The 72,089-nt window shown below is 33.7% G+C and overlaps 3 protein-coding genes and 1 pseudogene across 3 annotated transcripts; all 4 read right to left on the bottom strand.

Moving 5' to 3' along the window:
• Positions 1 to 8,119: 8,119 nt before the first annotated feature.
• LOC114184568 lies at positions 8,120 to 8,560 on the bottom strand. The gene has a single exon (XM_028071873.1). The coding sequence runs from the start codon at positions 8,558 to 8,560 to the stop codon at positions 8,120 to 8,122; it is 441 nt and encodes a 146-aa protein (XP_027927674.1).
• Positions 8,561 to 23,695: 15,135 nt separating this feature from the next.
• On the bottom strand, positions 23,696 to 26,929 carry LOC114183794 (lysine histidine transporter 1-like). Its single transcript, XM_028070934.1, has 8 exons — positions 26,679 to 26,929; positions 26,426 to 26,583; positions 25,963 to 26,349; positions 24,826 to 25,228; positions 24,638 to 24,743; positions 24,453 to 24,544; positions 24,138 to 24,206; positions 23,696 to 24,055 (listed from the first exon to the last, which is right to left on the bottom strand). Exons 1-8 carry the CDS (start codon positions 26,727 to 26,729, stop codon positions 23,957 to 23,959), a joined length of 1,365 nt encoding a protein of 454 aa, XP_027926735.1. The 5' UTR covers positions 26,730 to 26,929; the 3' UTR covers positions 23,696 to 23,956.
• A 24,178-nt stretch (positions 26,930 to 51,107) lies between these two features.
• LOC114184567 lies at positions 51,108 to 51,968 on the bottom strand (annotated as a pseudogene).
• Positions 51,969 to 57,857: 5,889 nt separating this feature from the next.
• On the bottom strand, positions 57,858 to 59,988 carry LOC114185563 (lysine histidine transporter 1-like). Its single transcript, XM_028073376.1, is given in 8 exon segments — positions 57,858 to 57,971; positions 58,064 to 58,132; positions 58,223 to 58,260; positions 58,263 to 58,313; positions 58,425 to 58,530; positions 58,852 to 59,245; positions 59,324 to 59,707; positions 59,783 to 59,988. Coding segments are annotated over 8 exon segments (1,314 nt in total). The 5' UTR covers positions 59,956 to 59,988; the 3' UTR covers positions 57,858 to 57,872.
• Positions 59,989 to 72,089: the final 12,101 nt, after the last annotated feature.

Raw genomic sequence — 72,089 nt, 5'->3', positions numbered from 1 at the left:
CAAGAGACTCTAAATTGTCAGTATGTGTTAGACTTCTATCTTATAAGTCTAATTGGAATATTCCTAACCAATGCTTAGCGGCTTTCACCAAAACTTTTGTTAGATCTCATACCACCAAATATGAGCTTGCCAAAAAGTTTTTATGACGCTAAGAGGTTAGTATCAAAGTTGGGATTGGAGGCTAAGAAGATTGATTGTTGTGTGAGTGGTTGTATGCTCTTTTATGACAATGATAATGGAAAAAGAGATGCAGCATTGCTTGAATGTAAATTTTGTCACAAACCAAGATATCATCCACTTCATCAGGGATCAAGGCGCAAAAAACCAATTGCAGTTAAGTCAATGTTCTATTTGCCTATAATCCCAAGATTACAAAGAATGTTTGCTCCTATGCAAACCGCGCCACATATGACTTGGCATCATGAAAACCAAAGCCAAGGCATGTTACGCCACCCATCTAATGGTGAAGCCTGGAAGCACTTTGATCGTAAACATCCTACCTTTGCGTCTGATCCATGCAATGTGCGACTTGGTCTATGTTCAGATGGATTTAACCCTTACATTCAGGCTTCATCTTCACCATATTCTTGTTGGCCCGTGATTGCTACTCCATACAATCTTCCTCCTGAAATGTGCATGTCAAAGCCTTATATTTTTTTGAGTTGTCTTATACCAGGGCCATCCAATCCAAAGGCCTCTATTGATGTTTACTTGGAGCCTTTAATTGATGATTTGAAGAAGTTGTGGGTTGGTATCTTGACCTATGATGTTTCAAGGAAACAAAATTTTATGATAAGGGCATGTTTGATGTGGACTATTAATGACTTCCCTGCTTATGGGATGTTATCTGGTTGGGGCACACATGGTAGATTAGCTTGTCTGCATTGCATGGAGCACAATAAGTCATTCACGTTAAATTATGGTCGCAAAAGTTGTTAGTTTGACTCACATCGTAGGTTCTTACCTAATGACCATCCTTTTAGGAGAAATATTAAAGCCTTTCGAAAAGGGCAAGTTGAAACAGATGGGCCACCTCCTAGGTTAACACCATTACAAGTTTGGAGAAGAGTGAAACATTTTCCAAAAGTCACTGAAAACGGTGTAACACGGATAGATGGATGTGGAGAATGGCATAATTGGACAAAAAGAAGCATTTTTTGGGATCTTCCATATTGGAAAGATAATTTGTTAAGACATAATCTTGATGTAATGCACATAGAAAAAAATTTCTTTGAGAACATATTCAATACTGTTATGAATGTGATGGGAAAGACAAAAGACAATGAGAAGGCAAGAAGGGATTTAGGATTGTATTGCAAGTGAAAAGACTTGGAGTTGAAGGTTCAAGATAATGGGAAAATATTAAAGCCTAAAGCGAATTACACTTTAACTCTAGATGAAGCTAAATGAGTTTGTCGGTGGATAAAGGAACTTAAGATGCCAGATGGTTATAGTTCCAACTTGGCTAGATGTGCTGATGTTGAAAAGGGAAGAATCCATGGAATGAAAATTCATGATTGCCATGTATTCATGGAGTCATTACTTCCTATTGCATTTAGTGTTTTGCCCATTCATGTTTTAAATCCTCTTACTGAAATTAGCCACTTTTTCAAAGATTTGTGCTCTGCAACATTAAAAGAGGAATCCCTAAGAAGAATGGAGGAAAATATTCCAATTATTCTCTGCAAATTAGAGAGAATATTCCCTCCTGGATTATTTGATTCCATGGAACATCTCCCTATTCATCTCCCCCAAGAAGCATTGTTGGGTGGACGAGTGCAATACAGATGGATGTATCCTTTTGAAAGGTACTAAAGGACCTCCCTATTCATATTTATAATTAATTTTGTCACCAATTTTTTTCATCATGATGTATTTTTTTATTTGTATAGATTCATGGGTGATTCAAAATGATCAATACAAAATAAAGCAAGAGTTGAAGGTTCTATTTGTGCATCTTATTTACACCGTGAGACAACATACTTTTGTTCTCATTACTTCAACAACTTCATGTTGTCACCACGCAATTGGAGGAATGAAGTTGAAGGTCAAAGAGATGTGTCAACGTTGTCTGTTTTTCAGCAACAAGGTCGACATGCAGGGCGAGAATCGATTCATTGGCTAACTGATGCCGAGTTCAAATCTGCTCATGTTCATGTGTTAATCAATTGCACTGAAGTCAAACCATATCTTGAGTAAGTTATATCCTCCTTTTTTAACAAATTTGTGGTCATTTATATGTAAGCCTATAATTAATTTACCATTGCAATCTTTTTTCACCAGCTCATTCCTTACGGGCTTGCAAATACCTGAGAGCAGTGCTTCTGCTCGTATTCATTCAGAGTTTCCTGAATGGTTTCAATATCAAGTATGTATTGTACCATTAATTATGCAACAAATGGATTTTAATGTATCATAATTTTACATCTATCTTTCTATACTTGTAGGTTTATAACGAGCCATTAAGTGTTAGAAACCAAGACCTAAGGGATTTGTCAAATTGGCCAATGAAATGTGTCAAAGAATGGCACACATACTTCGTGAATGGGTACAAGTTCCATACTAACGCATGGAGCAAAGGGAAAAAGACTATAAATAGTGGTGTTCATGTGAAGGGCCTTACTGAAGGAGGTGAAGATGATTTTTATGGGATCATTCATAGAATATATGAACTAGAGTACAATACTTCTAATAAATCGAAAAAGTTGTACTTTTTTTGTGAATGGTTTGATCCCTCAAGAAAAGGTACAAGAGTAGATCCTAAATATAACATTGTGGACATTCACATGACTTCAAGGTACCAACCATTTGATCCATTTATTTTAGCATACAATGTTAGACAAGTATATTATGTACAATATCCACCATCTCAAAAAGACAATTGTGGTTGGTGTGTTACAATTAAAACAAAGCCGAGAGGTCGCATTGAATCAAATGAGGTGGAAGATGATATCCCTTACCAAGTTGATGAAATGTCCCATGTGAACGAAGTAATTGAAGTAGAACGTGTATCGGGATTTCATCACATAGAAGGTCATGATGAAGAGTTGGAACAACAGGAGGAGGAAGAAGAAGAAGATGAAGAAGAAGAAGAAGAGGAGGAATATCTAGATGAAGAAAATGAAACTGAAGAAGAAGAAGTGGAGGAAGAGGAGGACGACGATGAGGGTGAAAGTGATGATAATGAATAACTTTGTCTTTTTTGTTTTAGTACTTATCTTTTTAATATGTTTGTTTTTTTTTTCATTTCATTAGAACTTTTTGTTGTTGTACTTCAAGTTATGTAATATGTGTAATGAATAGTTATTAAGTTGGTATATTTGTTTGTTATTATACACCATCTTAATTTGTTTGACACTTAGATCCTATATACCATGTCATCGGGAGATCCACCTCGACCACCCCCAGTTGACAAGGGGAAAGGTATTGCAAAAACAAGAAAGAGATGTAATAATTATGTGCTTCGGATTCCAGTCAGACCCATCACCCCTACCCCGGGCTTACATATGCCATCTTTATCTTCCCCACCTCCACCACAGGGTTACATAACCCAACATCTATCCCGACGATTCATATGTCGTCCTCCTTTTCTCAACCTCCACCCACAGGGTTGCATACCCTTGTTGTACCACCCTTCCGTATACCATCCTCATCTTTCTCAACTCCACACACTGGGTTACATACCCCTTCCACAGACATTGGAGCATCCCCATCACCTCATATTGTACCATCCCCAGCCTCCATTGGTGGCCCATCTTCTACCGTTGGTCAGCAGTTGGCACCATCCCCAGTTGCAGGTGATATAGTTGCCCCACAGCCTATGGTTGATGCTGATTTAGATGCAGAACCTGACCCTTCTCTGTAGGACCGCCCAATGATTGAACCTGTCGGTCGAGGGTAATATTTAAATTCAATTATTCTCATTGTTTATATTATGTAATTCTTTCATTTTCTGACAATTTTCCATGAATTGTAGGTTTGTTCCATCTAGAGTTGCTTCACAGGCTATCACAAAGACAATCAAGCAACAATTTCTTAATCCTTGGCCATCATGGGGATCAATACCTGAAAAAGACAAGGAAATTTTCTGGCAACATTTCAAGGTAACGTGTTCTAACTTATTATATAGGTAAATTAAGTTGTTAACTACTATTCCATGTTTAATATACTTATAATGTTTTATATGTTTAAATTGTGTTATAGAGGAGAGTTCAGTGGGCACCAGAGCATGAAATTGCCATTAAGAGAAATTTCAACAGCAGAGCTTCCCATCGTCTATCTGAGATGTTTAGAGATGCTAGAACGGCTAGAGAAAGGCCATAATGGATTCCTAATGATGTGTGGACAAGGCTGCTAGAACATTGGAGTTCTCCAAGTTATCGGACCAAATGTATTACAGCAAAAAAGAATAGGGCTTCTGAAACAGGTGGGACCCTACACACAGGTGGATCCATTACCACTTACGAGCATGCCCTTCGTATGGTAAACACATTAACTGTTTGTATTTGTCACATTTGAACTACATTTTTAAAGTTTGAAACCAAATGAAATCTAACTCTATAACATTTTGTTGCAGGCACGTGAGTTGGGACGCCATGTGTTTCTTGATGAAGTCTTTCAGCAGACACATATCCGGAAGGGTACTGGCGAGTATGTGGATGAGAGGTCTAGGAAAACAAATGTAAGTCTCTTTTACTGTTCAATATTATTTACTCTTAAATGTATCCCACCACAGAATAATAATTGTTCATTCTTTACTTACAGGAAGAATTTTAGACTAGGCTTTCTCAAGTTAGATCTGAGGTTTCCTCATGTGCTGATGGAACACAAGAGCAGTCCTCTGTTGATCCTACACAGGACGAGAATATCAGGACTAGGTGTTGGGTTGAGACAGTAGGAGGGAAAAAGAAAGGAAGACTTTATGGGGCTGGTCAACTTGTTTCAAAATATACAGGTCTAAATGAAAGCTTGAACCAAGTACCAACTTCTTCCTCTTCTAATACTAAGGACCTCACTAATATTAAGCAGCAACTGTCACACAGCCTAGAGGAAAATGAGCAATTGAGGTCTGAGTTTCGATCCTTTCTATCACTAGTCCTGCAATATCTCCCTCCTGATGCTCAGGCTCGTCTTCAGCAGCTACAGCCATAGCCACAACCACAGCCACAACCACAACAGCCAAACCCTACTCAACCAAACCTTGAAATCCCTCCACCCCATTCTCAGCAACAAAATAATGAAGAAGACGATAACCTAAATGAAGAATCTTCTCCTGATTATGAAGATTATTAGCTTTTCATGTTCTTAAGAAAAACTTTGTTCAAAATTTACTTAATAAACTTATGTACTATTAGTCCTTCTTGGTACTAATTATGATTACGTAATATTTGACAAACTTTCCTGTGATACATATTATTTTCTCTATTTTATGAACAATTTACTCTGTCATTTGATATATATTGTCATGGAGTTTGATAATGATACAATATTTGATATAGTGGAATGTTGGACTGCTGAATTTGTCTGTATTGGAATTTTGTATATGCAGGTATTGTGGAATGTCTAAAAACAAACCAACCCAGACCAAATTTTTATCTTACCGACGGAATTACACGTTCTTACAGATGGAATTACTGACGGACAGATCCATCGGTAAATCCATTCGTGGAGTCCATGTCATTACCGACGGATATGTCCGTCGATAATTATCGACGGTCAGAATTCATCGATAATAGCCATAATCCGGTAATGATGTTTTACCGACGGACTTCTGACGGCAAAATATCCGTCAGTAAACTGCTCGTCGGTAATCATTTACCGACGGATTGTTGAAATCGACGGACAGATCCGTTAGAAATAACCGGCAGAAAGGACAACGGATATTTTCGTCGGTAATTGTCGGCGGATTTTAACAATCCGTCGGTAAATGATTACCGACGAGCATTTTACCGATGGATATTTTGCCGTCGGAAGTCCGTCGGTAAAACATCATTACCGACGGATTATGGCTATTATTGATGGATTCTGACCGTCGATAATTAACGTTTTTCTGGTAGTGTGTAGTGGAAATGGTAATACCTTTCATAGATGAATTCAACCTTTCTTGAATGTTTTTTGCCATACTTCTTGTGATTAGTCCATTGGCTAGGGGTTTGTCATCACTCATGAAGGTACTGGGTTCATTGGTCAAGACAAAAGGCATGACTAGCCACTATTACAATCCAAACTTAGTCTTGAATGTGGTCTTCCATTCATGTCCCTCTTTAATCCTTATTTGATTATAACCACTTGTCAACACCCAATTTTGTCCAGATGAATACATTTATTTTCAAAGAAGATAAATTAAAAAACAAAAAAATAAAAAATGTTTTTTAGTTAGTGGTCAATAAAAAGGTGAAATAATTTTTTTTTCAAAAATTTTCAAACTTATATTTTAGCAAAAAATAAAAAAGAGAGAGATGAAAAAAAAAAGAAAAAGAAAAAACATAAGAAGAAAGAAGAGCCCACTCATGAGCATGACAACCCAACATATTTTCGTCCTTACTCTTTGTTTTTCTACCATTTGTTCTTGATAGAGAAAATACTAATATGATTCTAATAATTAGAAGCAATATTCTTCTAATGATTAGAATCAATATTACTGATAATAATTGATATTGTGCTTTGATTTGCTATGATTTGATTCCCGTAATGTGCTGCTATAATGACCAATTCCTTATTTTGTTCATTACAATAAAGGCTAGGATTACATTGATATTGTAGTGTGTGGATATAAATACACAGTTTGTCATATGAAAAAGGATGAAAATAAAAAGGAAAGTATTCTCTACACTTTCTCTTTCTTTCTCATTACCACCCACACAAACACATCTCCTTTTTACCTATCTTTGAAAAAAACAAAAATCTTAAAAGAGGAGGCAAGAAAAAAGAAGAGAGAAAAGGGAGTTGTAATGTACATAATGAGAGGGTGAGATTGATATAACAGAAGAGATATGAAAAATTTTGAAGGTACGTCAATGCCAATTTCTTCTATCTTTTGATTTATCTTTTCCAATTATCATTTTTTTAAATCATAAAAAATAGTTTTCCCATTTCATAGTGTCTGTCCAACCGCTCGCGTCGCGTGATACCTATTTTAAAATTTCATTATTTTTCTAAAAATATATAAGGATCTAAAAATTAAAAATAGTTTTCTTTGTTTATCCTTGATATCTGTCTGGTTGCTCGCGTCATAGTGACATCCATATCCTCTTTCAAATAAGTTTAAAAAATATAAAATTATAAAAGATTAAAAAAATGAAAAAATGAAAAATAAAAGATTAAAAAAGAAAATTTATTTTCAATGTTTGTCCAGCCGCTCGCGTTAAATAAAAAGGTTTTTAAAATTATAAAAAAAATTCAAATAATTTTCCAAATAGTTTTTTCAATAAGAACTACGTGATCCCTAATTTTCCATTATGAATGGAAATACGTAGGAGTGAGGTCAATTCTTGTTAGGTTCATCAAATAAAAATTAAATAATTTCTCAAATAATTTTTTATTAAGAACTACGTGATCCATGATTTCCCATTATGAATGGGAATACATAAGAGCAATGTCAATTCTTGTTGGGTTGACCAAATGAAAATGAAATCTTTTCTCAAATAGGTTTTTCATTAGGAACTACGTGATCCCTGATTTTCCATTATGAATGGAGATACGTAGGAGTGAGGATTAATCCTTGTCGGGGCCAAAAATAAAAAAAAATATTTTTGTTTCTTTTGTACATTCTTTTATTATTATTTTTGGGGAATATAAATATTTTGAAAAACCACATGCTTTTGCACGTTTAATTAAAGGTACCATCTTAGGACAGACTGTGGGGTGCTAATACCTTCCCCACGCGTAATCGAATCTTGGACCCAAAATCTAGATTTTTGTAGACCTTGTTTTATCTTTTTGGCTTTTGCGTAGTTTTCCAGAATAAACTATAGTGGCGACTCCAAACTCTATTTTTTCCAAGTTTAATTTTTGGTTCGCCGTCTCAATTTTGATTGCAACACCAATTTCAAGTCTATTTTGGAGAATATGATAGGAACATGGCCTTACAATTTATGCACATCCTCCAATTCCCATCTTTTTAAGGAACAAGAATCACAGGCATGACATAAGGACTTGTGCTATGTTGCACCCACCCTTTTTCCATTCCCGTTTGCTTTTTGATCTCTTTAGATTCCTCGGGGTTGGTCCTATATGCTGGTCTATTAGGCAAAGAAAATCCTTGAATGAAATCAATTTGGTGTTCAATACCTTTTAGAGGTTGAAGCCCCTTGGGAGGATCTTGAAAACCATCTTGGAACTCATATAAGACTAAAGACAAGTCTAGAGCACAACTAGAGGTTAGACTATGAATGGATGGAGAAAACCCACTAAAATAAGCTACAAACACACTCTTGTGGGCAAGCATTAACTTTTTCACTCCTTTGTAAGAGATCATGATGTCTTTCTTCTTGGCCTCCTTAGCTTGCCCTTCTACCACTTGTGCACCCTTGCACCTTCTCCTATCTTTTTTGTTTTTCATTTATTGTTAGTCTTCTGATAAGTGCATATTTTTGCCCTCATTTAATGTTTAAATTTAGGGATTTAATTGAATTTTGTGCTTAAAAGATTGATTTAATCAAGATTTGTGATAATTGAGCTTATTGAGTTTGTGAGATAAAAATGGATTAAAAATTGATTTTAGTTACATAAAATATTCTTGAATATTCTAACGTTTGTTGATGAAGCTGAAGTTAAATTTGGTTCATTATAGGTGTGAAATTAAATTGTTTCAAGTTGCAAAATAAGGCCAAAATTAGGAAACTTTGGAAAGAAATAAATTAAGAGCTAAATGCACCCTTAAATTACATATACACTCCCTCTTTCAACAATGAGTCACAAAATCAACCTATTTTTGTACCTCGTAACAATTACATAGACACTTTTACTAAAAATTAGCCCACCAAATGATGCCACGGGTGAGCATCCTAAAACTCAAACTTTATCCAATTACATGATGCCACCTTATCACCTTCAACATCCCAATAAACCTGCAGATTTCAAACACTAGCCACCATGCCATCTGCAACCATTACACCACGAGAATCCCAACGCCTCCATCGGACCTCAATGACGTCGATGTCGAACACAAAAACACGGATAAGACAACCACTGTAGGGGCTGAATTGGAATTTTGGGCAAGATTTAGTTATTGCTCATCATTTATATATTTTTAGATAACTAATAAGATAATATCAATTGAGAATATGTTCTAGATATTTTTAAACTGATAAAATCTGTTAATTATTTGAAAGATATTACATTAATAAATAAAAGATTTAGCAACAGAAAAGATAAAGTCAAAATCCATTCAAATCATATATAAAGAGACCTAGAGGAAGCATATGACACTTAACAACTCTTTGGTTTTGGCCGCTACCATTCATCACATCTCTTTTTTTTCTTTCCATTCCATATTTTCTTCCATCTATCATGTATTCCACTCCATCCATGGAGCGCTAAGCTTCTAAGGTTGATTCCACTGTGATTTCTTAATTGGATTTTAAGGTTATATGAATAAATTTGTTTGTTCTTTTGATTCTTGTTGTGATTTATTTTCATGTATGTCTTTTGGGTCTTAATCTAGTAAAAGTAATGATTTTTACATTGTAGCAAGTTAGCATAGTGTTAAATATATATATATATATATATATATATATATATATATATATATATATATATATAACATAACAATCCTATGAGTCCAAGGGTTTTTAAATTTTTATTGACAAGTTACTTTCGTTAATTTTAGAAACTTTCATATGATTGAATGAGTTTTTATTAACAATTGAGAAGTTACTTTGATTAAAGGTGAAAACTTAGATTAGAATTAATCAAGAAGTTACTTGGTTAATTAGATTTTCACTAGAAAGAGATAAAAGAATAGACATGATTAGGCATAATAATATTTAATTGAGAAGTTACTTTGGTTAAATTTATTATGACTAATCTATGAAGTTCTTGTTTTGGATTGAGAAGTTACTTTGGTTAAAAATGAAGACGCCAAAAAATTAGTTGATAAATTACATCGATTAATTTGAAATCTTAGACAAGAAATCAATAACAATAATCATTAGGAAACCGACGATAAAATCCTAGTTTGAAAAAGCAATGAAATTGACTTGTTTTACTATTACTATGTTTACAATCTAGTATTTTCTTGTCGTTTATTCTTTGCATATCAAAACCCTATCTTTTCATAGTAACTAGTTTTAATTGCATTAGGATAGATTTTTAAGAATCAAATATTGAAAATAAATTCCGTGTTCGTTGAGAGATGACTTAGGACTAGTTTAACTATATCTAGTTTGATCACCACTAACTTGGCAATACTGAAGTTGCTATAGTTAAGTAGTGTTAATTTGATCGCATCAATGACAACGTTATCACCTTGATTAACCTCTTGTGGAGTGAGATGGACTAATGCGATCTTCAAGCTAGTGAAGGTGAAAGAAGACTTGCTAGAATGACCATCATGAAAAGTATGTTTGTCAAAATTTCATGGCCTTCCTAGTAAAATGTGTGTAACTTCCATTGGCACAACATCACATAAAACCACATCTGGATAATTTCCAATGCAGAAGTTGATGACGACTTGTTTGTTAACCTTTATTTCTCATTCCTCACTAAGCCATGATAACTTAAATGGATTGGCATGAGGGATAGTTTTCAAGCCAAGCTTGTTCACAACCCTTGTGCTAGCCATATTCATACAACTTCCTCCATCTATTATAAGGGAACACACCTTGTTGTTGATAAGTCATCTTGTATGAAAAATATTTTCTCTTGAGAGGAGTCAAGTTCCTTGGGCACCTGTCCTAGCGTGCACCTTATCATTAGCAAGTCTCCTTTACTTGGTTTAATTTCATCCTCACTTGATGAAGAAGAAGAAGCGTGGGAGGATGTTTTTCTAGAAGGGGAAGGGGAAGAAGAATGCTCACTCTCTACCTCTCCTTTAGCATTCATGGTCATGGTTCTCTTGGAAGGACAATTGGAAGCTATGTGTGCATACCCCAAACACATAAAACATTTAATAGAACTTGACCTTTGTGTTGGAGAAGAGTGTTAAGTACATATTATATCATGTTTTTAATAGTTAATTTTGTCTTTCTTAGACTATATTCTAGTTATATAGTCCATCATAGAGTAGATTCATGTTTTTAATTTGATAATTTCTCTTTTATTTTAGAATTAGTGTTAATAAAGTATTTTTAACATGTTTTGAGAAGTATTTAGGTTGTTTAGTTTTTAGTAGCTTAGATTTTTAATTTGAAGGTTAGGAATTTAGTTTTAGTTAGTAAAAATAGGTAATGGCACATATAGTTTAGTTAGATTTATTCATTGGTTTAGTAGTGTAGTATCTGCTTAGTACATAGCATCGTTGTTAGTATTAGTGTCATTTAATTAAAATCATAGTTAGAAAATATAGACTACTTAGACTAGTTTAGTTAGAAATCATAGTTTTGGCCATTGGCTACGCCCAATTCTTTTCTTTTATTTTATGAAATCTATTTCTTTTATTAAATAAATGTTTGTCTAATTGGGTTATTTTCAAATGCAGCCCATGTCTACAACTTGTCCCATGAGTGAGCCAATCAATTGGGCCTGCAACGTGCCAGTCAATGCACCACTCATGCTCTTTGATGCCACTTCCACGTGTGGGTAGATAAGCTACATCACTCCTTTTATTTGGGCTTTCCTCTGCTACGTACAGCCCAATCCCATTCATTCAATCAATCGGCAGAGCATTATGTTGGATTACAACACTTGTTATTGGGTCGAGATGTTTGCCTTCTCCAGCAACCCAATTGAATCTCGCTCCAAGCCTCATCACTTGGTTAATTCGCAGATCAACCAACACACACGTTCTCTTTCTCTTGGCAGTGCAGCTATGGTTTTCATTTCCATGCGATGTTCATCCTTGTTCTACTAGGGCTCACATCCTTGTTCCTCACCCTATCACGAGTGCCAGCCACTACTAGAGTTTCGTGCTTATGTCAGTACATCCTTAGCCGTTAGGGTTCTGTTTAGGTAGCCCAACCTTTCTCATGCTGTTAGGTTGTTAGACGACCTTTCTTCTTTCATTCCGTTTTCTTTCCGATTGCCATTCGTTCTATAAAATGGCAAGCCATCTTGTTGTTAAAGGAAGCTTAGATGAATGAGATATTGGTTGAGATCACTCCCCCCATTCGTCAGCTCACCCTTCACCTTAGATGAGGAATTCTCCTCCTAGGGTTACCGAAATCAGTGAGTAACCAGTGAGATCTGAGCTTAAACATCATTTTTGAAGTCTTCCGCTGTGTTTCCCTCGCATTTTGCGAGTTTCAATCGGTAGAACACAAATTGGAGAGGATTTTCGGCGAGTCCCGCGACGAAGGAGCCTTATTAAGTGGTATTCAGAGCCAATCGGTTCTCGGAGGTCTTCAAAGATAATTCTTCTTCGTCTTATCTCGTTTTCTTCTTAGCTTTTTGATTCCTGTCTTGTTCGTGCTTGCTTATGTTCGAGTTTGATTTTCTGCGATTGAATTTGTGTTGAAATTGATTCATTATATTTGTTAAGGTTGCCTTGAATCAATACTATGATGAACTATCTTAAGTTTCTAATCTGTCGCTCAATGCATGTCAGTTAGGTTTTACTTTCAATTTTCTTACCCAGCTTTCAGTTTTATAATCTTGTGTTTTGTCGTTTGTTTGTGTAATTCATTTTATATGTCATTGATTCCATAGAATTTTGTGAGTTATTCTTGTTTGTAGCTGTGCTGTTCTGTGTTCAGTGTTGTATATCATTTAGTCACTGTTTTCATTTGTGTAAGTAGATTCTTGTGGTATGTTCAGTTCTGACTTTGCTATTAGATCATTAGCAATTATTCTGCAGTGTATGAATCTAGTTGTTCCTGTTTCATTCGTGCCTAATTTTCACTGATCGTAGTTGAGTCTGCTATTCTTTACGCTTCTATTTGCCTCTAGTATTGTTATGACATTGAATCTGTTGTTGTTTCTGAGATTAAAATTGTTGGCCAATGATTGTTATGACTACACTGTACTTCTTCCACTGAATTCTTGATACATCTAGCTCTGTTCAGATTGTTTATGTGGAAGTCTAGTTCATCTTGGGCAATTCATTGGCTGCATCAGTTGTTTCTAAGCTCCACTGTGATTTTTATGTTATGTGAAAACTGATTCAATTTGTTGTCAATATGTATCTGCTACTTGCTTCTAGTTTGCAACTGCCTCTGTTTTTCATGTGTTTGCTATATCACAGTTTATTTTGTTGATCTGTGATTAGCCCAGATATCTATTCCTAAAGTTTCATTCACGGTCTCTGCTATAGTGGTTGCTTTGTCTTATGATTCCATATTTTAAATGCGCATCTTTGCTTATATTCATGATTGGCTGAGTCATGTTTCTTATTGCAGTTTTACCATGTCTTAATTCTAATGGCAGTGTAGCATGCTTGTATTCTCAATTGTGATGCAACATATGTGCACTCGTTCAAATTTTTACAACATGTTGTGCAACATTGAATATTGCATAGTCTGTTTTTGATGCATCATTTCTAGCCTTCAGTGTTGAGTGAAGTTGTTTGGCTAAATGTGTTTTCTTGACTCCACATCAGATTGTATCTGTTATGCAACACTATTATGTTGTCTATGTGCATCTATGTTTGATGAAAGCACTTTATTCTTGCTAATTTCGGAATCATATATGTGTTGCTTTGACTCATTTGTTCTAGTGCAGTTTATGTTATGCTTTATTCGTGTAAATAGTTTTGCTTTGCAGTTCATTCCTTATTGTGCTAGTTTCCTGAGTTCACATTGAATTTCCTACTATTTATGTTGGCAAACTATTTGAGTGAAAGTTGATGCATGACTTTACTATTTCTTTGCACTGACCGAACGTTTTCTGTCTCGTCTCTGTTTCCAAATTATTTTTGAGTTGAATTAATTGCTTCTACTCTATCATATGCACTTGCTAGTTGGATTGGAAGGGGAAAACTGAACTTGTTGTGACCTGTGGCTTCAAACGCTAATAAGTTAAAACTAATTTGAGAGTTGACAGAAAAGAAAAGAATCCCTGGAAAAAGCAAATATGCTTAGAAAAATCTGCCATGAAATGTTATGGAATGAATTGAGTGTTTGTGTAAAATTGGCCTAGTCACCACAACATATTTGTACTTTCCATTTCAATTATGTTTGCATATGTTATCATTCTTGATTCAACTTATTTTTGAGTCTTTGTTTGAGTTTGGTTTTATTCATCTTATTCTAGACCTATTCTTTAGGTTCTCTTTTGTGTGCCTTCTTTTATTGCTTTGCCTTTTTCTTGCTTGCTTATTCCATTGAGTTTGTCATTCAATCTTTCAATTGATGTTGTCTAATTCTTCCATTTGAGCTTTTATTGCTTTTCTGCCTTAGCTATTCTTAAGTGGCAGCGCCTGTTTTTTATAGATTTCTTTGCTCTGGACACTCACTATTGTTTGGCAGCCCTTGTAGGTGAAATTTCTTCTTGAAGGTGGAGTTGTGAGTGATTCTACTAGGTGGGACTAAATTGCTGAGAGGTCTTTTCAGGAGTGAGTGGGACTTGAGAGCAATGACATTGGAAGGAGTGCACACCATGAAAGCATTCATAGGAGTGAGTTGGGACACATTTACACATTGGACCGAGAGGGAGAATAGCGAGAAAATTGCAGCCAGAAGCATAGTTCTTTTATTTTTTTTTTGCTGTTCTGTTTGGACATTTACACATTTATCTTTCATTTGGCTTAGGTGGGAAAATGCTTTAGAGCAATCCCATTCTTAGCAAGGGTTGTAATAGTTTAATCGTGTAGTGTGAGATTCAAGGGGTTCCAAAGGCCACTTGTATCTTCACTTAGGTGTTAATTTTCGTCTAGTTTATGTTTTCAGTCTTTATGTTTTCAATGTCCAGGTTCTATGATTTGTGTGTTAAATTTTCTATTTTAGGTCACCGTGATATCTAGTTGCAAGTTCTTTTATCACTTAGTTGACCTTTCTTTGGTCATAAGTTCATACACACACAGTTTTAACTCAATCTGTTTGCTTTGAATTTTTATTGAGATTTTTGTGAAATAAATTTAGAAATTTCTGGCTAGGAAAGACTTGGTTTCTAAGCCTGTCTAAGAGACTCACCTCCCTTTCTTGGGAGTATTTCTAGATCACTTTCACTTCATTTTTTCTTTAGGAATTCTTCAAGTATTTTTATGAAAAATTGTTTGGATAAAAGTGTTTCAAAAACTGTTTGACAATGAGTTTTTCTCCTTATAGCAGTGTGCATTTAGGTAGGCATAATAGTAATGAGTTGCATCATACCATTCATAGTTACATTCCATTCTTTGGGGAAGATATAGGACCAATATCATTTAGAGATTGGACGTGGGATACAGAAAAATTGGTGTAACCATTGTTTAGTAAATATAGTCAAATTGACATTCTTAGGCATGTTACTTCTAGGTTTATAGGACGTGCATGCGAGTGGTGGCAAAGGAGACAATCTAGAGTGCAAAAGGAGAAAGAATCATGCATTAATACATTTTATGAATTGAAAGCATGCATGTAAAAACATTTTATTCCCCTTCATTTAGGATCACTAGAGAGCAACAAGCTAGGTTAAGTTTTCTAGACTAGAAAAAGATTTTAAGCACAATTTGGACTTGCTCTTGAGTGAACAAAGAAAGTGAGAAAAAAATAAGAGAGAAAGCAAAACTTAAAAAGCTTTGAGAGTATGAAAAGAAGAGAGAAAAAGAAGAGCTTGAGAAGCTTCGTGCTAAAAGAGAACGAGAGGAAAAAGGATAAAATAGAGGAAGAAAAGGCTAAAGAGGAGAATCTTAGAAAAGCCAAAGAAGAGAATGAGAGAAAAGAATTTGAAGCAAGAGAGAAAATAAAACAAGAGAGTGAGCCTGAAAGACAATCCAAAGTGGTAGAGTTAAAGAGTAACTCAAATCCAAGGGAACTCATTGTTAGGGTTTTGGTGTTCAATCCTTCACCTATTCCTTCCATGAATACCCAATTTTCAAATGGAGTTCTCCCATCTTTAAACTCTTGTCACTTTTTCATTAAATCTTTTGTTTTGTTTCCTTTTCAAACTTTTTGTTCTACATCTCATTCACTTATTTCATACTTCTCAATATCTTGTGCCAAAACACACTTTGACTCTAAAATTCTTTTAAAAAATCATCTTAGTCAAAGTGTAAGACACTCTTTTTGTGAAGTGGGCCTAATACAACCTTTTTCAATCTTTAAAAGTCCATTTTCACACATTGCACAATCAATTCTACTGCATGGTCATTATGATTTTAATGCCATTTTTTTATGACTATTGCATATTTGTTTTTGATCCTAGTGGAACGATAGATTTGGTTGTTGTGAGCTTTACCAACCGTCTTGATATGAGGACAGATCCTTTTCAAGAGGGAGGGGATGATGTGACCCCATTAAGGCTTATAGTTTGGGCCATTGGCTAGGCCCATTTTTTTTATTTTCTTTTATGAAATATATTTCTTTTAATAAATAAATGTTTGTTTAATTGGGTTATTTTCAAATGCAGCCCATGTCTACAACTTGTCCCATAAGTGGCCTAATCAATTAGGCTTGCAACGTGCTAGTCAATGCACCACTCATGCTCTTTGATGCCACTTCCATGCGTGGGGAGATAAGCTGCAACACTCCTTTTATTTGGGCTTTCCTCTACTACGTACAACCCAATCCCATTCATTCCATCAATCAACGGAGCATTGTGTTGGATTACAGCACTTGTTATTGGGCCGAGATGTTTGCCTTCTCAAGTAGCCCAATTGAATCTTGCTCCAAGACTTGTCACTTGGTTATTCCGCAGATGATGAAGGATTATCTTGTTCCTTTTAGAAGATTGATGAATATGGTGATGATTGATTAAGAAAACCAAGGAAATCCCCACTGGACATTAAGATAGCAAGCTATCTAGATATGAAGGTTCCTTTCCAAGGTTCTAGAGAGGAGGAGAATGGATTGATGGAGAGTAGGAAATCAAAAGGAAAAACATATAATAGAAACAATATAAACCAAGAAGAGTAAAGAAACATAAAATGAAAAGCAAGGGAAAGAGGAGGAATGGAGGATTCACGCCACTACAAGGCTAGGCTAGAAGAAGCCATGGCAACCTTGAAGATGAGTGGTGTATGCCGCCACTTACTATGCAAGATAAGACTTAAAAGTATTCACTCCCAAGGGAGGAAACTATCATAAATGGTTGAGACACAAGAGTGTTTTTACTTCAAAATGTTCAACCCTTTTACATGTCTAGGAGCACCCCTTATATAGAAGAGTTTAGGGGCCTCTAAGCAAATAAAAGATACCTAAGGATGTCTCTACAAAAATCTAACCCTAGCTTCTAGAAACTAGGTCAAATAAGGTTACAAAAATGAGAGACAAAAGAGCCAATTATGGTGTGTGTGCAAGGCTAATTTCGTTCTAGCACAAAAGGAGACAAAGAATGTGTCTCATATGTCTCCAAAAAGTGGCCAAAGTGTGCTAAAAACAAAGGAGACTAAAGGTACATAGGTACACTTGTTTTATGCCTTTTACTTTATGCTTTATACCTTTGCTTTACTCTCTCATCCACATCATTTATGCTCCCCAATCTCTCATCCACTCCTAATTAACCTACAAAGCAAATAAATATAGATAAGCATGTTGGCTTAAGTCAAGTCAACTATAGTCAACAAGTCAAACCTAGTCAAAGGTCAACAAGTCAACTAAAGTTGATTCAACTAAGTCAACTTAGGGAATCAAAAGTAACAAATACAAATGAAAGGGATGAAGGATTAGTGAACTTCCTTTCTAAACATGCTTAGTCTTCTTAAGCATGTGCCTTCATCCTTGGTTGGGGTCAATCCTTCATCATCCTCCCTTTCTTAGAGAGAATTTGACCACAAATTCTTTAAGCCTTTGTAGATGGAGCTTGACTTGATTTGGGGGAGGTTTTGCGCCTCCCTTTTATGAGTTCTTGTTCCATCTTTTCTAAGGGTACTACCCCTAGCTTTGGTTAGGCCATCCCTCTTTTCTAGACCACTCTTCTTCTCATGCTTGCGCATTTGGTCTTCCTTTTGAGCCTTGCAAGAGAAGAAAGAATGGTGATGTCCATCTTGCTTTGGAAATCTTTTTTTAGAGGCAAGTAACACTTTGGAGGTAACTTGCTCTTTTTCTTTTTCATCTTTTCTCTTATCTTTCACTTTATTTTTGTCCTCATTTGCTTGATTGGGTGAGAGAGGTAGGAGTGTGAACTTCTTGCCTTGGAAAGAGAAAGCATAGGTGTTAGCATGGCCATCATAAAAGACTTTTCTATCAAATTGCCATGGCCTACCTAACAAAATATGAGTTTCTTCCATAGGCATAACATCACATAACACCTCATCTTTAAAATTTCCAATTGAAAAGTTAATGAGGACTTGTTGAGTTACTTTAATGTCTTCTTCCTTAAGCCATGATAGCTTGTAGGGCTTGGCATGAGGGATAGTTTTCAAGCCAAGCTTGTCCACAACCCTTGTGCTAGCCACATTTATACCACTTCCATTATCTATGAGGAGGGGACATAGTTTGTCATTGATATGGCACCTTGAATGAAAAATGTTTTGTCTTTGAGAAGGGTCAAGTTCCTTGGAAACTTGTCTTAGTTGGTGCCTTATCATTAACAATCCACCTTCAAGGGGTTTAATCCTTTCACTTGAAGAAGAAGTGTGGGAAGAAGTACTTTTGGGGGAAGGGGGAGAAGAATGTTCACTCTTTACTTCTCTTTTAAGGTTTAAGGCCATGGTTCTTTTGGTAGGACAATTTGAAGCTATGTGCCCATATCCCAAACACTTAAAACATTTTGTAGAACTTATCCTTATACCTTGAGAAGAATTAGGAGTTTCATTAGAAGGCCTAGATGAATTAGTCCTAGGAGGTGGGTCTTGGGAACTCTTGAGTGGTAATTTATCATGTTTTCTTTCTTTATCTTTCCAAGTACTAGAATAGTAGTCATTGTATGAACCACTCCTCTTGGCCTCTTTTTTTCTTTTGCAATTGAGTTTCAACTTTGATGGCCAAATGTAAAACTTTGTCAAGAGAGGAGTACTCATATAAGTCTACTAAATCTTGTATGTCCCTCCTTAACCCACTCACAAATCTAGCTACCTTTTCCTCTTCACTTTCAAATTGGAGTCTTACTTTTAGAAGCATGGACTCCATTAACTTGATTTTTAAGGTCCCTTCAAGAAGTCGCAAGTGACTCTTGGTTAATATTGTCCATACATAATTGATGCCACCAAGTCATGTCATAATCCTCAAACTCTAAGACTACCAAATCTACTTGCTTTTGATGACTACATGAATGGTAAAAATTTGGTCCACTTTTTGTTCCCACTCAATGTAGATGTTTGGGTCATTTTCTCCTTTGAACTTAGGAATCTTTGGAGTTTGCTTCTCTTGTGATGGTTTGCGCCTAGAATGCCCTCTTTTCCTAGCCTCTCTTTCTTGCTCCTTAGCTTCAAGCCTTTGAATGTGCTCTTGGATTCTTAGGTCACTTTGTTCCTTGTCCTTTCTCAATTGTTCAAAGGCCTCCTTCCTAGACAACTCCAAATCCCGAAGCAATCTCATCAATGTATTATTTTTGTTTGATGTAGGTGCATTTGATGAACTTGCCATGATTCCTACAACAAAAACACTCAAATTCGAGACAAAATAAATGGATTAGGGGTTAGACAACATGAAAATCGAGACCAAATCCAACCCAAAATGCAACCCAAGTGTTTTAGATCACACTCCCAAAGTAACAAGGCAAGGCTAACACTCAAAATCCACCAAAGGAGTGAAGCAAACCGTTTTAAAAACTTGTTCAAAACCTTCAAATGCAAGACAAATGATTCGGCCACAACACCCCAAGAGTTTCAAGAAAAGAAAACTACTAAGACAAAACAAAGAACACCTAGTGACAAGCAAGAAAAGCACAAAAACAAGGAAAGCTAAACTCTAAGGAAAGAAAAAATATTAGTGATAAAACTTTGAACAACACTAACACAAGAAAAGAAAATTTTTAAGACTCTATGGAAAGTACTTGACAAGCTCTTGAAGTCTTAAATCATGCATGCACCAAGAAAGATCATAACCAAGTTAAAGCATGGAACTAATTAGCCAATATCACCCAATTCTCAAGTATGAAAACTAGTAGCATAACACCTAGTGAAAAACACACTTTTAGTTCACCAAGGAGCAAGGTTGCTCTCGGTTTTTAGGCAAAAATTGGTACAAATTTTTCTTCTTTCATAACTAGTTTCATAAAATGGAAAGAAAGAGTTTTAGGTGGCTTGGACACTTAGTTCCTCAAGTTTTAGGCCAAAATCAATTTCATGGAGCATACATCAAGCAAGACATAAAGTGAAAGCAAGATTCAAATACTTGGAAAAACAAGAATAGGAAAACTTCAAGCTAACATATGACATATGACTCAAGCACATTTAAAGACTCAAACATGTAGCTATCATGCATTTAAACTTTTGGAAATGAAGGTCAATGATTAAGCACACAAAGACATGTTATCCAACAACATTTAGGAGTAAGAAGAGTAACAAAAACAGTAGCCAAACCTGCCCAACATAACCTGAAAAACGTTGATTCGCAGTGATCTCGGCAGCTCTGACCTTTGCTCACTATTTCAATCATAACTCTCTCCATAGAACTCCAAATGCATTGGTTCTTTTTTTGTTAAAAACTAGACTAACAGAGCTTTCTTTGGACATAGCGAACGTAATTTTTGGATCACTGAGCAGGTGCAGTTTAATCTTTTAAAATCGTGAACAGTTTCTGCCAGCATTATTTTTATGTGGACCATTCAAAGATAGCTACACAAGACAAGGTTAGAACATGAAAACACCATATTCAAGGACAACCAAAGCTCTAGATACCAAATGATGAAGGATTATCTTTTTCCTTTTAGAAGATTGATGAATATGGCGATGATTGATTAAGAAAACCAAGGAAATCCCCACTGGACATTAAGATAGCAAGCTATCTAGATGTGAAGGTTCCTTTCCAAGGTTCTAGAGAGGAGGAGAATGGATTGATGGAGAGTAAGAAATCAAAAGGAAAAACATATAATAGAAACAATATAAACCAAGAAGAATAAAGAAACATAAAATGAAAAGTAAGGGAAATGGGAGGAATGGAGGATTCACGCCACTACAAGGCTAGGCTAGAAGAAGCCATGGCAACCTTGAAGATGAGTGGTGTATGCCGCCACTTACTATGCAAGATAAGGCTTAAAAGTATTCACTCCCAAGGGAGGAAACTATCACAAATGGTTGAGACACAAGAGTGTTTTTACTTCAAAATGTTCGACCCTTTTACATGTCTAGGAGCACCCCTTATATAGAAGATTTTAGGGGCCTCTAAGCAAATAAAAGATACCTAAGGATGTCTCTACAAAAACCTAACCGTAACTTCTAGAAACTAGGTCAAATAAGGTTACAAAAATGAGAGACAAAATAGCCAACTATGGTGTGTGCAAGGCTAATTTCGTTCTAGCACAAAAGGAGACAAAGAATGTGTCTCATATGTCTCCAAAAAGTGGCCAAAGTGTGCTAAAAACAAAGGAGACCAAAGGTACATAGGTACACTTGTTTTATGCCTTTTACTTTATGCTTTATGCCTTTGCTTTACTCTCTCATCCACATCATTTATGCTCCCCAATCATCATGCGCCACCTAGCATTGCTTTCTTACTCCTAATTAACCTACAAAGCAAATAAACATAGATTAGCATGTTGGCTTAAGTCAAGTCAACTATAGTCAACAAGTCAAACCTAGTCAAAGGTCAACAAGTCAACTAAAGTTGATTCAACTAAGTCAACTTAGGGAATCAAAAATAACAAACACAAATGAAAGGGATGAAGGATTAGTGAACTTCCTTTCTAAACATGCTTAGTCTTCTTAAGCATGTGCCTTCATCCTTGGTTGGGGTCAATCCTTCATCAGCAAATCAACCAACATACGCATACTCTTTCTCTTGGCAGCGCAGCTATTGTTTTCATTTCCACGCGATGCTCATCCTTGTTCTACTAGGGCTCACACCTTCACGTTTTCCTCACCCTATCATGAGTGTCAGCCACTACTAGAGTTTCGTGCTTCTGCCAGTACCTCCTTAGCCATTAGGGTTCTATTTAGGCAACCCAACCTTTCTCATGCCATTAGGTTGTTAGACGACCTTTCATCTTTCATTCTATTTTCTTTCCGGTTACCATTCGTTTTATAAAATGGCAAGCCATCTTGTTGTAAAAGGAAGCTTAGATGAATGAGATATTGGTTGAGATCACTCCCCCCATTCGTCAGCTCACCCTTCACCTTAGATGAGGATTTCTCCTCCTAGGGTTACCGAAATCAGTGGGGAACCAGTGAGATCTGAGCTTAAACATCATTTTCGAAGTATTTCGTTGCGTTTCCCTTGCATTCCGCGAGTTTCAATCGGTAGAACACCGATTAGAAAGGTTTTCCGGCGAGTTCCGCGACGGAGCAGCCTCATCAATAGTAGTAGTAGTAGTAGAATTGTTTCATACTTTTAGTTAGAAATAGACTAGTTTACTAGCTTAGTTTAGTTGTTTTTCATTGGTTTTGAAAAGTTAACTTGTGTAAATTGATTTAGTGTAACAAAAGTAAACCAAGGAAACTAAATGGATTTATTTAAAGGTTAACCAAGAGCAAAGAAATGGAAACACCGCCATTGAAGCTAGGCGTGACAACTTTTTGGCCAAAATTTTGAGATATTGACTTCAAGTTGACTTTTTGCAAATTAACTCGTAGACGTGAACCAATTATGGGAAACTTCATGGGACATCAAAATACACTTGCTACGAGTTTGAGAACCTTGGAAAGTGGGATAGAAGCTGACTTAATCAAGCATTTCATTTTACATTTGTTTAGTTAAGAGTTAATGTTTTACTTCCCTAAATTTTGATGCGAAATTGAAATTTGTCCCAGTCCTAAACTTTGATACATTTTTATTTCCAAACTTTAAAAATGTATAGAAATAGTCTTGTTAACCCAATTATGTTAATTTTTTGACGTGTCAACCGCATTTCATGCTAACATTTGAGTTTTTTACATGATTTGACACGTTCTCGTTTCAATATTAGTTAGGAAACTGACACGTCAAAAAAATTGGGAACTAAAATATATCAAAGTTTCAAATAGAAGCGAATCCCAATTTCGCGTTAAAGTTAGAGACTAAAAACATATTTAACATTTTAGTTAATTAGTCTAGCTAGTTTAGTCTAGTATGGTATTTAACCCTTTAATTAACTATAATGGAGACTTCAAATCTCTATTTTTAAGCCACTTTCTTTTTGGGTTCCTCTTCCTGTCATGATTTAAATTACATTACTTGTGGGTGAAATTGGTTCATAAAATAACCGATCTTTGTGTCAAATTAATTCTTTCTATCAACAATGACGTGTGATAATATCATAATTAGATTTAGTCGTGAATATAAGTAGGATATCGATCGAGACTAAATCCTTAACACCACCGTTTTCAAATTTCCAATTTTGGAAACTCACCATCTATTCCCTGTGGTTCTGAAGACAAATAATCAAATCCAAAAGGAAATAGCGTAGGAATCGGGTATTTGACATGTTGGATATTTTTGGTGAACATATATGAGGTATACATTTACAACAACTAATACGACATCACTTTTTTTTCTCTTATCATCATCATATTGACATGCAATGTATAAGAGATAGAGAAAAAATATCTTATTATACAAACTATAACAAGAGCGTTTTTCTTTATCAAATGAAATTTCACAAAGATTGGCGGATGAATGAGTTGAAGTAACACACTTTCTAACCCTACTCCTCATTGGTAAAACCCATAGTGTTTGGCATTGAGTATGATGCTCCTTAATCCGCCGATTGGTGCTAGAATCATGAGTAGGAAGCCAAGTATAATGCAAATCTGAAATCAGGGAAGTCCAATAGGTAAACCAATTTTCAATCCAACATGTAGGAACAACCATATATAGTGTAGTTGAACATACCCAATTGGTGATCCAGGATAAGCTGAACTTCCTAGGTTTGTAAATAGCAAGCCACATAATACACGGGAGCTATCAAATTATATTATGTAGAAAAATTCAGTCAGTGATATAAATTATTAAATCATAATAACAATACTCTTCTAACACAATTTGTTTTATATATATAAAAAAAATTAATTAAGTGACACAAAATGTTATGTTATGTTATGTCAACTAATGTTGGTCGTTATCATTCAGCAACATTGTATAATTTTACAGTGCACTTTTTTTATAATTTTCATGCAAAGTTATAAGAGAGTGTTTTGAGGGACTTACAAAGTATGTTGTTGGAGCAAATGCGAATCCTCCAAAAAATCCGAGAAGGGAACCAAAGAAAGGGAAAGTGATGGCCACAAACAAAGTAAATGCTGCATCAAAGTGGTTAGAATAATGAGAGAGAAATATGAAGAAGAGAAGAAGAAAAAACATAGAAGAGAGAAGAGGGTGATTGATGTGCTGACCAACATAAACATTGCGCTCCACAAATCGTAGCCACCAGCTTGGCTTGAAACGCAATTGTTTGACCATCAATGTTTCAATCATGTCAAAAACCGGCATTGCATAGAGCTGTGGGAAGCAAAAAAAGAAGGTTTTATGAAAAAAGTTATGAGAAGAGAAGGGAGAGAAATTGTGTTGTGTTGTGACAGACCTGGTAGCTTCCTATGACATGGATGACGACAAACATGTTAGCAGTTACTATGAGCCAAGTGGGTTTGTTGAGGGAGATGAGGATGTTGTCATCAACAGAGTTGCCAAAGACCCAATAGCCAATGAGAGCAACAGGGAAGTAACACAAGGCGACAACTGTGTAGGCCACCAAAACTCCCCACCACATGGGACCCTTTGAAGGTTTGTCTGGGGTTGAAGGGATGGTTGCTTGAATCTCCAACACCACATTGTGTCCAGCATAGGCAAAAGCCACATCACCCAAGGCATTCAGAAAGTTGAAAAATGTTCCTGCTGAACTGCTCGCCTTGTACCCATATTCCACCTCTTTGTGAGGATTTCCAACATGCTTCTCCACCGAAGCCACCCATGCAATCGTTGAGTAACTGCACACTCATAATTTCAATAACAAAAACATGCTTTATTATGAAACACTTTCTATGGATCATAAAATAATTAAAATTTTCTTATATGATTTGATATTTATTAGAAAAATTAACACAAACATATCATATCCAAGTGCTACCCTGAAAAAGGATATTAATGTGCCGTAATGAGAATAAATAAATAAAATGGACATGAATGTTATGTTGCAACCATGATGGATTTAAGTGGTTACCATGTATGATTCAATAACAGCAACCAACAGTCATTTTTATATCTTAATTAAAATCTAAAAGTTGTCTACTTTCGATTAATCATAAATAATAAAGGTTATTTGATTTTTTTTTCTACTTAATTTAGACCCAGTTATCCTAGAAAATCATAAAAAAGATGATGTCTCAAGTTGTATGTTAAATACTTGCAAATATAATTAACTATTTTATAAAAAAACTAAATTTTAATTGAATCCCCACAAATTGTCCCGCTTTCAATTGTTAAAATGTTTTTAAATAGAAAAATAAATGAAATTACATATAATTAAAACTTAAATTGGAATTGAATATCAAATTTTTAGTTGTCTGGTCATGAAAGGGAAAGTATAATTGGTGGTGAATACATAAACAACAAGGCTTGTGGAAGTATTATTGGAAAATAAATGAAAAAGACAGAAATTAATAGGAGAGGGTGGGTTGAGTTGACTTATTGACTTGAGTTGTTGACTAAGTGGCATGGTTACCTGAGAGACATGATTGCGGCAGCCAAAGAAATGCCAGAGATGGCATTGAAGTTGGGAAGGTGAGAGAGAACAAAATGAACAGAGCCAAAGATGATGATGAAGTAAGATGTCTTCATGTTATTGCAGTTATTTTTGCAGACAAGGTCGTGAATTTTCTGCAGTGACTTTCCTCCGGTCACCATGTAGACAATGTCCACACTAATCTCACATATCAGTTGCTGAGGCACCACAATCCACAGTCCCAGTTTTTCCCCAAAAGCATGCTGCCCCAGTTCATGGTACCTGTCAAACCTTTTCCCGGGCACCATCTCATGCATCTCAACCATTTGCCACAGTGTGTACAGAGTGATAATCCATGACAGCACAAGAATAACCACACCAGGACCCCTGTCACACCAGATTCAACCCTTTTCAACCATTTCTTAATTCATAACTTGTAAAATCATAAAACATTATAACATACCATCCAAGACTTGCCATGGCAGAAGGAAGGCTGAGAACTCCAGCTCCTACCATGGCAGTGACGTTGTGAAAAGCTGAGTACCACCATTTTGCGTTCCTTGAAGAAGTTATGGGAAGCCAATCATCGATTGCTTTCTGCTCCGCAGTTCTCTTGTCGCTCTATTTAACAACGCACATCAACAATTCAAGAACTAAAACTGCAAAGTTACTGTCATAATTAACACAGTTAATATAAAATGTTTTTGTAACTTTACCTCTTGTTCTGAGGAATCAAACTTTTGAGTAGTTGGAGTCTGGGTTCCCATGGTGATGGTGTTAGGAAGAGGTTGTGAAGTTTAGTTTAATGGCATAGCATAATAGGCAGTGCTTGTGAAAGAGACTCTCAGAGAAGTCCGTCCTAGTGTTGACAGAAGGAGAACAACACAAGCCGGCAATTTGTTTCACACAATAATTACAAACGCGTTTTGTAGAATCCACAGACCTCACTTCAATGCTCCATCATTGACAATTCTTCACGCAAGAAGCAGTAGTAATTAATTCTCTTTATATAGACCATAGATAAGAATTAATTACTCATAAAAGACAAATTTAGACTATTTCAAACCATGTAAAATTGAATTAAGTTCAAAATCTATTTTATTATTTATCCAAACCTATCCTATCAAAATTTTATAATTAATTTTATAAGAAATTTCTTAACATAAATATGTTAAAAGATAAAATTAATTATTTAATTCTATATGTATTTGTTCATACAACTTTTCTTTATTTTATTTTATATCTTAGTTTTTTACATAAATAACTTTTGGACTTTATACTTCTTAAACATTGTGTTTTGATATTTAGTTCTAAAACCAATGTGTTTTAGCATGAAGAATTATTTTTTATGTTGTACTTTGTCCTATTTAAATTATTTTTATTTTCTTCAAATGTAGATTTTTTTGGAAACATAAAATATTATAAGATTTTTTTTTAAATTTAGTAAAATATTTATAAAGTTTTCTATTTTTTATTTATGCATGTAACTCAATTAAAAATTAGATTTGTAGTAAGATTATAAAATTAAAAGAATAATTAATATAATTTTAAACTTTGAAATTAACAATTGAATAGAAAACTATATGATACTTTAAAAGAAATCGTTACACATTGTTTACAAAGCTGTCATGAATTTTAAAATGAATATGCTTTTAACACGCACCATTGCACGATATATATAACCATGTTTTTGTTTTTTTCTTTTTGTCGATTTAAAAATAATCAAAACATCTCTAAATTTTGTTTTCTTCAATGTCATTCCATTAAAATATCTAAATTGCGGAGATATTTGGAAACTTATTTGACATAAAATTATCCGTTGAATACATAAATAATTACCTATTTTAGGATTAAAACATAATTTCTTGCATAAATGCTAAATTGCATAATTTCTAGATAAAAGAACAAAAATAGAAAGTTTTGCAAAATACAAGAACGAAAGATAAAACAAAAAAAAAAAATGCACTTATAAAAGAATATATATGTTAGAGTTCCTATCGTATTTCTTTCCTAAAAAATCTTAATTTTTGTTATATTAAGGTTCGTAAAACAAATATTCAAATATGTTATTTTTTTTAGATAAATAAAATCTTCTGTAAATTATTGTTTTAAAAATCTTATTGGAATTCAATTCACGGCTTTTACATTCATTTATTTATTCTTTTAATATTTTATCAGATATATTTATTTTGGTATTCATGTTTTATTTTTTTATATTCAAATTTTACTATTACGTAAGTTCGCAATTTGTAACACCCCATTTAATTAATGAACGTAATTAAAGGAAGCGTCACACTAGAATAATATCATAGCGCAGTCTCAGAAGTTAAAAGTAATTCCATACAATTATCCAAAGCACGTAACGGTGTCAAACTGAACCAGAAACAAATATTCAATAGTAATAAAATTGGGAATTTAAAGGACAGCTAATACATGGGCCGTGGCCCTAAAAGAAAATCCACTAAGCGGGATCCAGCCCAGGCGGGCTAAGCAACGAAGTCATCATTCCCCTGTTGATCGCGAGAACCTCTCGCATCTGCTCACATCAATAAATTGATGATCATCGCAAAAGGAGAAGTACCAGATACAAGACAATCAAACAAGCAAACAAGGTAAGCTAGAGTAGAAACAGTTCATCAAGAAGTCACATGCCATTACACAATCCAAACAGTATATATATCATCCAAACATGTTATGACTTCTCAAATAATACATTAGACTCTAACTCGATTCATCCGGATACATATAATCTAGTCGAATTCAGCGAATGCTTGCACTTGTGATGAATTACCCTACTCACCCCCAAGCTGCTCACCCCCGAGCTAAGTGTTACAAGTGTTACAATGTTTCAATCCCCCACACACAAGGTTAGCGCTTAATGAGTTTCAAGCCTCCTACTACTCTCACCACAAGAGTCAGTCCACTCTAAGTGAGACTAACTGACTCCTTAGAGTGTCAGGATGCAACTTTACCTTGAATCCTTACCAAATTATATAGATGGGGCACCACCATGAATTCCCACTAATAGGAGTCATGAAATTATGTCCCGACCATTGAAGCACGACCCTGAAATCTCACTTAGAAATTTCAAGGGATTACGTACTGACCACATACCAAACATATTCAAACAACCAAGTAATATATTTATCACGCATATACATCTCATGTCAACCTTTATAATCAACCTCTTTTATATTCCAGATCATACCCATACCAATTCCTCATACTCCATCCGTGAATATAGATTTTTAACTCATCTCATTACCATGTCACTTTCATAACCAACCATCTCATGTTCATTACATGCCAAGAATTATCCAAGTTCGTCATTCACAACCCATACACCCTCCCACTCATGTATATTCATCCCCCCTCATGCCATTATACAATAATCCAATCAGTTACATGCCAAACATCCAAGAACAGGAAAAAACACCAAACCAGAACGCACTCTCGCCCAGCTCTTCGCTCAGGCTGAAGGGTCTCACTCAAGCGAGAGGGTCTCTCGCTCAGGCGAGCTCCCTTCGCCTAGGCGAGAGCTCGATACACAGGAACAGTGGCCTCTGCGCATTCTCGCTTAGACGAGACTCCCCTCGCCTGAGCGAGACGCACGCTCGCTTAAAACTGAGTTGGTCGCTTGAGCGACCACTCACGTGAAAAGGCTTGGGCGAGGGGTTGGGGTGTATTGGGCTGCATACCTAACATGGCACTGGGGTGGGCCAATGGATCTTACATTGTGTGTTCTTCATGTTAGAGAAGAAACTGAATCAAACTGAATCAGGTTCAAGAGCAGCTTTTTAGGAAAGCATCAAATAATTGTTTGAACTTGAAAAAACCATATGACTATTTCATGACTAAATTAGAGTGATGAATTTTACCACAAGTATGAAAACAAGAACTATTGCAGGAAGATCTTCCTTTTCTCCATGTAGTCTTGAATAACTGACAGTTTATTTACTTTTTAATGTTGTACATTTTGATGAACATGTTTTGCAAAATTCATAATTATTATAATTATATTCGTGTTATGAAAACCCTGTTGTCCATGAAGAATTGTTTATGAAGAAATCAAAGACATATTTATTTACCATACCTAGAAGAAATACTAGAACATATTTAAATGTAATATTAATTATAATTGATACTTCAATATAAAAATATTATAAAACTAATAAAGCCAAATCAAAACACATAATAATAATAATAATAATAATAATAATAATAATAAGATTTTATTATTTATAGTAATACTAAAGTTATTAATGAATTGTGCTCTTTTGGGTACGAATTGATTTATACAATTAATAATTATATGATTTGTTACTAATTGTAAGTGAATTTCTTTTATTTCATACGTTTTGGAATCTCTTTGATTTATACATTGATGAGTGCGTATTTTTGCCCTCATTTAATGTTTAATTCTGGTTATTTGATTGAATTTGTGTGCTTAAAGATTGATTTAATTGGGATTTCCTATTATTGGAATTATTGAGCATGAGATACAAAAACATGTTAAAAATAGCTTTTTAGTTGCATAAATGTTCTTTGGATATTTTGAAGTGTGTTAGTGCAGCTGCAGCTAAGTTGAGCTCATGGAGGTGTGGAAATAAATTGATTAAAGCTTCATGACACCTTAAAGATAAATCCAAGAATAAGAAATTATCAAAAGCACAAAAATCCAAGCCAAGCATTGCATGAAGACGGCAAGAAAAACTTGAAAAAGTGAAGAAGTTTGGCTAAACCAAGAAGAGAGGAACAAAAAAATTGGACCTTGCGGTTTTCTTTATCTTTATGATAGAAGATAATTTGGGAAAAATATATCTTTAGATATTTTATTTGATATTTTTAAATAATTATCTTATTTAATTATATCATAAAATATTAAAAGATATTAACTACCAAATCTTTTTAAATATGACAAGATCTTCTGGAATCTTTTTAGTTCCACAACAAACAAATATATCTTGAAGATATTGGATTATTTAGAAGATAATTTAAGGAGATTGCAAAGGGTTAATTTGGAAAATTAATACAAATACTAATTGGTGATAATTTATCATATATCTTTAAGTAATTAATTAATTTAATTATATTAGATATTGATATTATCAACCAACTATATTTGTCAAATAGTATATATCTCTCTAAATATTTTTAAATATTTATATTTATCTTTATTTTAAAAGATATTTGAGAGATTTTAGCAACAGAAAAGCCCAGTCCAATTCCTATATAAAGAGACCAAGGGAGAAGCAGAAAAGACAAGCTCGGCACGTCGGAATTTAGGAACCCTTAGGGGGGCCTAATTTCTTTCTCTCTCTTTTCTTCTCTCTATTCTTCTTTTATCTTTATTTTGCATTCAATGAGTTCTAAACTTCTTGGGTTGATTCCATTGTAATTTCATTATGGATTCTGAGGTTAGAATGAATTAATTTCTTTATTCTTTTTATTATTGTTGAGGTTTTAATTTATCTATGTCTTTTATCTTTGAATCACATAAAAAGTAATGATTTTAAATCTATATGCATGTTGATCATATGAGTTCAAGGGTTTTTAAATTGAATTGAGACTTTACTTTGATTTTATTTAGAAACTTTCATATGATTAAATGAGTTTTTACCAATAATTGAGACTTTACTTTGATTAAAGGTATTTACTCTAACGAAAATTAATTGAGACTTTACTTTGATTAATTAAGCTTTTTATTTGGTGAGGAGATAAAAGAATAGACATGATTAGGCATAGTAAAATTTGATTGAGACTGTACTTTGGTTGAATTTACTGTGGATAATCTAAAAGTTCTCACTTTTAATTGAGACTCTACTTTGGTTAAAAGTGAGAACGCCAACAAATTCATTGAGACTTTACATTGATTAATTTGTAAATCTACAACAATAATTAATTGAGCAATAATCTTTAGATAACCGATGATGAATCTATTTTGAAAAAGCAATGGAATCAATCTATTTTCTTTACTATTGTTTTTATTTCTTTTTATCTTTTAAACTTTATTTCTATCTTTGTTTATATTAATCCCCTATATTTTTTATTTTATTTGACTAACTCATTTGTATAGTTTTATAAGAACTAATTTGTTAAAAATCAATTCTGTGTTCGTTGGGAGACGACTTAGGGTTACTTTACCCTTTCTATTTTCTTGACTACTATCTTAGCAATACTGAAGTTGCTATAGTTTAGTAGTATTAATTTGATCGCGTCAACGACAGCGTTATCAAATTTGGCGCCGTTGTCGGGGAACACGGTTAGAATTTTTATCATCTTAGTTCTTATTTTTATTCTTTTGATTTTGATTTTGTTTTATCACTAACATTTTTTTTCTCTCAATTTTTGTACTAACATTTTTTTTCTTTAGTTATTTTATTTTATTTTATTTAGTTATTATTTTTAAGCATAGTTTTTGTTTGAGGAATTTTGTTGGGAAATTTGTGAAACTAGTTGGGAAAAACTTTGGCTAAGGAAAGACAAGGTACTTAAGTTGTCCATTGAGACGCACCTCTCTTTCCTGGAAGTCTACTCAACAAGCTTTCAACTTATTTCTTTTCAGAAAACCTCTTTCAAAAATGCAAAATAGTTTTTCATATGAAAATAATCAACAGTGTGATTTTCAAGTGAATTATGATTACTATCCACAGCAACCACGTGATTCATATGATTATCAGCAAAAAATTGTCACACCTACTTCTGCACCTGATATAAGTGGGTTAACTTTACGACAATTTAATGATCTATATCCTAGATCATCTTTTTTGGGATATGAGCAACAACCATATTCTGAGTGTCCACCTCAGCAACCATATATTCCAAATAGTTTTCATCAACAATATGTACCACCACAGCAAGTTGAAGCAACCAATGGACCATCCTACAAAGAAGTTATGATACTAATGGGCAAAGTTATAGAGAAATTAGAGTCCATGGATGAAAGGTTGCGAGTTGATCAAAGATGCAGAAATATTGAGCAAGAGTGGTACGAAAATAAGCAAATACTGTCTGATATGTTGAGGGATGCAAGTAAGAACAACTTCATAGAATTACTTGTAACTGTTAATACTACCCTTCAACCCCATCAAAGATTTCCTGAAAATCCAGATTTTAACAAACTTCGTCATGAAATCAAAGATGTGCTTCTGAAGTTGGCCATCAGAGCTGAACAAATGTCTGAAGATTTGAGTCAGCTAATGAATGATGCATTGAGAAAGGTCACTTTGGAAGATATGATGAAAATGATGACTGAAATGATGAAGATGGATCAGACAGATCAGAAAGAGATGATGAATACTGCGACACAAAGCTTACAGAATCAGTCTGAAAAACCAATAGCGGAATCACATCACATTGATATATCTACTGATGGATATAATGATTTTCATAGTAATATGTCTACTGATGGACATATCAATTTTGCTAAAGATGTTGCTGATGAAGTAATTGAAGATTCTCACACAAACATATCTACTGATGGATATGTTGATGATGCTCCATGTGAATATAAAGTTGTACCTGTTGATGATGTTATGAGTACAAATGATCATTTTCAAGAGCAAAGTTGTGAGAATAATACAATAGAGGAACTAAGTGCAGTTGAAGAGCCAACAGTATTCGAAGATGCAGCTGAAGCATCTACTATTGCAACTAACTTGATTAATGATGAAGCAGCGGAGTCAACAACATTAGGTGAAAATATTTACTCAGAAGATGAGATTATGAGGATTACTGATGAACTGGTTAACCATCCGAATGCACCTGATGATGCTCAAGTTGAGTTGAAGCCACACACTCCACACATCAAGTTTGTTGATGTGAATGATGCAAATAAGTTTTCAGTGGTTATCTTTGTTGACATGGCTGCAGAAAAAGAAGAAAGGTTGCTACAAAAGGAAAAGAGGTTAGACTCATATTCTTTTGAAAACATTGTTGATAAAAAAGTTAATTTGCATGCATGTTTGTTTTTTATTTCTATTTTTAATTTTAAAAATATTAAAAAAATTTCAAAAATATGTGTTTTTGTTTTAAAAATAAAAATGTAAAAATTAAAAAAATGGTACAAGCTGATTTGTACTTTGTAAAATTAAAGAAAATAAATTTTGACATATGGCCAGATTGAGCCAAAAGTCACAAATTTTTTCGTTTCCTCCCCAAAATAAGTCCATCAAGGACATTTTTTTTGAAATAAGTGTGGGGGAGACAAATTGTAGGTAGGATTTTTTTTTTCATTTAAAAAGAAAAAAAATTATGATTTCTTTTTGAGAATATTGTGAAAGTATTAACTTTTTACTAAGTGAAACTTTTAAACAATATGTCTCATAAGAAATCCACAAAAAATATTTCCCTGCTTTCAATAAAACATATTGACATTGGATTTTGGGATTTGATTCAGTAATTGGGATGATCATAATTCTAGAAAAATAAAAATCATGTTAATATGGGTGGATTGTTTCTATGATTTGCTAATTGAGTTGATTTGAGAATTTCTTGATTAAATCTTTTGTGAAAGAATTTGACCTTGTGAGTCTTGAGCCTTAATGTAAAGGATGAACTGCCATATGTCATTCCTATTTTTTTCTTGAGTGACTTGCTCATGTTTGTTTATACTCAAATGTTTAGCTTGAGTCTTTTGTTTTGCATCTTAGGTGAATATGCATGATTTGATATGACTGAGGCATTTCTTGTTTTTAGCTACTTGGCCAAATAAGCCCACCTTGATATTAATCCATTGGTAGCCCCTTTGAGCTTTAAACCTCTTTTTCTTGTTTTAAGCCTATTGCATAACCTTGAAAAGAAAAAGACTATATTCTACCTTAGGAAGAAAGAATGAGCTAATGGATTGTGTTCAGGAATGGTTGAGGAATAAAGTGTGTGGGTGAGTACCTCACCCACAAATTAATAAAAATGGCAAAAGGAAAAATTGTTGATGAAAAAGTGTTGAAATGAAAAAAATAATTGCTTTCTAAAAAAAAGAGAGAGCAACAAAGAGCAATAAACGAAAAAGAGTTGTTTTTGAAATTATGCTCCATTATTCTTTCTATATTTTAATTTCAAAAACCCAAAAATCCTAAAATTTTTCCTACCTTTGCCTTGGCCCCATTATAACCTATGAAAAGTCCTCATGATCTTTGAATGCATATTTTTCTAAAAGTTTGTGAATATTAGAGTCTTGTTAAGTATTATGAGAGTTTGCTTACATGAGTATTTTGAGTGAAAACACAAGCCAAAACACATGAGCGAATTTTGGTGAGAAAATATACATTTAACTTGAGTGCTTTCTTTCATAGTTGATTGTCTTGTGAATTCAAAAGATTAACTCATGTGAGAAAAATAGAACCTTTCCGTTTGTATATACATGATAATTTTATTTCTAGAAGATTGATTTGTCTCCAATGATGTTCATTCCTTTGATCCAGTGTTGATGTGAAATAAAATACCTCAGAACAAGTTTTGAAATTACTCAATTTTGCCCAGGAGTGCAAAAGGATAAGTGTGTGGGTATGATAAGTGCCAAATTTCATAACGTTGTCGTTGACGCGATCAAATTAATACTACTAAACTATAGCAACTTCAGTATTGCTAAGATAGTAGTCAAGAAAATAGAAAGGGTAAAGTAACCCTAAGTCGTCTCCCAACGAACACGGAATTGATTTTTAACAAATTAGTTCTTATAAAACTATACAACTGAGTTAGTCAAATAAAATAAAAAATATAAGGGATTAATATAAACAAAGATAGAAATAAAGTTTAAAAGATAAAAAGAAATAAAAACAATAGTAAAGAAAATAGATTGATTCCATTGCTTTTTCAAAATAGATTCATCATCGGTTATCTAAAGATTATTGCTCAATTAATTATTGTTGTAGATTTACAAATTAATCAATGTAAAGTCTCAATGAATTTGTTGGCGTTCTCACTTTTAACCAAAGTACAGTCTCAATTAAAAGTGAGAACTTTTAGATTATCCACAGTAAATTCAACCAAAGTACAGTCTCAATCAAATTTTACTATGCCTAATCATGTCTATTCTTTTATCTCCTTACCAAATAAAAAGCTTAATTAATCAAAGTAAAGTCTCAATTAATTTTCGTTAGAGTAAATACCTTTAATCAAAGTAAAGTCTCAATTATTGGTAAAAACTCATTTAATCACATGAAAGTTTCTAAATAAAATCAAAGTAAAGTCTCAATTCAATTTAAAAACCCTTGAACTCATATGATCAACATGCATATAGATTTAAAATCATTACTTTTTATGTGATTCAAAGATAAAAGACATAGATAAATTAAAACCTCAACAATAATAAAAAGAACAAAGAAATTAATTCATTCTAACCTCAGAATCCATAATGAAATTACAATGGAATCAACCCAAGAAGTTTAGAACTCCATGAATGCAAAATAAAGATAAAAGAAGAATAGAGAGAAGAAAAGAGAGAGAAAGAAATTAGGCCCCCCTAAGGGTTCCTAAATTCCGACGTGCCGAGCTTGTCTTTTCTGCTTCTCCCTTGGTCTCTTTATATAGGAATTGGACTGGGCTTTTTTGTTGCTAAAATCTCTCAAATATCTTTTAAAATAAAGATAAATATAAATATTTAAAAATATTTAGAGAGATATATACTATTTGACAAATATAGTTGGTTGATAATATCAATATCTAATATAATTAAATTAATTAATTACTTAAAGATATATGATAAATTATCACCAATTAGTATTTGTATTAATTTTCCAAATTAACCCTTTGCAATCTCCTTAAATTATCTTCTAAATAATCCAATATCTTCAAGATATATTTGTTTGTTGTGGAACTAAAAAGATTCCAGAAGATCTTGTCATATTTAAAAAGATTTGGTAGTTAATATCTTTTAATATTTTATGATATAATTAAATAAGATAATTATTTAAAAATATCAAATAAAATATCTAAAGATATATTTTTCCCAAATTATCTTCTATCATAAAGATAAAGAAAACCGCAAGGTCCAATTTTTTTGTTCCTCTCTTCTTGGTTTAGTCAAACTTCTTCACTTTTTCAAGTTTTTCTTGCCGTCTTCATGCAATGCTTGGCTTGGATTTTTGTGCTTTTGATAATTTCTTATTCTTGGATTTATCTTTAAGGTGTCATGAAGCTTTAATCAATTTATTTCCACACCTCCATGAGCTCAACTTAGCTGCAGCTGCACTAACACACTTCAAAATATCCAAAGAACATTTATGCAACTAAAAAGCTATTTTTAACATGTTTTTGTATCTCATGCTCAATAATCTCAATAATAGGAAATCCCAATTAAATCAATCTTTAAGCACACAAATTCAATCAAATAACCAGAATTAAACATTAAATGAGATGTTTAGGAAGATTCAAATATATACTCAGTGGAGCTTGAATTTGTATTTATTGAAGATTAAAAAGATTTATTATATTTTATTTTTGTACAATTTTATGTTATATTTATTTTCTACGAGACTTTATTACATTTCACTTTAACAACGACTTGTGTATATGCATTTCATTTTAATATAATATACATGTGTTTATAACACAATTTCATGTTGTATTATTTTATATGGGACATTATTACATAATAAGCCTACATTTTACTCTAAACAAGGACCCGTGGATACACATTATATTTTAATATAATATACATGTGTTTACATATGTTTCTATTTAAAAATTTTAACATAAATTTCATCTTTTATATATATATATATATATATATATATATATATATATATATATATATTTTGTGTGGGATCATATAACACAATATGCCTACATTTTATTTTAATAATGACATCTGCATACGCATATGTCATTTTAATATAACATTAAAGTGTTTATATGTACATGTGTTTCTGTTTAAAAATTTAATATCAATTTCATGTTGTATTTAATTTATATGAGACAATATTACACAATATGCCTACATTTTACTCTAACAACGATATGTGGATACGCATTTTATTATAATGTAATATACATGTGTTTATATCTACATGTATTTCTATTTAAAAATTTTAACACCAATTTCATGTTGTATATATTTTGTACATGACCATATAACACCATATACCTATATTTTACCTTAATAACGACCCATGCTTGCACATTTCATTCTAATATATCATATAAAGTACGCATCTTATTTTAATATAACATACAATCTTTCTTTTTAAAAATTTTACCACCAATTTTATATTGTATTTAATTTATACAAAATCATATTATATAATATGCATTTATTTTACTTTAGTAACAATTTATTATTATTACAAATTGTAATAGTTAAATAAATCAATAATATATTTAAACAATAAAATTAATCATTATATAATTCAACCAATAATAATAATTATTCATATCATTAATTTATTTATACTAACAGTTATACAACGAAAAAAAACACGACCCGTGCGTATGTACGATCCTCATGCTAGTTGTTTTAATTGGTTATAAATGGTCATGCTTAATTGACAAGATTGTAAACTATAATTGATGAAATGTCTTATTCTATAAACACTATAATTTCTTATGTAGAATTTGTCATTACATTTTGAAAAATACATTCGTTTATAGAGATGTTTAGGAAGATTCAAATATATTTTTTTATGGTGTACATGTGGACTAGTCAAATGTAAAATCCTGATTAGAAATTCTTCAACAAAAAACATCAAAATTGAAGATGGGTGGAAGAACTTTTGTACTTCGAAAAAGATTATCAAATAATGTTTGGATGTGATGATATTGGACATAATCAGAACACTAAAGTTCTATATATTTAAATACGATAATATTGCAAATTTTTTCTAACTTTTAGTATTATTGTTATTTATAATGACAAAAAAATATTATATTTTAAATAGTCCCGTGCAATGCACGGGTAAAAATTGTTATACATTAAGTTTTGTATAGTAATGTTATAAATATATTATAAGGATGGCAATGCGGGCCGGCCCGACCTATTTTGGCTCAGCCCGCATCAGGTCCACACATCGCGGACTGGACCGCCCCACCTCGCACAATTTATGTGGACTGCAATCACTAGTTCGTCCCGCCCCGCACTTGACTCGCGAGCCTACGGGCTGGCTTGTTTTTTTTTTTTTTTTTTTAATTTTTATGATAAAACTTTCAATGTTTAAAAATTGGGAAACTTTAAGAAGTTCACAAAATTAGTAAAGACTTTGGAGAGTTGGATGATAAATTGATAATTCAACATTTTCATCATATTCATATTCATACTATGACATACACAATGTATTCTTTAAATTTTAGCACATTAAAAAATACATAATATTTGTCTTTTCCAGTTATACAAGAATTTGAAATGTTAATACAAGAGTCCATAAAAAAGTAATTAATATACACAAGTGCAAGTTTTTTTCTTGTTATGCGGGCTTGCGGGCCGGCCCGCGGGACAGCCTGCATGGGCTGTGAGCTTATGTAGGTCAGGCCACTGTGGGCCTGCGGGCTCACTACCCTATCCCGCCCTGCATTTTTTTCGCAGGTCGGCCTTACGGGTCCGGCCCTAATTGCCACCCCTAATATATTATAAAGTTTTGTTAATAATGATAAGAAACTGAAAATTATTATACATAACATTAGGGATGTAAAAAAAAATTGTATCTACGGATAAAACTCACAATGGGTAGGAAAACAAATATTATGTGTAAAAAAGACCTAGGATTTTTTCTGTAACATCCCATTTAACAATCTAAACCATCAAACAAAATATCTCATATCTGATAACTCTCATCATAGAACTCAAGCATATAAATATCATATTACAATCATCCCAAAAAATTAAGATAAACTGAAATAAAATTGATGTAAAAAATTGTCTAAGAGTTTTCAAAACAAAAACACAAGTCTAAACATCATTATCTATATAACTACTCAACCACATCTCCTCCCTCCTTATACTAAACCAGTTGTAGAATCTTCGACTGCTCACACCATTCATGTGATCATTGCAAAAGGAAACTGATGAGTGCGCATTTTTGCCCTCATTCAGTGTTTAATTCTGGATATTTAATTGAATTTGTATGGTTAAAGAATGATTTAATTGACAATTCTGATAATTAGGCTGTTTGAGCTTGTGTGATAAAAGTGTGTTAAAAAGTGATTTTTAGTTGCATAAATTATTTTTGGATATTTTAACGTTTGTTGATGCAACTGAAGTTGAGATTAAGCTTATTTAAAGGTGGGAAAATAAATTGATTCAAATTACAAAACACCTTTAAATAAAGCTAAAATTAGCAAGTTCCGAAAAAATCACTTCTGCAGCCCCCAATTTTTACTTATACACTCCCTTCTTTCTAAATGACATAGATGAATGAAAATCTCAACAATAATAAAAGAACAAAGAAATTAATTCATTTTAACCTCAGAATCCATAATGAAATTACAATGGAATCAACCCAAGAAGTTTAGAATTCCATGAATGCAAAATAAAAATAGAAAAATGGAGACAGAGAAAGGAAACGAAATTAGGCCCCCCTAAGGGTTCCAAAACTCCAAAGTCCCGAGCGCTTTCTCCATTCTTCTATTTTTATTTTGCATTCATGGAATTCTAAACTTCTTAGGTTGATTCCATTGTAATTTCATTATGGATTCTGAGGTTAGAATGAATTAATTTCTTTGTTCTTTTTATTAATGTTGAGGTTTTCATTCATCTATGTCTTTTATCTTTGAATCACGTAAGAAGTAATGATTTTAAATCTATATGCATGTTGGTCATATGAGTCCAAGGGTTTTTAAATTGAATTGAGACTTTACTTTGATTTTATTTAGAAACTTTCATATGATTAAATGAGTTTTTACCAATAATTGAGACTTTACTTTGGTTAAAGGTATTTACTCTAACTACAATTAATTGAGACTTTACTTTGATTAATTAAGCTTATTATTTGGTGAAGAGATAAAAGAATAGACATGATTAGGCATAGTAAATTTGATTGAGACTGTACTTTGGTTGAATTGACTATGGATAATCTAAAAGTTCTCACTTTTAATTGAGATTGTACATTGGTTAAAAGTGAGAACACCAACAAATTAATTGAGACTTTACATTGATTAATTTGTAAATCTACAACAATAATTAATTGAGCAATAATCTTTAGATAACCGATGATGAATTTATTTTGAAAAAGCAATGGAATCAATCTATTTTCTTTACTATTGTTTTTATCTCTTTTTACCTTTTCTATTTTATCTTTTTATCTTTATCCCTCATATTTTTATTACATTATTTGACTAAATCTTTTGTATAGTTTTATAAAAACTAATTTGTTAAAAATCAATTTCGTGTTCGTTGGGAGACGACTTTGGGTTACTTTACCCTTTCTATTTTGTTGACTACTTTCTTAACAATATTGAAGTTGTTATAGATAAGTAGTATTAATTTGATCGCGTCAACGACAGCGTTATCAGAAACAAACACCAGAAATAAGACATCAAATAAAAAGGTAAGCTAAAGTAATTAAAGATCAAATCAATTCCCAAAACAATTACTTAAGTCACATACACAAACAATCCATTCAATTCAAGTTGATATTTAGAACTAAGACTCAATTTAGCTGGATACATGCATTGAAGTTGGATCCAGGCAGTTGTGCACTTGTAGTGGTCTCTTATGCTTTGCAGAGCGACATATAAAGAGTTACACTCTACCATATACAAGGTTAATCCATTAACACCTTTGGTCAAGGTAAAACCCCTAGGCGAGGACCTTCTGCTCCTCTCACCACATGCTACATTCCTCTCTACTTGAGAATTTGAATGATTATTAGAGTGTCAGGATAACTGTCAAGACAATCCCCACTTTAATGCATACAATACTACAATTTATTACTAATTCTCCTTGAATCAGTACCAGCATATTTCAATCTCATATCATATATCAATTATTCATAAAAAAATACAAAACTTTCAAAACTGAAATCAACCAATATTCAAATGAAGTACTGATACACACGCTCAATGAACACATCATCTCATTGGGCAAAAAGTACATTCTCACCTAGCGACAGACTACTCACCCAATGTGTGTCTCACTAGAGTTTTAGAGAAAAAGTTTCCAATTTAATCGCCCAAGGAGTAAATGCTCGCGCAATGACCTCCAAGTAAGTGCACCATTGACATGAAGCTCGCTAGCGAGTAATTACTCACCCAACAGGTCTGCATAATTCTACATAATATAAATTTTGCATAATTTTGAATTACCTAAAGCATTTCTAAACTTTCCTAGGACCTCAACAGATACCAAGCACATATCACACTCAAGTTTATGCCAAACAACCTATTATAGGCAATTATAAGTAAGGGCATTTTTGTTATTTCAATTGGGGTGAATAAACTATATAAGCTAGTCATAAAAACATCTAGGTTAATAGATCTTTTACGAATAATACACTTGCACTATCATCATCTACGCAAATGAATAAAGCTTCAAATTTCGTTCATTTTCTTGGAATTCTTGGTAGTTGATTTCTTCGTTTCTTTAGATTCCTAGAACTACTATAACAAATGGTATCAGACTTAAAAACATCAGATTACCCAATTTACCCACTTGGCCAGAATACACTAGACTTTTGGTTGACCGATTTGGAGAGGTTTGTGATGATCCTATGGAAGAATTAATAAAGCTAAGACAACAAGGGTCGATTATAGATTATCATGAGGAATTTGATTCTATTGTTGTTCGGTTGAGTTTATTAAAGGAATGCAAACTGAGTTATTTCCTTGGAGGGCTAAAACAAGATGTTCAAATGATGGTATGCATGTTCCAACTAGTTTTTGTACAAAGAGCATTTTCCTTGGAAAAATTACATGAATCCAACACCCATTCCACCCCATCATCAAAACCATTTCCTAAACCATTTACATGTCCTTGCCAACATGCCTCCTATACTGCCTAACCCACCCAAGTCATCCGACACTTTCAGACCTCAAACACAAGCTATAAAGAGGATGACCCCAACTTATATATGTGCACAACATGCCAAGGATTTATGTTACTTTTGTGATGAACCCTTCACCATGGAACATGGTCTAAAAACAAAAAAGTTACAAATTCATGTTATGGAAGTTGAAGAAATGACATAAACCTTGAATGATACATCCCTTGCCGAGGAAATAGTGGAGCACGATGTAAGACCCGTGGGAATTTAATTAATTAAATAAATAATTAATTAATAAATGTGGGTGGGAAAATCATATATGACATTAAATTATGATTGGGATGATGTGGAAAAGTACTAGCTCAAGTGGTTGAGAGTACTTTGATTATGTGAGAGGACTTGGGTTCGAGTCCTATGTATGTCAATTGTGTGTTAGTTAATTATTATTGTTTAGATAATATGTTTAACCATGTTTTCTATGATATAATGCTTGAATTGTATTGGTTAGCATGAAAAATGTATTGGTTGCATGGTTGGACATTGGGTTGGCATTGCTTGGGTGTGGGTTCAAACCTTGGAGCACTCAAATTAAACTTTAATTTTTACTAAGTTTTAGTTTGGCATGAATGTGAAGGGTTAATGAAAAACCTAGATGAATGGGCAGCTAAGGGGTTTGGAAGAGGCTGAAAAATAGACCATAAAAGAACATTGAATGAGACCATAAACCTTACCATTCAGCCTATTTTTCGTTTTTAGCAATTAAACAAGCATTAAGGGCAATAATAAAAGGGTAATTGTGAGAGAGAAGAGGGTTTTGAAGTCTGAACTTTTGGGAGAATTGGGGACTGCACGAATTTAGAGAAAAATAGGGATTAGGAAGTGAGGTTCGGGGCTAGTTGAGTGGAAGCCAAAGGGAAGGTCATTGGTGATCGTTGGGAGCCTTTAAGCAATTCAGTTTTAGTGAAGCAATTCCAGGTTAGGGGAGCTATACCGAATTTGTATGCTTTTGGTCATATTGGTTGAGTGTACTAATTTTTATGTGATGAATTTTGTGTTGAATATGAGATGAAATTGGGGGTTTGGATGGTTTGGTGCTGTTAATTGAGACCCTTACCTAATTACACGTATATGAATGGGATTCTATGCTGATTATGTTGCTACTGTGCAAACTTGGGTTGTGGGATGCATACTTTGTCAAATTCATGCTCTAATATTTGATACAGTGCTTCCAATTGATTGATGTAATGGGTATGCGATTTGGTGCTTGTTTTTTTGGTTGATGTCTGTTGCGTTATAGAGCTTGGGTCTACAACTCTCGCTCAGGCGAGCCAAGCTCGCCTAGGCAAGAGTAACAGGTACTCAAATTGTGTTGCTGCTCGAGCATCTTGCTCAGGCGGGGTAACTTGGTTTTAGGCGACATACCATCTCGCTTAGGCGAGTAGGTCTCGCCTAAGCGAGAACCCGTGGGTGTGATGAGTGGTTTGGCTGTATGTCTCGCGCAAACGGGATTAACTATTCTGAGAGAAAGTGAATCTCACCTAGGCGAGAGATCGAGGACTGATGGGGTACGTTGTGGGGGTTCGCCGCCTAGTCGAGGTGTCTCAGCTATGAGCGAAGGGTGTTTTCGCCCAAGCGAGAAGGGCTCGCTCAGGCAAGACTTCGTGTGGTTGCTGTTACTGTTGTACTAAGAGTCTCTTAGGCTAGAGAGTATAGTTTAAGTGAGATGGCTGGGATGTTGAACTAAGGCTTTTAGCCTAACCAAAGAGAAGTGCAGGGTTATGCTTTAGATAAAACTGGTAATGCAGTATCATATTTGTGGTGTTGGATTCTAGATATGTTGTCGATAATGTGTTTAGGAAATCTTGATGGTGGTTCACAAGCGTTTGGCGCCTGGCGGTACGTGTCCCCCGTCAGGCGGTTTGGGAAGTTGCTGGTGCCTAGCGGTACGTGTCCCCCGCTAGGCGATTTGGCTGTTGTAAGTCCTATTGTTGGACTTTTTTTTAGGCGTGATCTACAAGGCTTTTGGAGATGCTTCAAAGGTAAGATTGCTGGGTTCCTTGAGTTGATCTCGGAATGTATCCCTTGAGTTGAGCTCAGGATAGGGGTTAAGCATGTACATTCCTCAAGTTGAGCTTAGAATGGCATCCTTCGAGTTGAGCTCGGGATGGCGGATGAACACGAGGAACCCTTGAGTTGAGCTCGGGTTGGCAAGTGTTGTCGGTGTGAGTGTGCTGGTTGTGGCCAGTATGGATGGGTCCAGATAGATTGCCCTCCTCAGTAGAACGCTGACGAGTTCGGTAGTCTTGGGACATTACAGACTATGTTCGTATTTGGGAACTCCACCTGGCCTTACGGTGTATGATCCGTGGCATTAGTTCCCGCACGTGCTCTATCGGTTGTGGCCGATAGGTTTGGCAGCAAATTACCTTGGAGCGATCACCAGAAGAGGTAGAACACGAAAGGTCTAGTTGTGGCCAGACGATATAGAATAGAGAAAGAGATCGTATATTGGTTCTATGCATAAATATAGTTATATGAGTGATTATATGTTTATTGTTATGTTGTATGTTGATTGTATAAGCTCACCCTATCTGCTTGTGTTTGGCGATGATCATGTATGTGGTACACGTGAGTAGAGGATGTTGATGCAGGTGGTGTCGGTGACGCTTAGATACGGAGCGGGGGATAGCATGGGAGACCTTTTATTGAATTATGTTATTTGTATTTTGAAATGAAATGTAAAAGTCTATGAGACTGTTTGAATTATTCAGTTTTGTGTAATCATGGATTTGGAATTAAATCTTGAAATTTTTAAAAGTCTAAATTTCCGGCGCTTTTGGGAAATAAAGTTTATTCATAATTGCGAAGTCTTTAAGATATTAATTGTTTTATTTATTTAAATCTATAATATCCTGACGGAATATTACACACCACACTTCTAACTCGGTAATTTCTGTGAATGTTATGTCACCAAGAAACCCTTACATGTGCTCATTGATAGTGGAAGCACTCATAACTTCTTGGACATTGAAGTAACTAAAAAACTTGGTTGTAAAGTATCCCTTGTGCAACCTCTGAATGTCATAGTTGTGGATGACACTAAACTTACAGTTTCTTCTAAGGTTACAAGGTTCTCTTGGACAATTGAAAGTACTAGATTCACTTCTGATTTTATGCTAATTCCCCTTGGGTGTTGTGATTTGGTAATGGGGATTGAATGATTGGTAACACTAGGGGATATTACATGGAATTTTGATAAGTTGTCAATGCAGTTTTTTTCCAAGGCAAGAAACATGCACTAAGAGGGAATAGGACTAATGTTAAAATTGTGAGGAAACAACACTTGTCCAAGGCTTTGGAAAGTAGTATACACTTCTCCATGATACAATCTTGTAGCCAAGAAAAGGGTTTATTACATTCCTTGACAACACACACTCTTGAAAAGGATATATCTGTTGATTTGGAGCAATTGTTGTTGGAATTTGAAGATATTTTCAATGAACCAATGACACTGCCTCCTTTAAGAGGAAGACATGATCATTGAATTCCCCTTGTGCAAGGCGCCAATCTAATTAGTAAGCAACCTTACCAATATAGGAAACATAAAAAAGATGAAATTGATAGATTGGTGAAAGAATCACTGAACAATGGTATTATACAACACAGTAACAGTTCGTATGCCAGCCATGCAGTTTTGGTGGGTAAAAAGGATGGGTTTTGGAGGCTATGTGTGGATTATAGAGATCTTAATAAAAATACTGTTAAACAAGTTTCCCGTTCCTTTGGTGGGTGACCTTTTAGATGAATTGCATGGATCTGTGATATTCTCCAAGATAGACCTACGAACGCGATATAACCAAGTTAGAATGTATCCCACTGATGTGCATAAGACTACTTTCAAGACGCATGGCGGCCATTTTGAGTATTTGGTTATGCCTTTTGGGCTCACCAATGCTCATGTAACATTTTAGGGATTGATCAATGATATCTTTAAGGAGTTTTTGTGAAAGTTCCTCCTTGTCTTCTTTGATGATATATTACTCTACAATGTTAGCTTACAAGATCATTTGTTGCACTTAAAGATGGTACTCTCGACTATGCGAGACCACTCCTTATATGCCAAGAAATCCAAATGTTATTTGGTGTCCCACGAGTGGAATATTTGGGCCATTTCATCTCTGACCAGGGCGTGTTAACTGATTCTGCTAAGGTTTTAGCGGTTACCAAGTGGCCACTATTGCAAAAATTGAAACAATTAAGGGTTTTTTAGGACTCGCGGGTTATTACAAGAGATTTGTCAAGGGATATGACATTATTGCCAAACCATTAAATAATATGCTCAAGAAGGATAATTTTACTTGGACAATTGAGGCAAAATTAGCTTTTCAGTCCTTAAAAGACAAACTGGTGGCAGTCCTTGTCTTAGCATTGTCTGACTTCACAAAAACTTTTGTTGTTGAAGTGGATGCTTGTAGGTATGGGTTGGGAGCTGTGTTGATGCAAGATCACCATCCCCTGGCATTCATTATTCGCAATTTGAATCTTCAACAACAATCACTCTCTACTTATGAAAAGGAGTTGTTGGCAGTGGTATTTGTAGTTCAGAAATGGAGACTTTATTTGTTGCATAAGAAGTTCATTATTAGAACTGACCGTAGGAGCCTTAAGTACATTTTGGATTTGTGGTTAACTACTACCTTCCAACAAAAGTGGCTTATCAAACTCTTGGAATTTGACTTTGACATTGAATATAAGCCAGAATGAGATAATGTTGTGGCAAACATCCTTTCTAGAATGGATTATGAGGATTCAATTGTATGTCAACCTATACAGGTTCATCAACTCGATTTTTACCTACTGCAAAATATAAAATTATCGTCGCAAAATGATCTTTCTATACAGAAAATAATTACAGAAATCAAGGATAATCCAGCCTCTTATACGCACTTTGAATAGAAGTGGGATGAGTTAAGAAGAAAGGGTATATTGGTGGTAGGAAAAGATGAAGAGTTAAGAAAGATTTTACTACAATGGTTGCATGAATCAGTTGTTGGTGGGCATTTTAGAAGAGATGTTACCCTCAAAAGATTGAAGGTTGTTGTGTATTGGAGAGGCCTCACTAAGGATGTTAAAACTTTCGTCTAAGGATGCAAAGTATGTCAAACTTGTAAGCCAAACAATTCTGCCTACCTTGGACTGTTGCAACCTCTTCCCATCCCGGATCATGTTTGGCAGCATATCATAATGGACTTCATTGAGGGATTACCCAACTCTTATGGCAAATAGGTTATTTATGTTGTAGTTGACAGATTGAGCAAAGCAACCCATTTCATGGCTCTTTCTCACCCCTTTATTGTGTCGGATATGGCACAATCATTTTTGGATAATGTTTTTAAATTGCGTGGCTTCCCAGACACGATCACTTTTGACAGAGATCCTATTTTTGTTAGTAAGTTTTGGCAAGATCTCATGGCTTACCAAGGTGTACAGGTGCAATTATCCTTAGCTTACGATCCTCAAAATGATGGTCAAACTAAGTCGTTAATAGAGGTGTGGAAACTTATCTGAGATGTATGTGTTCTAACAGGCCAAAAGAGTGGCCCAAATGGTTGCCGCTGGCTGAGTGGTGGTATAACACTAGCTTCCATACTAGTATTCAGGCCACTCCCTATGAAATTGTATTTGGCCAACCCCCGCCTACATATCTTCCCTACCTGCCCGTATAGTCTAAAATTGAGTTGGTGTATAGAAGTCTTCAAAAGTGGGAGGAGATGCCCAGATTGTTGAAGTTCCACATGAAACGTGCTCAAGAAGGATGAAGCAGCTTGCTGACAAGCATAGGACAGACATAAAATTTCAAATTGGAGATAGAGTTTAGGTGAAGTTGCAATCTTATACACAAATTTCAATGGTGTTTAGGAGTAGTGTTAACCTAGATCCTAAGTTTTTTGGACCTTTCCTCATTGTGGATCGCATAGGTCCAATTGCATACAAGTTAGAATTATCAGCTCAGTCTTAAATTCACAATGTTTTTCACGTTTCTCAGTTAAGGAAACAAGTTGGTAATACCCCTATTTATGCTACGTTACCCTTTGCATTAGTGTTGGAGGATACTACAAAAGAACCTAAAGCCATTTTAGATAGGATGAAAATGAGAAGAAAGGATCATGCTATGACCAAAGTACTTGTGAAGTGGAAGCATCAATTACCCGAAGAAGCTACTTGGGAATTTTACTTCGATTTGAAGAGGTTTTCTCAATTCAATTCTTGAGGACAAGAATGTTGTTAAGGGAGGGGATATTTTATAGGTAATTATAAGTAAGGGCATTTTTGTTATTTCAATTAGGGTGAATAAACTATATAAGCTAGTCATAACAACATGTAGGTTGATGGCTTTTTTACGAATAATACTCTCGCACTGTTATTCTCTACGCAAATCAATGAAGCTTTGAATTCCATTCATTTTCTTGGAATGCCTAGTAGTTGAGTTCTTCGTTTCCTTAGATTCCTAGAACTACTATAACACAACCATATCAGATGACCTCAATTGCAATACTAAATATCAACAATTTCAAACAACTCCCTTCTGATATAACCTTATATTCCATAGCTTTCGCACATCATAAACCATGCCACATCTCAGAAACCTCAATTAATCACAAAATAATCATACAATTTATAATTTTAACAGGTTTAAGAATTAAAGACAGAGAAATTAGTTTCCCTTACAAACCTAATAGTCTTCAACTCAACCTAGGAGCAACAAGAATATGATCAGGGAACAACATTAGAACCACTTATCAGTGGAAAAATACGAAGATAATTCAGAGAATACATGGAAGTTGAAATATCCCACATGCATAGAAAACCAAACTAAATAAAAGAAAAGAGCAGAAAATCAACTTACTCTGTTTGAGAAATTGATCGGGTAGAAACAAAGAGCTCGCCTCAAGGGTCATCCTAGCGGTCTCTAATCGTCAAACAAATGAATACATAATTCAGAAATTTAGAAAGAAGGAAAAGAGCTCTAGAAAAAAAGGTTTTTAGAGAGATAGAACGTTTATAACTAATGAAACTCGTTTATAAAATTTATATTTATACTTTAGTATTTTAATATTAAAATAATCGAGTATTCATTATTTTAAACATTCTATCAATTTTAAAATAGCATTTTCTAGGTTCTCTGTAAAGTTACTTGAAAATTTAAGGTCACATTTTTGTTTTGACCACATGTTTTGAAGACAATACTTGAAAAAATATGGTATAGAGAGTCAACATATTATGAAGTGTGGCCTTTGGTAATATTTAAACCATATCTATAAAAAAAATGTGATTTTTAGTAAATTCTCAACCACATGAATAAAATTGTTGCTTTTTATATGTTTAGGCAACCTTTTTTATGTGTTGACAAGTTCATCGTTGTCTAAGACAAAAAAAATGTGTATCGTTAAGATCTTTAAATTCTACATCAACATTTTCGGCACCTCTAACTTTTTCCGATACTTTTCTTGCTTCATCCAACCTTCCTTGCTCCACAAGGTTGTTAGGTGTCTCAGTAGTACACAGAAGTTTCCTTAAATAATGTTAATACTAATATTCTCTCTAAAAAAAAATTAATTTAATGTACTAACCACAATGAATCTACGAAATGTTAGCATAAATTGCGAATCACCACCGCTACACAATAAAGGAAGCACGGGCTCAAGCATAAACCAGGAATCTATTAAGAACCACGAACCGACGAGTAGAAGGATTAAGATAAACGACGAATCACAACCACAACCAGTAAGAATAAGGTACGAAGGAAAACAAACTAACCAAGATTGTTATTTGAAAATAGAGAACATAGAATAGGGTGTAGGGTTGGAGATGAAAGTTTGAAATATAGGGTCAAATTATATTATTGAGCTACCTTTTGAATATCTTAGTGTTGTTCAATTTAGGAAAGAATTGGAGAAAAAAAAAATAGTCATCGCTTTAAAAAAAGTAAAAAGAAAAATACTCAAAATAAAAAGTGACAAAGAAAGTAAATATTAAATTCCTTTCAATTTCTTTTATGAATTTGTTTCCCACTAAGGACCAAGGTGCGGATGCTCCTAAACCAAATGTTCTAGAATGAAAGATCACCCTGCAACCTATAAGATAAACTATATTCTGTTTCATATTTGACATTATTGAGCCTTCGTTTCTTTCTTGTATCTGCAAGCTTCAGATCCACGTCAGCGAGGAACGAGATTATGAGAAAAACTCGTAGCTCTTAGCACTGATTATGATCGACCTCAATCCTCCAATTGGAGATAGAATCATCAAGAAAAGGCCAAACACAATGCATATCTGTAATTAGTTAAGTAACATTAAGCATAGTTTAAAATGGAATGAATCAATGTTGAATAACTAAAACACATCAAAATTAGAATCAAACATACCCAGTTGGTCCACCAAGACAACCCGAATCTCTTTGGTTTGTAGATTGCAAGCCACATGACACAAGGGAGCTGAAAAATTACGCAAGAAAATCAACATTTAAGATTTTTGTATCCTTAATGAATCTGGGTGGATTAAATTAATTGATGTAGTTGGCTCACAAAATATGTCGTTGGTGCAAAAGCAAATGCTCCAAAAATCCTAAAAGGCCACCAAAGAATGGGAAGATAATACCAATGAACATTGTTAATGCTGAAATCAAAGAGAACGATGATATATCAGTTGTAATGAGCCACAAACAAAATTAAAGGTCAAGTATTTTCTTATAGCCGAAACATGAATCATTAAAAAGTTCTTACTTACCCACATACAAATTCCGTACAATAAAACGAAGCATTCGACTGGGTTTGAATTTCAACTTCTTCACCAACACTGTTTCGATCATATCGAACACTGGCATTGCATAAATCTAACCAACAAGAGAATTAGTTACCCTTGCTGACTTTAATTTTGAACTAAAGCGAACGGTGATTTTAATAAATAAATGTTTGTCTAATTGGGTTATTTTCAAATGCAGCCCATGTCTACAACTTGTCCCAGAAGTGGTCTAATCAATTGGGCCTGCATCGTGCCAGTCAATGCACCACTCATGCTCTTTGATGCCACTTCCATGTGTGGGGAGATAAGCTGCAACACTCCTTTTATTTGGGCTTTCCTCTACTACGTACAACCCAATCCCATTCATTCCATCAATCAGCGAAGTATTGTGTTGGATTAAAGCACTTGTTATTGGGCCGAGATGTTTTCCTTCTCCAGTAGCCCAATTGAATCTCGCTCCAAGACTTGTCACTTGGTTATTCCGCAGATCAACCAACAAACGCATTCTCTTTCTCTTGGCAGCGCAGCTAGGGTTTTCATCTCCACGCGATCAAGGATAATCTAGCCTCTTATACGCACTTTGAATAGAAGTGGGACGAGTTAAGAAGAAAGGGTATATTGGTGGTAGGCAAAGATGAAGAGTTAAGAAAGATTTTACTACAATGGTTGCATGAATCAGTTGTTGGTGGGCATTTTAGAAGAGATGTTACCCTCTGATATCGCTGTCGTTAGGCGATCAAATTACCACTACTTTAGCAACTTCAGTATTGCCAGTTTGTAGTGAAGAAAATAGTTAGGGTTAAGATAACCCTGAGTCGTCTCACAACGAATACGGAATTGATCTCAAATATTTGATTCTCAAAAATGCAATTTAAAACTAGCAACTATAAAAATAGGGAGGTTTTGATATACAAAGAAAATGACACGGAAGATTGTAAACACAGTAATAGTAAATAGGTCAATTCCACTGCTTTTTCTAAATAAGATTCTTCATTGATTATCTAGAGATTATTGTTAAATTAATCATTGTTGTTGATTTACAAATAAATCAATGTAAAGACTCAATTCATTTGTTGGCATCCTCACTTTTAATCAAAGTACAGTCTCAATTAAAAGTGAGAATTATTAGATTGTCCATAGTAAATTCAATCAAAGTACAGTCTCAATTAATTTTACTATGCCTAATCATGTCTATTCCTTTGTTTCTTTACCAAATAGAAAACTTAATTAATCAAAGTAAAGTCTTGACTAATTTTAGTTAAAGTAATTACCTCTAATCAAATTAAAGTCTCAATTATTGGCAAAAACTTATTTAATCAAATGAAAGTTTCTAAACAAAATCAAAGTAATGTCTCAATTTAATTTAAAAACCTTTTAACTCATATGATTAGCATGCATGTAGATTCAAAATCATTATTTTCTATTCGATTAAGAAGCAAAGGACATAGATAAACAAAAACCACAACAATAATCAAAATAACAAACACATAAATTCATCTAACCTCAGAATCCATTTAAGAAATTACAGTGGAATCAACCCTAAAAGCTTAGCCCTCCATGGCTTTGATTGAATACATGATAATATGATGAAGGAAAGAAAATAAAAGAAGAGAATGAGAGATGTGGTGGAGACGGTATCTGCCAAAACCAGAGAGTTCTAAGTGTCTAAGCTGTGAGTTGTAAAATTGTCAGTCGTCCGTTTCTGCTCCCTTAAGTCTCTTTATATAGGCTTCCACTGGACTTTGGGCTTTATCTGTCCGTTGCTAAAATCTTTTATTTTTATTTAATTAATTAGCAACTTAATTTCTGTCCAATTTCCAATTATGCCCCTCTTATTTAAGCATTTTTACCAAATTGACCAGAATTTGACCAGAGTTTGACCAGTTGACTGCCTATCAGATGCTGACACGTGGCAGTGCAGATTCTCTCTCCAGAAATTAGGGTTTCACTCTCACACTTTTCTCCTTGGCTGCGCGGCTGACGGCGGCTGCTCCGGCTTCTTCTCCGGCGAGCGTGGTGGTGACGCGTCGCGGTGCTGGTTCGCGCAGATGGTGGTGCGTGGTGCGGCGGAGCTTGCGCGATCTGTGGTGGTGCGAGTGAATGACGAAGAAGATGGTGTCCGTGGTGGCCGGAAAAGGTTCGCGCTGTTGATGGTGGCGGAACTGGTGATTGCGGAGCGTGAACGGAGCTGCTGGACGCGAGAAGAAGATGGCTTTGCTGTTCTGGTTTTGCTCCTGCGTTTTTCGTGGCTGCTGCGTGAGGAAGAAGAACTCGCGGTGGCGCAAGGTGGAGATGGTGGTGGCACCGCGCGAGATGCAGAGATGATGGAGGCTGGATGCGCGGAGCAGTAGCGGATCTGTTGCAGCGGCGTGGTGGTCGTGGTGGATGCGATGCGCGAGTGAAGTGGCGCGGAGGCGAGAAGATGGTGTGTGCTGCCGTGGTTTCTGGTGCGTCGCCGGCGAGGTGAGGAGGTGCGGCGGCGGCTGCCATAGTGGTGGAAGGAGAGGAGAAAATTAGGGTTAGGGTTTTGGGAGATGAAGATGATGACGTGGCAGAGTCTAAGTGGTCAATTTGGTCTAAGTGGTCAATTTGGTGAGGTGGGGATTATGACACGTGGCGGCTTATGGTTGAGTGGAGTTTAAGTGGTAGGAGGGGTGCAACTTAGTGAAAACTGGGGGTGCAGAACAGGTTTTTGTGGTCCACTTGAGGGAGAAGTGTGCAAATAAAATCTGGGGGTGCATTTAGCTCCTGATTTATTCTTTTCCAGAATTTCTTGATTTTAGACTTATTTTGTAACTTTGAATATTTCAAAATCACACTATTAATTGACTAAAAATAAATTCCAGCTGCATTAACAAATGTTAGAATATCCAATAATATTTTATGCAACTAAAATCAATTTTTACGCCACTTTTACCAAACTTACTCAATAGATCCAATAATCACAAATCCTAATTAAATCAATCTTTAAGCACAGAAAATTCAATTAAATCCCCAAATTTAAATATTAAATGAGGGCAAAAATTTGAACTCATCACCCTCAAAAGATTGAAGGTTGTTGTGTATTGGAGAGGCCTCACTAAGGATGTTAAAACTTTCGTCTAAGGATGCTAAGTATGTCAAACTTGTAAGCCAAACAATTCTGCCTACCTTGGACTGTTGCAACCTCTTCCCATCCCGGATCATGTTTGGCAGCATATCATAATGGACTTCATTGAGGGATTACCCAACTCTTATGGCAAATAGGTTATTTATGTTGTAGTTGACAGATTGAGCAAAGCAACCCATTTCATGGCTCTTTCTCACCCCTTTATTGTGTCGGATATGGCACAATCATTTTTGGATAATGTTTTTAAATTGCGTGGCTTCCCAGACACGATCACTTTTGACAGAGATCCTATTTTTGTTAGTAAGTTTTGGCAAGATCTCATGGCTTACCAAGGTGTACAGGTGCAATTATCCTTAGCTTACGATCCTCAAAATGATGGTCAAACTAAGTCGTTAATAGAGGTGTGGAAACTTATCTGAGATGTATGTGTTCTAACAGGCCAAAAAAGTGGCCCAAATGGTTGCCGCTGGCTGAGTGGTGGTATAACACTAGCTTCCATACTAGTATTCAGGCCACTCCCTATGAAATTGTATTTGGCCAACCCCCGCCTACATATCTTCCCTACCTGCCCGTATAGTCTAAAATTGAGTTGGTGTATAGAAGTCTTCAAAAGTGGGAGGAGATGCCCAGATTGTTGAAGTTCCACATGAAACGTGCTCAAGAAGGATGAAGCAGCTTGCTGACAAGCATAGGACAGACATAAAATTTCAAATTGGAGATAGAGTTTAGGTGAAGTTGCAATCTTATACACAAATTTCAATGGTGTTTAGGAGTAGTGTTAACCTAGATCCTAAGTTTTTTGGACTTTTCCTCATTGTGGATCGCATAGGTCCAATTGCATACAAGTTAGAATTATCAGCTCAGTCTTAAATTCACAATGTTTTTCACGTTTCTCAGTTAAGGAAACAAGTTGGTAATACCCCTATTTATGCTACGTTACCCTTTGCATTAGTGTTGGAGGATACTACAAAAGAACCTAAAGCCATTTTAGATAGGATGAAAATGAGAAGAAAGGATCATGCTATGACCAAAGTACTTGTGAAGTGGAAGCATCAATTACCCGAAGAAGCTACTTGGGAATTTTACTTCGATTTGAAGAGGTTTTCTCAATTCAATTCTTGAGGACAAGAATGTTGTTAAGGGAGGGGATATTTTATAGGTAATTATAAGTAAGGGCATTTTTGTTATTTCAATTAGGGTGAATAAACTATATAAGCTAGTCATAACAACATGTAGGTTGATGGCTTTTTTACGAATAATACTCTCGCACTGTTATTCTCTACGCAAATCAATGAAGCTTTGAATTCCATTCATTTTCTTGGAATGCCTAGTAGTTGAGTTCTTCGTTTCCTTAGATTCCTAGAACTACTATAACACAACCATATCAGATGACCTCAATTGCAATACTAAATATCAACAATTTCAAACAACTCCCTTCTGATATAACCTTATATTCCATAGCTTTCGCACATCATAAACCATGCCACATCTCAGAAACCTCAATTAATCACAAAATAATCATACAATTTATAATTTTAACAGGTTTAAGAATTAAAGACAGAGAAATTAGTTTCCCTTATAAACCTAATAGAGTCTTCAACTCAACCTAGGAGCAACAAGAATATGATCAGGGAACAACATTAGAACCACTTATCAGTGGAAAAATACGAAGATAATTCAGAGAATACATGGAAGTTGAAATATCCCACATGCATAGAAAACCAAACTAAATAAAAGAAAAGAGCAGAAAATCAACTTACTTTGTTTGAGAAATTGATCGGGTAGAAACAAAGAGCTCGCCTCAAGGGTCATCCTAGCGGTCTCTAATCGTCAAACAAATGAATACATAATTCAGAAATTTAGAAAGAAGGAAAATAGCTCTAGAAAAAAAGGTTTTTAGAGAGATAGAACGTTTATAACTAATGAAACTCGTTTATAAAATTTATATTTATACTTTAGTATTTTAATATTAAAATAATCGAGTATTCATTATTTTAAACATTCTATCAATTTTAAAATAGCATTTTCTAGGTTCTCTGTAAAGTTACTTGAAAATTTAAGGTCACATTTTTGTTTTGACCACATGTTTTGAAGATAATATTTGAAAAAATGTGGTATAGAGAGTCAACATATTATGAAGTGTGGCCTTTGGTAATATTTAAACCATATCTATAAAAAAAAATGTGATTTTTAGTAAATTCTCAACCACATGAATAAAATTGTTGCTTTTTATATGTTTAGGCAACCTTTTTTATGTGTTGACAAGTTCATCGTTGTCTAAGACAAAAAAAATGTGTACCGTTAAGATCTTTAAATTCTACATCAACATTTTCGGCACCTCTAACTTTTTCCGATACTTTTCTTGCTTCATCCAACCTTCCTTGCTCCACAAGGTTGTTAGGTGTCTCAGTAGTACACAGAAGTTTCCTTAAATAATGTTAATACTAATATTCTCTCTAAAAAAATTTAATTTAATGTACTAACCACAATGAATCTACGAAATGTTAGCATAAATTGTGAATCACCACCGCTACACAATAAAGGAAGCACGGGCTCAAGCATAAACCAGGAATCTATTAAGAACCACGAACCGACGAGTAGAAGGATTAAGATAAACGACGAATCACAACCACAACCAGTAAGAATAAGGTACGAAGGAAAACAAACTAACCAAGATTGTTGTTTGAAAATAGAGAACATAGAATAGGGTGTAGGGTTGGAGATGAAAGTTTGAAATATAGGGTCAAATTATATTATTGAGCTACCTTTTGAATATCTTAGTGTTGTTCAATTTAGGAAAGAATTGGAGAAAAAAAAAATAGTCATCGCTTTAAAAAAAGTAAAAAGAAAAATACTCAAAATAAAAAGTGACAAAGAAAGTAAATATTAAATTCCTTTCAATTTCTTTTATGAATTTGTTTCCCACTAAGGACCAAGGTGCGGATGCTCCTAAACCAAAATGTTCTAGAATGAAAGATCACCCTGCAACCTATAAGATAAACTATATTCTGTTTCATATTTGACATTATTGAGCCTTCGTTTCTTTCTTGTATCTGCAAGCTTCAGATCCACGTCAGCGAGGAACGAGATTATGAGAAAAACTCGTAGCTCTTGGCACTGATTATGATCGACCTCAATCCTCCAATTGGAGATAGAATCATCAAGAAAAGGCCAAACACAATGCATATCTGTAATTAGTTAAGTAACATTAAGCATAGTTTAAAATGGAATGAATCAATGTTGAATAACTAAAACACATCAAAATTAGAATCAAACATACCCAGTTGGTCCACCAAGACAACCCGAATCTCTTTGGTTTGTAGATTGCAAGCCACATGACACAAGGGAGCTGAAAAATTACGCAAGAAAATCAACATTTAAGATTTTTGTATCCTTAATGAATCTGGGTGGATTAAATTAATTGATGTAGTTGGCTCACAAAATATGTCGTTGGTGCAAAAGCAAATCCTCCAAAAATCCTAAGAGACCACCAAAGAATGGGAAGATAATACCAATGAACATTGTTAATGCTGAAATCAAAGAGAACGATGATATATCAGTTGTAATGAGCCACAAACAAAATTAAAGGTCAAGTATTTTCTTATAGCCGAAACATGAATCATTAAAAAGTTCTTACTTACCCACATACAAATTCCGTACAATAAAACGAAGCATTCGACTGGGTTTGAATTTCAACTTCTTCACCAACACTGTTTCGATCATATCGAACACTGGCATTGCATAAATCTAACCAACAAGAGAATTAGTTACCCTTGCTGACTTTAATTTTGAACTAAAGAGAACGGTGATTTTAGAATGAAAAACGTTTTGGACAAGAATGAGTTTTTTCAAGTCGAGGTATCCAATCATTCTATATCACTTAAAAATTAAGGTAAAAGATAATTTAAATACATTTTTCTATTTTTATCTTTACAGATATCTTTTAAAAGTAAAATCGTGACTAAATTCAAATTTTAAAATTAACAATACCTCTAATGTAGTACCGATTATGATGATGTTAACTCAACGGGTTTTAAGTCAAAACAATAAGAAAAAATTGAATTTCACCTGATAACTTCCAATAACATGTATCACAACAAACATGTTGGCAATTGCGATGAGCCATTTTGGTTTCTCTAGACTTATGAGAATGTTGTCTTGAACCCCATTTCCAAACATCCAGTAACCAATAAGGGCAACTGGGAAGTAGCACAGAGCCACAACTATGTAAGCAACAATCACTCCTTTCCACATAGGACCCTTGGATGGTTTCTCTGGAGTAGACGGAATTGTTGCCTGGATTTCCAACACCACATTGTGTCCAGCGTAGGCAAAAGCAACATCACCAAGGGCACTAAAGAAGTTAAACACTGTTCCCGCTGTACTCTTAGCTTTGTAACCATATTGTACATCTTCTTGAACACCCTTGTGAGCAGAAGCTGCCCAAGCAATTGTAGAGTAACTGTATGTCATGCAAATATCAAACTACAAGTTAGTACCTTCTTCTCTTGTTTTCATTTGAAAAAGTAGAATTAATTACCTGAGGGACATAACTGCTGCTGCCAAAGATACACCAGAAATGGAGTTGAAGTTGGGAAGGTGAGACAATACAAAGTGAACAGAGGCAAAGATCATAATGAAAAATGTCAACTTGATCTTTTTGCAATTGTCACACACAGTGTTATGGAACTTCTGCAAGGATTTACCCCCAGTGACCATATACACAATATTCACTCCAACTTCAACCACAAGTTGTTGAGGCACCACAATATAAAGTCCTAGCTTTTCCCCAAAAGCATACTGTCCTAGTTCATGGTATCTGTCAAAACGTTTACCAGGAACCATCTCATGCATTTCAACCATTTGCCACAGAGTGTAAAGGGTGATGATCCATGAGAGAACAAGTACAGTTACACCAGGACCCCTACAGAAAACAAAGTTATTCTTAGTTTTAAAAAGCACAACTTGTATTACATAATTAAAAAATAATTTAGTATACCATCCTAGCTCAGACATGGCATAGGGGAGACTAAGAACACCAGCCCCAACCATTGCAGTCACATTGTGGAAAGCAGAGTACCACCATTTTGCATTCCTTGAAGAAGTAATTGGAAGCCAATCATCAATTGCCTTCTGCCTCTGCAGTTCTTCTTCACTCTGTTCACCAACCATCACAAACAAATTACAATGAGTAAGCCTAAGAAAAATAAACAATATTTTTACAACCAACCAAGAACAAAATATAAATCAGGAATTAAGGTTAACATATAATGATAAAATTGGAAAGGTGGACGAGAGAGGTTGGGAGTTCAATTTTCTTTCCTGATAATTTAGAAATATAAAGTTGGGTTACTAAATTTGGAATGGAAAATGGAAAAGGTTCCAGGTTAAACTCTCCCCGTCAAATATTAACCATTACCATTTTCGATAAAAAAAAATATATATATATATATATATAAACTTGATTTGGAATGTTGGTATGCATGAGGGGTCACTTTGCATTTGATGAACCTGAATTGTGATCCAATCCAACTCTGGAACACATTCTGCCAAACATATTGGAAAATTCAGCTTAAAGGTTGTCACTATTGTAGCTTTCTAAAGTGCTTACTATAAGTTTTAGACAGCATACACATATGATGACTTTGAAGGCCTGGTATGATTTCGAAATTTTAACTCGATTGTGGAAATTTCTTTTGGCTTTAAAAGTGAAATCCTATTTCAGTATTGCCTAATTATGTAAATAACAATATTTTAATCACAATTAAACTAATATATTTGACCGATATAGTAAAATTTCAAGAACTTAAATAATAATAATAATAATACAGTGAATTTGAAAATCATTACTGAAATATAAAGCTGCACCAAAAAGTCTCTGGAAAAGTTATATTGGCCAATAAATAAAAAGTAAATCTTGTTTTTATGAACAAGAATACAAGCACTATTTTCAGACAAAAAAAAAAAACTGAGAACATCGTAAACAAATTCGTTATGAAACATTCATCACGAACAGACAAATTTTAATTTGTACACATGTTCTTAACCGAAAAGAATTTATTTATTATGGAAGACATTTTATATATATGGCTGAAGAGATGTCATAGAAATAAATGAATGATCCAACCGTACTGGTAAACATTTCTTGACTACTTTTTGTGTTTGAAAAGTCTTACGAATTATAAAGGTGATGATGATAATGCAACAATATATATATATATATATATATATATATATATATATATATATATATTGAAAAATAAAAACCAACGGGCAAATTTCTATACTTTTTAAATCCAAATAGCCCTCAAGAAAATATCTATTCTCTTTAAAATGAATTAATGGCAAAATTACAAGTTTGCTTTAAAAAAATTAAACAACTACAATGTGTTTCAAAGAATTTTTTTTCTGTTTTTAAAATAATTATCCAAACATGAATAAATTGCTAAAGAATGGTTATTTTATTCTTAAGAAAAGTAAACAAACAAATCTGTCTGAAATAAGTAGGAGATTGAATGGATAAAATTCTGAAACAGAAATGGATTTTAGTGTGGTTCTGGATATTCCACATGCAACTCAATTATATTTTTCATGTGATAGTAACAAAACAAAAAGGAAAATCTTAGCGAGAGGCAGATTTAAAAAGAATGACAAAAATAAGTTGGGTATGAAAGAGACTTACAGTGTTTTTGAGATAATTGTTTTCAACTGGTGTCTGAGTTTCCATGATAATAAACACAAAAGCAAAGACTAATGAAAAATCTAATTAACAGGACGTACTTTCTGAGCTTTCTCCTTTTGAAAACCCAGAAGCACGTTTCAGCTTCGTAAAATTATCGTATCGCAATGTTTCAAATGAAGAGAGAAAGCGAGAATCTCAGAGAGTTACTGAAGAAATAAGAGGAGCACTTATATATAGCGCTACCTTTTTTTTTTTCTCCTTGCTTGGTTATTTGTTTTTTTTTTTTAAGAAAAGACGTTTTATTTTTAGAAAAAAACGTATTTATTACATTACTATTGTTGAGAATTTGGTAGAAGGAAACTTTTATTTTCATGAACTTTGAAAACTATGATTCATATAGATAATGATTCTTAGAATTCTTACTTTTAGGAATGATTATTGTTGAGAATCATGAATCTTGATGAGTGTGATATTTGTAAATGACTGAATCTTATTTGGTAGTTTAAAAAATATAGTTGAAAATATTTATACAAGTTTTTTTTTAGATATGAAAAGAACTATTATTTTACAAAAAAAAAATGTAATTCATTACGATATTAAATAATTTAATAAAAAATAACTTGTTTTAATCACAACTTTTATTCTGATTCAGAAAAAATCGTTTTCCCATATTTCGATAAAATGTCACGGTGGATTAAAATCTTGACCATAAATAATTCCAATAAATTTTGTTTAATGTTAGCGTTGACATTTATAGGGTATTAATATCATGAGTTTTAATCATTAATAATGGTTTTGGATGTATTTAATTAGAAATAAATAGTGTTCCTTATTTTTTAAAAACCAAAGACTTCTATATTTAGTTTGTAAAATGATATTTTTTAATATTTTTATTTTTAATGTACTAATACTTATTAGTTAGAATAATTTTGTTGTTTTAAAAATTATAAAAATAGTTTTTATTTTTATTTTTATCTTGACTAGGGTTTTCTCGTACTCTTACTTATCTCCAAATGAAAAGGGAAAATCACAGTTACGCAATTTTTAAGAGAAATTTTGTAGCTTGATGAACTTTTATTGAAATATTGTTACGAATATGTGAAAGTGGGATTGTAAGCTATAATATTTTAATATTTTTTCAAAACATGGTTATGTTTTCCCAAGAATGAAATAAAACTGATTCTAAAATACTTAATTTCTAGCAACGCATTTCTTAATTTCGAAAAATAAAAAATATGAGCTTGTTGATTCAAAAGTTTTCTCATACACAAGTTGAAAGTAAAACTAAATAGGAAGGAAGTGAATCCTTTTTATGCATGACTAGGAAAAGAATCTTGATTAATTATGACTTTCATACCAATGTTTACAATATATTTAATATATATTTAATAGTTTATTCTAATATCATAAACATTACATTTATGTCACTAAAGAACATTAAAATTTATTTAAGACTTTTTTGTTTGTTATGTAACATTTTATCGTCGTAAAGGAATTAAATTTCATCGTTAATAGTTCAACCTAATTTGATTAAAAAGTTATTTTTTGGATAATATATTTTATAAATAAGGTATTACAATATTTACAAAAAACTCCATATCCGTGGGTATGCAAAATGCGTACCCACTATTCGCAGGTACAGTTATTTTTTATATTCGCATGTTAGCGGGACAAGTATGGGTATTATAGTATATGTACATGTGGATACTCGTACCCGCTAAACTTTAATTCGCAAAAATACCCTTATATATATATGTATATATATAAATATATATATATATATATATATATAGATATATATATATATATATATGTATATATATATATATGTATATATATGTATATATGTATATATATGTATATATATATATATATATGTATATATATACATATATACATATATACATATATACATATATATACATATATACATATATATACATATATATATATATATATATATATATATATATATATATATATATATATATATATATATATATATATATATATATATGTGTATATATATATATATATATATATATATATATATATATATATATATATATGTATATGTATATATATATATATATATGTATATATATATATATATATATATATATATATAAAATATTCTAAGTTTTCATTTAGTAATAGTGGTGGGATTCTTACCCCACATCGAAGTAGATTACTTCTAGATACTATGGAGGTATTGATATGTCTTCAAGAGTGGTTATGAATTAATATGGAAGGTAATGAAATTAACACTCTTACTTAGATATTTTGATGAACTTCTTATGTTTTCAGGTTCTTCTAGATTAAAATTGGACAACATGAAACTTTATACAATGTTGTAAAATGTGGACATTGATGAAGTTAGTAATTTCTTTAATATTTCATTCCAAAATAAACTACAATATAAATTGTTAGTGATTTTTTATTTGTTTGTTTTTCAAGAATCAATCGGAGAAAGTGGACTGGTTGATCCAAGTACTAATTATGGTTAAATATTTGTTTTTTTAAATATTTTTGTAAATACCCGCAGGTACCTGTGGATACCCGCAGATATGAAAAAATAGGCGGGTACCCGCATAGCAAATACCCGACGGATATGGGTACGGGTATGGGGCAAATATTTATCCAGCAAGTAAGGTACGGTGGAGCTACTACTCGTACCATATCCACCCCGTTGACATCCCTAACTATAAGGTTTTCAAACACTTTATTTACATACATGTGTGACTCCCTTATTGGTGTTAGAAACCTTAGTTCTTTCTACATCGAAATGCTATATTATATATGCCTTCAAATAAATATTATTATAGGTTGCATACTTTAAAACCATTGATGCCAAAGATTTTTCAAAAAATTATGACTTTTTGCTAATATTTTATGTTATGTAGTACATGAGGTAGTTAGATTTCTTTTTTTATCTTTACGATGTCTCTATATCACTAAGACAATCAAATGGAGCTTTCACGCTGATAAATAAAAATTTGTGTAGGAGTGTTTATAAAAATTTGTTCCAACTAACTTGTACACACCGAACGATATGTGATAGCATGTATTTTGTGCACACATTTACTTTTTTATTATATAATAATTACATTTTTAATTTGTTTTATTTTCATTTTTTAGTTCATCTTCTTTTGTTAGTAATAAACATGAGTTTATTTTACATAATTACTTTAATTTTATATATATTTTTAACTTTTATTCATTATTTTGGCCATCATTTTTAACTAGTTGCATTGGATTTTATAATTATAGGACTTCAAAATTTACATATGGATGTTGGATTTGGACTTCTTCTATATTTTACTAACTTTAGAAGTTGAGATAGATTTCTTAAACATTTGTAAAGAGACCCTTGTATATTTGATTTTGCTAGTTTTAACTTACACATCTTTAATTGGGCTTCAAGACCTAATTAGAGTCCAAAATTAGGCTCGTAATTTTTTCAAAGTTTGCAAAATTAGGATATTTGTAAAGTCAATCATAAGTCGTCCTCTAACGAACACGGACTTGATTTCTAATAAATTAGTATTTATAAAAACTATATAAAAGAGTTAGTCACATAAAATAATAAAAATATAACACTAGTGAAAAAATGGGAATCTATGATGACTTATTATGACAGGTATAAACCACTTGTCATTATAAGTTGACCGGTGACATTTTTGTAATAAAAGTGATAATTATTATGACGGGTAAAAAGGGATCTGTCATAATAAGTGAAAAGGGAAAACTTATTATGATAGGTACAATGGACTTATCATAGTAAATGGACACGCTGAAAAAATTGAAATTATGTTAAAAATATATTATGACAGATTTTGGAAAACCTATCATAGTATCTCTAAATCCCTAATTTCCCCCACTTTTCTCTTTCTCGTCTCCCTTGTTTCTCAAACAATCCTTGTTGCCTTCGTTTGCGTTGTCGTCGGCTCTCATACACGTTTTTGTTACCTCCCATAAGCATTGTCGTCATTAACCTCTCCCAACGACGCCGTTTGGAGCATTTTCTGACGATGTCATTTGTCGCGCTGTTTGCCCTTGTTGCCGCACTGGTGATTCTGTCATCGTTTGGACAAGTTTTCCCTCTTTCCTTCATTTAGTTTGCACAACGGTGTCGAGCTATGATTCTACTTTGGAGTGAGTGAGAGATGCTTTATTGAAACTTTAATTTTATTCATACATTTTTTTTCAACCGTGGAAGGTTGATTCAAAGTTGTTTCTTGAATATGATTGATGAATCGGGTTGTGCAAGCTTTATGATTTTTTTATTTAGTCTAGAAATCAAAGGACCCCAAGGTGGGCCTTCTCTGCCAAGATATCTTTTGGGTAGAGACAATCCAACTCACCAATTTAGAATCAAAATTCTAATTCTAAATCTACTTTTCAAGTTCTTTTATACTTGTTCTTTTATTTTATTTTTCTTCTAATCTTTGTTTGAAGTTATGTTTATGTTGGTTCTGTAAAAGTTTCTCTTACCAGTATTTGTGATTCTAATTTTCCAGTTTTGAATTCTATATTCTGTTACACGTTGGTTTATGTTTGTATGTCCCCTAATTTCTCTTCTTCTCATAGGTTCCAGTAGCATTCATTTTAGATTTTTAGTTCATTTCTTTTATTACACCAAGTAGTCAATTCTAGGAGCAATTTTTCTTACATACAATATCATAGTTTGTTTCTCTACATCTTGCCTTTAGTTAAATGTTCATTAGTTGTTTGTGATTCTGGTTCTATCTTTCAACTTATTCTTTGAAATTATATTCTCTTTGCATATCATAACCAGTAGCTTAGGAGAATTCAAGTTACCTGCATTGCATTCGTGATTCCTAAATGTTGTCATTGCACTCATTTCAGAATCCAAGCTTAGAACATGCTAATCGTCACCATTTTAGGATTTTTAGTCCCCTATAGGTACAATTTTTGGAATTATACATCTCATTTAGTTTTAGGCTATAACTTTCGTTAAACTGCATCATTTTAGAGCTTGTAGGTTTGATACCTTGTTGTCATGACCAATCAACTCTGGTTCAGTATTGTGATTCTTAGGTATGACATGTGATTTTAAGTTTCGATTGCATGTGGCCTGAGTTACGAACCTTAGCTATCTTTTTCCATCAATCCAAAGTTGTCTAATTATAATTGATCATCATTAAGTTGTCTGAAAGATTTTGTGTTAAATGTAGACTAAATATTCCTTCTAAGGTTTTAATAGTCCATATTATGATAAATAATAAAAACTAGGTATCCTTTGATTAGTTTCAACCAATTAAACAATAAAAAGGAGTTTTATACATTATGCTTCCAAAATTTATACTAGAAAAATTTTAAAATTAAAATATGGAAGCAAATTAGGAATGAAATGGTTTAATTATTCAGATGGTACCCACTTTGGTACATGTGTGTCAATCTGGTACCCGTTTTTAAAAATGTGTCAATTGCATCCCAACTTTTGAAAAAGTGCTTCAATTAGGTCCCTCTCAAACGGAGTTGACTAATATCGTTAACGACGTGCCACATGTCAGTCTGTGTTTTTTTTCAAATCTTTTTAATTTTTTTTTAATTTTTTGAAAAAAAAAATGCCACGTGTTAGGTCCCTATGTGTGCCACGTGACATTGATAGTGTCACGTGGCATTGCAATGTCACATGTTAGTGTCAATATCAGATGTCATTGTGTTGATTTCAATTTAGTCCCATATATGTCTTTTTCTTTCAATTTAGTACCTATTTATGTGTATCTGATTCAATTTTGACCTAATTTTTTTAAATAATTAAAATCCATTTTTTATAAAATTAAAAGTAATTAAGTATAAAATTTTTACAAAAATTAAGTATTTGATATTTATATTAAAATTTAGTGGCAAAAGTCATTTTTAATAAAAAAAATTAGTATAATATTCATATAAATAAAAATTTTGGTTTAAAATTAGTAAGAGACAATATTGTTATATTTTGAAAAAAAAATAATAATTAACAAAACATGAGTACTTAATAAAAAAAGTAATTAATAAAGTAATATGTTAAAAAGTCATTTTTAATAAAAAAAATATTAGTAAAGCATTTATACAAATAATAAATTTGGTCTGAAATTGAGAGAAATAATATAAATATTAGTACTTAATTTTGTAAAAATATTTATACTTAACTAGTTTTTAATCTTATAAAAAATGGATTACAAAAATATTTTAATTATTAAAAAATTGGGACAAAATTGAATTGGATACACATAAGTAGGTACTAAATTGAAACAAAAAGACATATATTGGGACTAAATCGAAATCAACACAATGGCATCTGATAGTGACACTAACATGTGGCATTTCAATGCCACATGGCACTGACAATGCCACGTATCATACACAAGGACCTAACACGTGGCATTTTTATTTTTATTTTCAAAAAATAAAATAAAATAAAAAAACAAATAAATAAAATAAAATAAAATTTTAAAAACCACATACTAACACGTGGCACGTTGTTAACGACGTTAGTCAACTCCGTCTGAAAGGGACCTAATTGAAGCACTTTTTCAAAATTTGGGATGCAATTGACATTTTTTTTTAAAGCGGGTACCAGATCGACACACCTGTACCTAGGGATGGCAACAGGGCGGGGCAGGGACGAGTTTTGCTATCCCATACCCATCCCCATCCCCGAAAATTCATCCCCATCCCCATCCCCAAATCCAACGGGTATCAAACTTTTGTCCCATCCCCATCCCCACCGGGTAACAGGTATAATCTCGTACCCATACCCTTACCCGTGTTCTAACTACTTCAATATTAATTTTTATAAAAGAAAAATAATTACAGTAAAGAAAAAATAATATTATCAAATATTCAATATCAGGAGGATGCTTGTTTCTTTCATATCAAATACTTTGAAATAAATTATAATTGTTTACATTTTAGATTAGAATATCAAATAAAATTTCATGAGAACCAAAACATTTATTAAATTTGCAAACTACAAACATTAATGAAACTTAGTTGATAAAATTAAAAAATATTTAAAAAAATATATAAAAGGAAAACAAATATTCAAATTAAAATACATTTTAAATGTTTGTTTACTTCAATTTTTTAAATTCTAATGAATCTTTTTTTATACACTAATAAAAGTTATAATACATCACTTGATCAAAATGACACAAAGAACAAATAATAAACATAATAATAAAATTTTGACATAGATTTTGTACCTTTTGAACTACAATATATGTTGGATAGTGATAAAAAATATTCATAGCAATTACATTAAATTTTTATATTGTAGTAAATAAAATTTATTTATACAATTAAAGTGAAAAACTTACAGTACGGTTAATAATGAGTTAGAAAATAAAAAATAATTAGATAGTGTAACGTCCCATTTAAGTAATAAGCGTAATTAAAAGAAACGTCACACACGAATAGTACAACAGCGCAGTCCTGGGGTCTTAAACACAATCCCTACAATCCTAGGCACACCACGATGCCAACAGTAAACCAGTCAAAAAGTCTAACAGGAGAAGATATAGTATTAAAGAGTAAAGCAATACATGAGCCATAGCCCCAACAAAAGCCTAAACAAAACGCGATGTCCAACCCAAACAGACTATGCAGCGAAATCGTCTCTTCCCGGTTGACCTTGAGTGCTTCTCGCATATGCTCACATCAACAATCGCAAAAGTAGAAGAACAACATACAAGACAATCAAACAAGCAACAGGGTAAGCTAGAGCCATAAAGATTTCATCAATGCATTCAGATATACTTTCACAGTCCAATATACATACATCACCCAAACATGTTATGACCTTCCAAATCAATACACTAAGACTCGACTCGACTCATCTGGATACATATAACCTGGTCGGATTCAGCAGATGCTTGCACTTGTGGTGGATACCTTTGCTCACCCCCGAGCTATGTGTTACAAGTGTTACAATGAATCAATTCCCTCACACACAAGGTTAGCCCTTAATGAGTTTCGGGCCTCTTGCTATTCTCACCACAAGAGTCAGTCCGCTCTAAGTGAGGCTAACTGACTCCTTAGAGTGTCAGGATGCAGTCCTTACCTTGAATCCTTACCAAGTTATATAGATGAGTTCAAATTTTTGCCCTCATTTAATATTTAAATTTGGGGATTTAATTGAATTTTCTGTGCTTAAAGATTGATTTAATTTGGATTTGTGATTATTGGATTTATTGAGTACGTTTGGTAAAAATGGCGTAAAAATTGATTTTAGTTGCATAAAATATTATTGGATATTCTAACGTTTGTTAATGCAGCTGGAATTTATTTTTGGTCAATTAATAGTGTGGATTTAAAATATTAAAAGTTACAAAATAAGTCCAAAATCAGAAAATTCTGGAAAAGAATAAATCAGGAGCTAAATGCACCCCCAGTTTTTATTTGCACACTCCTTCTAAAGTGGACCACCAAAAACCTATTCTGCACCCCCAGTTTTCACTAAGTTGCACCCCTCCTACCACTTAAACTCCACTCAACCAGATCATGCCATGTGGCAATCCCCACTTTTTAAAATTAGCCAACCAGAACAAGCCACGTGTCATAATCCTCCACTCACCAAATTGACCACTCAGATCTTGCCACGTCATCATCTCCTCCATCTCACTCATGAAACCCTAACCCTAATTTCAGCCATCATGACCACCCTCCACGGCAGCTGCAGCTGCCAATCTCGCCGGCCACCACAGTTGCACCATCTTCAACCTCCATCTTGTTCCGAGCATCACCACCATCCCTGCACCACGCCGCAGCACCTCCACGACAACCATCCTCTTCGTTCGCACAACTGCAGCGCGCTTCCGACCACCACATTTCACGCCACCTCCTCGCCGGAGTTCTGCCACCATCAACAGCACCGCAACCTTCACGCCGCAGCAGCGCAACTTCTCGCCTCCACCGTTTGCACAGCCACCGCTGCAACAGCGAACACCAGCAACGAACACGCAAACGCCGGAAACACGACGGGCACAAACCTGTTCGCACCACGCATCTGCACTGCGTCAAAGCGGACTAGATTCGCTGCCAACACCACCACAGTTTCGACGCAGATCTGAAATACCATCAACCACCATTTTCGCGCAGCCAGATCGGAGTAGAAGAGCTCGCCAGAGAAGGAGGAGCCGCGCCGTCAGCCGCAGCCGTCATTCACAACCACAAGCATCTGCGAAACCCTAATTTTGAGAGAAGGAGAAGGCTGCCACGTGTCAGCATCTGATAGGCAGTCAACTGGTCAAACTCTGGTCAACTGGTCAAACTCTGGTCAAACTCTAGTCAAAACTGCAAAAATGGTTAAATAAGAGGGGCAAAATTGGAAATTGGACAGGAATTAAGTTGCTGATTAATTAAATAAAAATAAATGATTTTAGCAACTGACAGATAAAGCCCAAAGTCCAGTTGAAGCCTATATAAAGAGACTTAAGGGAGCAGAAACGGGACAAAACTTAGACATTTAGAACTCTCTGGTTTTGGCAGATACTGTCTCCACACATCTCTCATTCTTTCTTTTATTTTCTTTCCTTCATATCATCATGTATTCCATTAAAGCCATGGAGGGCTAAGCTTTTAGGGTTGATTCCACTGTAATTTCTTAAATGGATTCTGAGGTTAGATGAATTTATGTGTTTGTTATTTGATTATTGTTGTGGTTTTTGTTTATCTATGTCCTTTGCTTCTTAATCGAATAGAAAATAATGATTTTAAATCTACATGCATGCTAATCATATGAGTTAAAAGGTTTTTAAATTAAATTGAGACTTTACTTTGATTTTGTTTAGAAACTTTCTATGATTAAATAAGTTTTTGCCAATAATTGAGACTTTAATTTGATTAGAGGTAATTACTTTAACTAAAATTAGTCAAAACTTTACTTTGATTAATTAAGTTTTCTATTTGGTGAAGAAACAAAGGAATAGACATGATTAGGCATAGTAAAATTAATTGAGACTGTACTTTGATTGAATTTACTATGGACAATCTAACAATTCTCACTTTTAATTGAGATTGTACTTTGATTTAAAGTGAGGATGCCAAAAAATTAATTGAGTCTTTACATTGATTGATTTGTAAATCAACAACAATAATTAATTTAACAATAATCTCTAGATAACCAATGAAGAATCTTATTTAGAAAAAACAGTGGAATTGACCTATTTACTATTACTGTGTTTACAATCTTCCGTGTCATTTTCTTTGCACATCAAAATCCCCCTATTTTTATAGTTGCTAGTTTTAATTGCATTTTTAAGAATCAAATATTTGAGATCAATTCCGTATTCGTTGTGAGACGACTCAGGGTTATCTTAACCCTAACTATTTTATTCACTACTAACTGGCAATACTGAAGTAGCTAAAGTAGTGGTAATTTGATCGCCTAACGACAACGATATCAAATTTGGCACCGTTGCCGGGAAACACGGTTAGTATTTCTTTTATTTTGATTCTGTTTTTATTTATTTATTTTATTTTATTTTATTTATTTATTTATTTTTATTTATTTATTTATTTTATGCATATACGTTTAATATAGTTTGTTATTTTGTAGTCTCTAGTTTTCTTTTAATATATTTCAAGCAAAGTTCTATTTTTGTTTTGATTAAGA

Source organism: Vigna unguiculata, chromosome 5 (assembly GCF_004118075.2).
Source record: "Vigna unguiculata cultivar IT97K-499-35 chromosome 5, ASM411807v1, whole genome shotgun sequence".
In the NCBI taxonomy this organism is placed as follows: domain Eukaryota; kingdom Viridiplantae; phylum Streptophyta; class Magnoliopsida; order Fabales; family Fabaceae; genus Vigna; species Vigna unguiculata.
Note: the sequence above shows the minus strand (reverse complement) of the source record. Positions and strands in the feature narration are given on the sequence as shown.

Bases quoted from the DNA above. Each gene is read 5' to 3' on its own strand.
- LOC114184568 (XM_028071873.1), bottom strand. From the start codon at position 8,560: ATGAAAAACAAAAAAGATAGGAGAAGGTGCAAGGGTGCACAAGTGGTA.
- LOC114183794 (XM_028070934.1), bottom strand. From the start codon at position 26,729: ATGGGAACCCAGACTCCAACTACTCAAAAGTTTGATTCCTCAGAACAA. The intron at 24,744-24,825 runs GTCTGTCACAAC...TGCTTCCCACAG, and splicing joins ATGTCATAGGAAGCTACCAG to CTCTATGCAATGCCGGTTTT. The intron at 24,207-24,452 runs GTAAGTCCCTCA...ATAATTTGATAG, and splicing joins TTGCTCCAACAACATACTTT to CTCCCGTGTATTATGTGGCT.